The sequence below is a fragment of the Mytilus galloprovincialis genome, chromosome 12 (assembly GCF_965363235.1).
Source record: "Mytilus galloprovincialis chromosome 12, xbMytGall1.hap1.1, whole genome shotgun sequence".
Taxonomy (NCBI): Eukaryota; Metazoa; Mollusca; class Bivalvia; order Mytilida; family Mytilidae; genus Mytilus; species Mytilus galloprovincialis.
In genome coordinates, this window is record NC_134849.1 from 11,300,988 (window position 1) to 11,373,076 (window position 72,089).

General features: G+C 32.4%; 2 long non-coding RNA genes across 2 annotated transcripts; one reads left to right on the forward strand and one right to left on the reverse strand.

Annotated features, from left to right (window-relative positions):
* Positions 1-25,546: 25,546 nt before the first annotated feature.
* Positions 25,547-41,882, forward strand: LOC143053828 (uncharacterized). The gene is made up of 5 exons (XR_012971467.1): positions 25,547-25,589; positions 27,128-27,296; positions 36,991-37,174; positions 39,825-40,061; positions 41,235-41,882. It is a non-coding gene; the product is annotated as an uncharacterized LOC143053828 (long non-coding RNA).
* A 10,510-nt stretch (positions 41,883-52,392) lies between these two features.
* LOC143054471 (uncharacterized) lies at positions 52,393-55,779 on the reverse strand. The gene is made up of 3 exons (XR_012971692.1): positions 55,371-55,779; positions 54,024-54,090; positions 52,393-53,602 (listed from the first exon to the last, which is right to left on the reverse strand). It is a non-coding gene; the product is annotated as an uncharacterized LOC143054471 (long non-coding RNA).
* Positions 55,780-72,089: the final 16,310 nt, after the last annotated feature.

Sequence of the window (72,089 nt, forward strand, 5' to 3'; positions counted from 1 at the left end):
ATTTTTGCTTATTCAGTAATGCATTTTTTGGGTGGTCAATGTTTTTTTTTGGTTTTGGTCAATCTGTATCATAATTCAGGATAATCTGTCTTATGCAGTATTAAGTATGATGACAGTTTATAATTTTATTTGATATGCATGGCATAAAAAAACTTTGTTTATAACAAAATACAACAGTAACAGATCATAACAGTTCACAAAGTAGAATAATTTGAATAATATTGAGCCCTCCATTTAGATTTAAACAGGGTCTGTGGTTATTGCATTGTGCAAGCTGATTTAAATCATCAGGAAATAGAGCAGTCGATTACACTGAAGAGATCAATTTTATTATTAGGTTGACTATGATTATCGTTGTCAGTATGCCTATTACCAATTTTCAATGTTGAGACTACAAAATCTCTGATAGATTTGAACTATATTTACAATGGTGGTCTTTCCAGGTATTAACGATAACAGATTGGAAGTAGATTTTTTATATATATTAGTTTTTGTATAAAAATACAAAAGATTATCCTCTCAAGATCATCGTTGTGGTATGAATTCTGAATGAAATCCATGTAGCTAATTTGCATTTACACTCTTATTCCGTGATATTATTTATATTATAGGCATATTCTAATTTGATAATGGTATATAAAACCTGATACTTTCATTCATATTATGCTTCATATCTCGTGTAAATATACTATATATGTTGCTTTAAAAGTTTGGTCTTCTGACAAGTTCATAAATTCTAACGAAAAATATATGTTTCGTATATTTGTATAGACCAATAGAATTATTATATACTACATATATTTATACCAGCAATACGCTTCAGTTGAAGTCAAAGGCATACCATTTAATTTTAAACATTGGTTTGGGTTGGATTTACAAGAACTATATCTTGTATACATGCAGCTGTTAAATAAATTGGGTATATAAACCAGTAAACGTAATACCCAATAAAATTCCAAACTTGGTGATTTTTGTCGAGAAAGCTCGATATAGGGACAGTGATCCGGCGGCGGCGTTAGCTAACTTAAAAGTAATAGGATAACTATATTTGGTATGTGCGTACCTTGCAAGGTCCTCATGGCCGTCAGACAGTTTTCACTTGACCTCGACCTCATATCATGGATCAGTGAACAAGGTTAAGTTATGGTGGTCAAGTCCATATCTCGGATACTATAAGCAATAGGTCTTGTATATTCGGTGTATGGAAGGACTATAATGTGTACATGTTTTTGAGTTTTGGTCTTTTTATCTAATACTACATGTATATGCAATAGGTCAACTATATTTGGTATATGGAAATATTTTATGATCTATATGTCAATCGCGCAGGTTTTATGTGACCTTGACCTCATTTTCACGATTCATTTCTAAGTGTTAAGTTTTTGTGTTTTGGTCTGTTTTCCTTAAACTATAAGCAATAGGTCGACTATATTTGTTGTATGGAAGAATTGTTAGGTGTACATGCCTGCCTAGTGTTGGTTCATCTGACCTTGACCTCATTTTCATGATTCATTGGCCAATGTTAAGTTTTCTTGGTTAATGTTAAGTTTATGTGACAGTTATATAAAGCTTTATATTTAGGGCTATCAACATATCAATGATTAGTAAAGAAGGCGAGACATTTCAGCGTGTGCACTCTTCTTAAAAAGTATTGAAGGTTCCTAGACGGGCCCATCTTTATTTCGCAATTACAGATTTAAGAGATAAAGTCAAATATAAAAAAGAAGATGTGGTATGATTGCCAATGAGACAACTATCCACAAAAGACCAAAATGACACAAACATTAACAACTATAGGTCACCGTACGGCCTTCAACAATGAGCAAAGCCCATACCGCATAGTCAGCTATAAAAGCCCCGATAAGAATGTAAAACAATTCAAACGAGAAAACTAACGGCCTTATTTGTGCAAAAAAATGAAACTTCTAAAAGATGTTTTCAAATTTTTAATATGCAAGCATAACCAAGCATTTGTGCCTGTCATTATATAGAAAAGGTATTCTTAACTTTAAAAATGACCTTTTATTTAGTTTATAACCGTAATTAAATAAAAGAAAATGTCCCATATTGTCAATAAATCACCAAAACCTCACGTTGATAAAAAATTACCCTTTTTTTTTTTAAGGAATGCACATTTTTGTTTGGCAAGTGTTCTATGAAAACTTTTCTTGTATTAAATTTAAATTATTGAGTCCTTTATAAAAAGTGATCTTTAGAACATAGTGAAGAGGAATCATTTTAACTTCATTTCATGGTACTTTTGTTGTCTCGGTTAATAATATTTTTCGTGGTGAACCCTGGAGTTTTTATACGGGACGGATTATGGTATACTATTGTTCGTCCGTCGTCAGCATGTCGGATAATAACCCGAAAAAGCTGTAACCACAAGTAATGGGGTTTTATTAAACAAACTAGAATCTCTAAATATCCTGTGCCGCTCACCTTAGTCTATGTGCTGCAGTGCAAATAAAACAAAGTACACTCTTTAACATTAAAGAAAAAAATAAAATTCATTACAAAAGTCTCTGTTTCGGTGATGGTGAAGTGTTTGTGGATCTTACTTTACATATTACATTCTTGCTGTTTAAAGTTATTTCTATCTATAATGAACTTGGTCAAGTAGTTTCAGAATAGATGATTCTTGTAAAATTTAATGGAAGACGACAAAGGACGCCAAGTGATAAAAGTCTACTTGACCCTTTTGGTCCAGGTGAACTAAAAAGGGGTGATTTTAAAATATTTTTTAAAGTGCTTTAAGGAGTTTTCATAAAACTACGGTGACTGGTTTATATAGATTAAGGTAACCTTCCTTTAGTTTTTCATGCATTTTTTTATATGACATTGAGAAATTATTTATAGATTTCATAACGAGTGATAATGGATATCGCTTGTAATCAACTCGAGTTATTTAATTTCAATATAATAATAAACAAGCCTTCGCCGAGTTGTTATTACTCATTGAATTAAATGACGAGTTAGAGTTGATATCAAGTGATATCCAATTCTCACAAGTTGTTAAACCTAAATGTCTAAGGGTCAACACTCTCATATTTGAAAACTCGACGGACGTATCATGCGTCCATGGCGCAGCTTTTTTTTTTTTTTTTTTTTTTATTAAAAACGGTGTGAGAAACCTACTGAACAGCAGAGAAGATTTCGAAATTCTATGTAATAAAAGATATTCTACTAAAAGAGGTATGTCCCCATGGCCAGCCCTCACAAAAAGTAATATTGATGAAAAAAAATTAAACCTACACACACACACACACTTAATCCGACCAGTTTGGTTTCATTTGACAAAGAAATTTGAAGTAAATTTATGTATAGTTAACAATGACATGAAAAGTTCATCATCATAAACACTGTACTACGTCTCATTAGATTGAAGTTCAATTATAATTGAAATAAATGAAATTGAAGATATCGGAAGTAAACATAATGTGGGAGGACAATTGCTTTAGAATATTTAGCAACTTAAAAAAAATGCAAATGCAAAGTAATATGCATGAACTGCAAACATGTAAATATAAAAAATATTACGTTTCTTGTGTCACCTTGGGCGAGAGTACCAGAATAGGATTCAGATATACAATTTTAACAAATATTTAATTTCAATTGTTCGTTCGTTTATTTTATCCATCTAATTGTAATAATATTAATTTGTAAAACTAAAAGATAAAGATTGTGATAAATGTTTGTTTAAATTTAACCCAGATGATCCAATAACATGTAAGATCAGCTCGTACTGGACCATACGCGTACGGTCCGACCGTACGTGTATGGTCGGACCGTACGACTATACGTATACGGTCGGGACTGTAAGAGTACGGTCCAAATACTCATATAGTCTGGAACATATACAAATGAACGATATCGGTTTATAAAGTGTAATTGTTAGAACACAATTATCAAACTTGTGAATGCATTGGTTTCGGGTCTTAAATAGTACACAATTTGAACCCTTTTTTAATGTTTTTTTCGTAAATACACAGACACATAAAATTTGAAGCTATAGGAAATTTGGTGACATCCCAGAAGTCCGACAACCATAATTCCGACAGCCCATTTCTCATAAAGCCCACTCATGATTCCGACAGCCCATTATCCGGACAGCTCATTATTCCGACAATGAATCTGTCTTAAGTGAACGGGGTAAATTTTCTCTAAAAAGATCCAACTCGGTTCCCTATAATATTTGTGGTTGTCCGTCTTCATTTCCAGTATTCTTCTCAAGCGGTATATTAGTCTCAGTATATTTGAGTTGATACACATACTTATTGCAACTGCTCAGTCCTTACCCTCGTCACTCTTTCGTTTCACGGGACTTCGTATTTTATTCCTTTTTTAATTTGGGCGTTTACGTGTCAGGGGTGAATCAAACCATTCACATGTCCCCATTCAAATGCATTGATTGGCCAAAACAAGGGGAATCCAATACCCCCGGCTGGATCCGCCACTGCATGTCAACTGTCATTCTGTGCTGTTCTAGTTCTAGTTCGCTGTTGTTTTTTTGTGTCTTGAACTATCGCTATAGATCTTCAGTTTCCCCCTTTGGCATATCAGGGGAGTGATGTTTCACTACTTTGAACTACATAAATAAATATATCAGAGTTGGATAACACAACCCGCCCTCTTCGGTTGCAACATTTTCTACCACTTGTATCTATCATATGAGTTTTATTAAAATGAATTCGCGGAATTAGCGAATAAAGTAGCGTCAGTCAAAATGAAAAGACGAAAGTACAAAACAAGGTCCTAAAAATAAGATGAGTAATAGGACGAACTATGTTTGGGAATTTGGATCCACGAAATACGGAGACAGAACACACCTATTCCAATAAAGATCGATCAGACATAGTCTGAGATATGACACTCAATATGTTTGTACTGGTTTTATATCCTGAGCTCATTTCAAAATTTAGAATGACATGCCTATTTTATATTAGTTGGGGGAGAGGTGGGACTGATGAATTACAACAAAACTATTGACGAAAAACAAATATGACAGACAACCACTAAACTACCATGCATGCAGTTACACTGACTTGGATCATCGGGGGGGGGGGGGGGGGAAGGGGGTGGGGGTGGGGGGTAAAAATTAGTTGAAATGGGTTGAACTCATCAGATCGATGAACACTGACAACTTTATTTATCATTTAAAGATTGCTTCAAGAATATTTAGATATCATTGAATCTAAGAAAGGCATTTCATACGTATTCAAGAATCAGTGCTCACCCATTAGATTAGGAATTGAAAATGACAGTTATTAAAAAAAAATTGTATTGCAAGATCTCAGCGCTACTGTGTATATTGTACAGCTGATATATATATATATTTTTAAAATTTATCCATAAAAAGCAAATTCCCCATTTCCATTCTCAATTTTATGAAAATACATTTGCGATTCATCATATCTCTTTTGGCATACTAGTAAGAATAACAAAGCATATAAAGCCTTGAAATCTTGTTTTAAGAGTTAACTAGACTTTATGAAACAATGAAATAACCAAAACGAGTGATTATCATTGCACCATCTTTTGATATTATATTGTTTTTCTAGAAGCATAAATCAAAGGTTACTGAAATCTTTTTCATAATTTTTTCAATATTTAATTTCTGTGCATATATTTATTTGTATTTTTAAGATATCTATTTTTCCCATTAAATACCAATTTAATTCATATCCCCATTTCTACAAATACTTTCAACATATAAATGATCCCTTCATGGATAAAGTAGTCTAAATTTCCCGCGTTTTTTAAACCTTTTATTCAGATGAGTTATTTCCCTTGGCTAATAGAACAATCAAAATTAATAAAAGGACCGGGTTTTTAAATAGTTTACCATCATAATAATTTAGGATAAATTACTAGCAAGTGCTTAATAAATCTGTATCATTTTTTCGACGGTTTTTTTAATTAATAAGAATACCTCATTTGCATATATTCAGTGCGATCCTCATTCTACTAGGACTTCCGTGCATGGAGTTACAGAAAATCTGGAGTCCTGTCTGGACGACAAAATAAGCTGTAAATGAATAATTAGTGACCTGCAAAGAAGTTTAAAAGGTAAATTGAAGTAAAAATATGTTTTGCAATTGACGGATAGCGTTTATTCCGACCCAAAACGTCCGTTTTAAAAAAAGTAGGAAAATGCGTTGCATTCCTGTCGCTTCTCTCTTCGAGAGAAGCTCTACTGTGATAGTCGACTTTGGTATATTTTTACCCCCTTATTGATAGGATTTTAAACTCCTGTGAGGATGCTTATAAACAAAATAATTTGTTATATGTTCCAAGAATTTGTATAGTATATATTAAAAGAATGGGGATACCTTTTTTTACATGGAGAGAAGCTCTACTGTGATAGTCGACTTTGGTATATTTTTACCCCCTTATTGATAGGATTTCAAACTCCTGTGGCATCCTTTACAATAGTCCAAATAATTATGACGTCTTGAACATGTTGAAAGGCTATTATATTTTTTTTCTTTGACGCCTTCTAAAATGCTAGAATTGTGAAGATTTCAGTAATTTAGCATGACTTAATGGTGCTAGTATCCGATATATGTGCATTCTATTGTCAAAAAACAGCCCATATTTATGTAGCAGAAGCATTCTACTGTCCAATAAATAACTAAAAATTTACATTTTAATAATTTTGTAAAACTGCTATATTTTGGGGCCAAAAAGGGGTCTTACTGGACCTACTCCTTTACATTTATTAACAAAGTATAGTACAGATAAAATTCTTTTCTGTATACTTACTGTTTTTATTCACATGTCCTTAAATGTAAAAGTTATGTGCAATTCAAATTGCTCACACATTTTCTTGACATTTATTAGTTTGAGGAAAAGTTTCATGCACAGTCAAAAAGGGAGATAACTCATGTTTGGAAGTAAAACATATATATTATTACCCTTTTTTGTTCTTTGCAATTATGGGAAGTAAAGAATCTATTTATAAGTTGGAGTCACCTTCAACATTTTTTAAAAGTATAAAAGTAAAGAAGACATAAGATGTGTAAAAGTAATTAAATTTACTAATTAATAATTATAGTAATATTACTAGTAAATCAATTAGTCCATCAATATAATATATGCATCTAAAACTCAAATAAGAGATACACATGTATACAAAATTCCAATTTAATGACTCTTAACTAGAGATAAAATAGAAAATGATAGAAAATATAATTCAAAACCAACATGTTTTTGTAGTTGCATCTAACCCATTATCAAGGGAGGTAATTCATGCTTAGAAAGGATGAATATTAATCATTTACATTGATTCTATGTCCCACTTTTATGTACTTCTTGAGACACAAAGAATAACAGATTTGAAATGATTCAATTTTGCAAAAAGAAAATTGGAATGAATAATAGTATGTGTAAAATTCAGGTGAATTTGTTTCTCATATTGCAAAAATGTAACTCAATAAATTTAAATTTGTCTTATTAACTCATGGTTTAATTCAGATAAAATGAAAAATAACTTTCACAGGGGTTTTGATTCATGTTTATTTTATGTGAAATTGTTCACGTAAATTTAACGTGAAATTTTTCACGTGAATATAACCTGAAATCACTTCACGTGAAATTAACGTGACAATTTAACGTGAATTTCACATGAAATCACTTCACGTGAAATTAACGTGAAATTCATATAAAATTCACGTGAAATCCACTTGAAATTCATATGAAATTCACGTGAAAGTAACGTGAAATGAGATTCACGTGAAATTCACTAGAGCAAAATTTGGCTGTGTACACCGGCTTATTTTTTGTCGTTTTGGCTTGTATCATTTTTTCCCTCCAGTTTATATGATCCGTTCATCCATTTTTGACTAAAAAATTCAAAAGTTCTAAATTGAGGTAAATAACATGATCTTTCAAATACCGTTTCGATCCCTAACATCACTAAAGAGACATTTATTGTCGAAATCCGAATCTGGTGAACAAATTTTTGCACCTCATGTTTGTAGTATAATATCTTTGTCGCAAGTTTATTGTTTTCTGTTTAGTATTAAATTAGTATTAAGATCACTTTGTTACATCTTGTGATCAATTTATTTGGCAATCGCCAATGTCAGTCAGCAGCCTTTAATTTTTAAGAACATCAGTTGTTCGTCCTGTTGCCTTGGAACATGCAACTATGTACGAGTGGGGTGATTTAGAACGTCGATTAGTATTCTATCTGTAGGTCGTCCAAATAATTATAGCAAGGCTATTTTAATTTTCAAGAACAAATGTGCACAGACATGACAGACGCACATGTTCACCTTAAAATCTTGGATCCATGATTATTCGATAGACATGCTTTATTATATTGTTCATTTCTACTCGGCGATAGTAATTTCCAGCTCAGCTTATTTGTACATGTGGTCTAACATCTGTAGTTTCCTGTGTGTAAACTATAGGTTGCCGGCATGCCGGTCCCTCAGGCAGGTTCATTCGCTGACAGGAAATTAAATCGTGTACGGTGAAGAATTGTTTTCCGTTTATATAGAAACTTGACAGATTTAATAAATTATTTTTTATATCATCGGACATGTCCCTCATGGAGAGTACTTCACATTAAAACTGTGTCATTATACTGTACATTTGTGGTAATTTAGTCATATTCTCTAAATTTGCATCAGGTACACCGACGGTACATTTTCTATTCCTGGCGCAGAATTTATCAAAACTGTTTCGAATATAAACTTTCTTGAATGAATTCATTAGTATCTTCTGCAATAATACTTAAACTATATTTTTAAACGAGTCTGGTATGTAAAACCAGTTATGAATGAAACTGAATAGAAAATTTAAAAAGTAAAGATGCCTAAAGAAAAGTCAAACGCATATGTAAAAAATGAACGGACAATTTAATGCTATGGCAATAACGATCAATAAACGGAAAACGACAAGAGACAAACAACAATCTCAAAATAAATAAATAAAAAACCAAAACAAGTCAACAACCGCACAATAGATGAAAATAGTATAAATTATGGGCTATTTCACAACTATATCAAATCTTCGGAGTCAGGTGAGACGTGATTTTTCTTAACCCTGATTTGCTACCGTGACGCTATAATATTTGAGTTAAACATTTACCGACTGTAACAATCTATGAAATATTTGTTTTAAACATTTAACGACTGTAGCAACCTGTTAAAATTTGAAATAAACAATTTATGACTGTTACAAACTTAAAAAAGTTGTAACACACATTTTACAACTGTCCCAACTCTAAAAACGTTGTAACAAACATTTTTTGACTGCATCAACGTCTGCAAAGTTGAAACAAACAAATTTCAACTGTCCCAACTATTAAAAGGTTGGGACAAACATTATACACTGCCATAACTTTTGGAAAGACTGTAATAAATAATATAAGACTGTGGCAACGCTGTAAACCACTGCAACTGCCCTTAAATTACTCCAGATAACCCATAAAAGTGTTGGGACAGACATTAATTAACTGTATCAGTTACTTTAACAGTCATATTCAGTATTCCACAGACTAAGACAGTCGCATAACTGGTATGGTCAGTTGTTTTTTCGTTTAGTAGTGTAGGGAGGTGTTAAAATATAGCATGATATAATTAACGCAGATATTCAATCCTTTCCTGCTTTCTTAGAGGGTTAAATTTATTTCAACAGTAAATTTTTGAATTTGTTTGCTAAATTTCGCCATATTCTGGGTTGATGGATCAAAGTCATATATTCAATCAAAACGTAAATCCGCTGTCAAGATAGTTATCTTTTGTGATTTTTTATTCCAGATCAATTATAATTAAACAAAGTAATTTTCAGGGAAGGCTAACAATATCTGATATTTGGACATGTTCGGATTATAAAGGCATACACATGGTAATGCTACACGGCATTTGCAGAGAAAATAGTATTGGATGAGAATATTCATGCATTAATATTAGTGTTGTCAAATCGTACACTTTTGCCTAACCGGTTACTCAGACAATCGTTTGACCGATTAACCGGTTAACCGATTGTTTAAGTTGGTGTCCGAAAGCCTTATCAATAATACCCTACACATATTTACAAGATGTGGTATGAGTGTCAATTTGACAACCTTTCATCCAAGTTATAAATTTACGCTCTTAGAATTGAAGTTTTTCCTTTGCCACTATAAGGCTTGTCTGTGAGGATTCCTGGCGAAGTTTGACTTTTAATAATCAAATACACCGTATCAACTATAGCGTTTGTACCAACTTCAGATTGAAAAAATAAAAAAAAACGTCTTGATCTCGTATAATTAAATATGTCTGAAACCGATTATTCTTTCCTTTTCTCTCGTTGTTTCCGAAAAATAATGTGGAGTGTTTCAATTTGAAATGATAAATCATAAAAACGAAGATGTGGTATGATTGCCAATGAGACAATTCTCAACAAGAGACCAAATGATACATAGATTAGCGAATATAGGTCACCGTACGACCTGTTTCTTTACTTTTTTTGTTTGTTTCTTTAAGCATGTTACTCGTACTATCACGTATAAATTGAGTACATTCTCATTGGTTTGCATTTCACAATTTTTGAGTTATCATTTCATTTAAAGTAAGACTAAGCCTTGCACGACGGAGGTTCCACATTTACATGTAGGTTTTCACAATATAAGATCAAATCCGAAATAATGAAGTAAATTGTAAAATTTAATCGCATTACTGATTTGAATTTACTGTTAAAAAAACATGTATACTAATTATTTTTCTTTAAGATACTGCTGCGAGCTTAGAGACAATTTCTAATTAATTTTATGTTTTTAGGATTAACAATAGCAATCAATATACTGGACATTGATATGTCAAATTAATTACCAAGATAACAATTTTTAAATAAAACATAATTATTAATGATTTCAATACAAATTTATATCAAATCTATCAAAATTGAAAAAAAGTCCGGTTAACCGGTTAGCGTTTTTGGTATTCGGTTTTCGGTCGTTCGACCGGTTAACCGTTGGCAACACTAATTAATATCTATTAAATGACTACTTAATCGGATAAACAACCTTAGAATTGACTTTTTTTCGAGAATAAAAGTTCCTTTTTATTGATTCCCAGAAAATAGTAGTTGACCATTTAGGGTCAATTTTGGTTTTCACTATTTGCATGTGTTTATCATGTTTATTCATAACTTGAGCTTAAAAAAAAAGATATTCCAGTTCATCACGATGGATGGCTCGGTGTAAATTTTTCTCAAACACATTGAGCGATATAATGCATCTAGAAGAAAGAAAATCAAAATTCTTCAAAAAATTACTCTGCGCACAAGGGTTAATAACTCCAACCATTTATTCGTTTGTGATTATCAATGTCCAACTCGGAGAATAAATTTTTGATACAGTTTTAAATTGGTTTGAAATGTTCGTTGCAGATAAATCTTTACATGCTTATAATTTCTTTTAAGATTACTTTTTGGTCCTGTGTTTTCAGGGAATTTATTAAAAATACAGAATTTCAGTTAAATTATAAACAAGGCTTGAGCGTGTTGATATAATGATGAAACACATATTTCCGTTTTACATGTAATGAAGAAAATAATAGCACAGTACAAAGTTTAAGTTTTAAAAGTTTCAATTTGTATTTCAGTTCTCTTTCATTTCCCCATGAAACAATGTTTCCGCTTCTCTGACAAATAGCTCTTTTCCCATAAATTTAGTCATAGTAAGGGAATATGATCATATAATTTATAATATTTATCTTTCTGAGCAGTACGTTTAGACAATGCCTTGCTGCACCAAAAGGCCTCAGTTCAATTAGAAACACAGGAAGAGAAAATATGTTGTGAAAACGAGAGGACAATAAATGTACTGACGTACTGTTAACTCGGAAGATCTCAAATATCCTGGTTGATTTCTTGGTTTGAGCTTGTTACTCTTCAATAACAAATGTTATAATCTGACTGCATTAGTATTTTAAGCAGAGGACGGGTAATTTCAAGTAGCTTTGTATGGCTAGTGAGATCATAAAAAAAATCCTTGAATAAAACATAAACATTTGTTTGTAGTTGCCATAAATGCAATATTGTTCTTAATTGATAGAATGTCGGATTAGAATGAAATGCAAAATTCCTTGACACCAAGAATTGATAAATAACTGTTGTTTAAACTCATTCACTATTCAAAGAACCTCAGCATAAATAAACCGGTGCTTAGAATCAAGTCGTGTATATATTAAAATTGAAGAAAATTCATTCCAAATAGACCAAACCGCACAATCAGAAGAAAATTTTAATCCGTTCTTTTATTTTAATTGTTCACTTTATATACGTATACAGCCAGTATACACAAAAATAGAGGTTTACATGCGATACATAAAATTAAGAATAGAAATTGGGAATGTGTCAAAAATACAACAACCCGACCAAAGATCAAACAACACCTAAAGGCCACCAGTTGGTCTTCAATGCAGCGAGAAACTCCCGCACCCTGAAGTGTGCTTCAGCTTGCCCTTTATCAAAAAATATATACTAGTTCAGTGATAATGGAAGTCATACTAACCTCCCGCAGAACTTTATCAAACCAAGTTTACACAAGTTTCTATAGACTGATATTCACATGAATTGCAACATTATTTCAGAGGAAAATAATAACATCCAATAGGAAAATTAAGTTTTTCTTTTCATGTTCTACTATAAACATTGAAAGGTTTAATTTCTCTGTGTTTCAAAAATGTTTTAACATTAGATTGACCACTGTCCTTTGTCCCCTAACTTTGTTTTTATTTCTATCTTTCACATTCGGTCAAGTTTTTTAGGTTTAGGAAATAACATGTATAAATGCTTATTTGTAGTTGTTGAAGTCTTAGTGTTAACAAAATTAGCATGTTTCAATATGCTATTAACATTGGAAATGGACCGTAAAAAATACATGATGATATCTAATATATGGGCACAAAGTCAACAATACTAGTAGTTCAATATCGAACACGTATGCAGTTTCAATTATAAAGATAAAACAAGTAATAGTTTTTATAAAAAGCTGTTCGTCTCATAGCTGTTTAACTGAAACATGCTATTTCTTTGTAATTTATGTAAACTAGCCGTAGTGAATTACAGAAATTACAAAAGGCTCAGTCATTTATTTTATATCTATTATATATTTACTTTTATTTATTTGTTGTTTTTTGTTTTTTTTTTTTTTTTTGTGTTGTTTTTTTTTTTTTGGGGGGGGGGGGTATTTAAACCGAAATGAACAAGTACTGTCTTTATATCGATAATGTTGTTTTTTTCAAACAGATATCGAAGTTGTTCATTTATTTTATCAGTCGTTATTTACTTGCTTAATTGTGAAAAGTACGTCCGTTTGAACTTGATTGGGTTTTTTTTCTTTATTATAGACATCGACTAGTGTAGAGAGACTACTTTTTGGTCCTGTGTTTTCAGGGAATTTATTAAAAATACAGAATTTCAATCAAATTATAAACAAGGCTTGAGCGTGTTGATATAATGATGAATGACCTATTTCCGTTTTACATGTAATGAAGGAAATAATAACACAGTACAAACTTTAAGTTTTAAAAGTTTCAATTTGTATTTCAGTTCTCTTTCATTTCCCTAAGATACAATGTTTCCGCTTCTCTGACAAATAGCTCTTTTCTCATAAATTGATGTAAATCAAATAATTGATCAATAAAATTAAATATAGCAGGATTTCACATGGTTTAAACTTTTTTCTTGAACTGTAAGCTTTTTAAGTTCGAGTTACGCCTTACCCAATAGGAGAGACTGAATAACAAATAATTCATTCTTTTCCTGTATATATAAATCGATTTAAAATATTTCGAGTATATACTAATAAGTTAGAATTAATTGTCTTTGTAAATTATTTTTCATAAAAGTTGAATAAAATCTAGTCATAGTAAGGGAATATGATCATATAATTTATAATATTTATCTTTCTGAGTAGTACGTTTTGACAATGCCTTGCTGCCCCAAAAGGCCTCAGTTCAATTAGAAACACAGGAAGAGAAAATATGTTGTGAAAACGAGACGACAATAAATGTACTGACGTACTGTTAACTCGGAAGATCTCAAATATCCTGGTTGATTTCTTGGTTTGAGCTTGTTACTCTTCAATAACAAATGTTATAATCTGACTGCATTAGTATTTTAAGCAGAGGACGGGTAATTTCAAGTAGCTTTGTATGGCTAGTGAGATCATAAAAAAATCCTTGAATAAAACATAAACATTTGTTTGTAGTTGCCATAAATGCAATATTGTTCTTAATTGATAGAATGTCGGATTAGAATGAAATTCAAAATTCCTTGACACCAAGAATTGATACATAACTGTTGTTTAAACTCATTCTCTATTCAAAGAACCTCAGCATAAATAAACCGGTGCTTAGAATCAAGTCGTGTATATATTAAAATTGAAGAAAATTCATTCCAAATAGACCAAACCTCACAATCAGAAGAAAATTTTAATCCGTTCTTTTATTTTAATTGTTCACTTTATATACGTATACAGCCAGTATACACAAAAATAGAGGTTTACATGCGATACATAAAATTAAGAATAGAAATTGGGAATGTGTCAAAAATACAACAACCCGACCAAAGATCAAACAACACCTAAAGGCCACCAGTTGGTCTTCAATGCAGCGAGAAACTCCCGCACCCTGAAGCGTGCTTCAGCTTGCCCTTTATCAAAAAATATATACTAGTTCAGTGATAATGGAAGTCATACTAACCTCCCGCAGAACTTTATCAAACCAAGTTTACACAAGTTTCTATAGACTGATATTCACATGAATTGCAACATTATTTCAGAGGAAAATAATAACATCCAATAGGAAAATTAAGTTTTTTTTTTCATATTCTACTATAAACATTGAAAGGTTTAATTTCTCTGTGTTTCAAAAATGTTTTAACATTAGATTGACCACTGTCCTTTGTCCCCTAACTTTGTTTTTATTTCTATCTTTCACATTCGGTCAAGTTTTTTAGGTTTAGGAAATAACATGTATAAATGCTTATTTGTAGTTGTTGAAGTCTTAGTGTTAACAAAATTAGCATGTTTCAATATGCTATTAACATTGGAAATGGACCGTAAAAAATACATGATGAGATCTAATATATGGGCACAAAGTCAACAATACTAGTAGTTCAATATCGAACACGTATGCAGTTTCAATTATAAAGATAAAACAAGTAATAGTTTTTATAAAAAGCTGTTCGTCTCATAGCTGTTTAACTGAAACATGCTATTTCTTTGTAATTTATGTAAACTAGCCGTAGTGAATTACAGAAATTACAAAAGGCTCAGTCATTTATTTTATATCTATTATATATTTACTTTTATTTATTTGTTGTTTTTTGTTTTTGTTTTTTTTTGTGTTGTTTTTTTTTTTTGGGGGGGGGGGGAGGGGGGGTATTTAAACCGAAATGAACAAGTACTGTCTTTATATCGATAATGTTGTTTTTTTTTCAAACAGATATCGAAGTTGTTCATTTATTTTATCAGTCGTTGTTTACTTGCTTAATTGTGAAAAGTACGTCCGTTTGAACTTGATTGGGTTTTTTTTCTTTATTATAGACATCGACTAGTGTAGAGAGACTACTTTTTGGTCCTGTGTTTTCAGGGAATTTATTAAAAATACAGAATTTCAATCAAATTATAAACAAGGCTTGAGCGTGTTGATATAATGATGAATGACCTATTTCCGTTTTACATGTAATGAAGGAAATAATAACACAGTACAAACTTTAAGTTTTAAAAGTTTCAATTTGTATTTCAGTTCTCTTTCATTTCCCTAAGATACAATGTTTCCGCTTCTCTGACAAATAGCTCTTTTCTCATAAATTGATGTAAATCAAATAATTGATCAATAAAATTAAATATAGCAGGATTTCACATGGTTTAAACTTTTTTCTTGAACTGTAAGCTTTTCAAGTTCGATTTACGCCTTACCCAATAGGAGAGACTTAATAACAAATAATTCATTCTTTTCCTGTATGTATAAATCGATGTAAAATATTTCGAGTATATACTAATAACTTCAAGTTAGAATTAATTGTCTTTGTAAATTATTTTTCATAAAAGTTGAATAAAATCTAGTCATAGTAAGGGAATATGATCATATAATTTATAATATTTATCTTTCTGAGTAGTACGTTTTGACAATGCCTTGCTGCCCCAAAAGGCCTCAGTTCAATTAGAAACACAGGAAGAGAAAATATGTTGTGAAAACGAGACGACAATAAATGTACTGACGTACTGTTAACTCGGAAGATCTCAAATATCCTGGTTGATTTCTTGGTTTGAGCTTGTTACTCTTCAATAACAAATGTTATAATCTGACTGCATTAGTATTTTAAGCAGAGGACGGGTAATTTCAAGTAGCTTTGTATGGCTAGTGAGATCATAAAAAAATCCTTGAATAAAACATAAACATTTGTTTGTAGTTGCCATAAATGCAATATTGTTCTTAATTGATAGAATGTCGGATTAGAATGAAATTCAAAATTCCTTGACACCAAGAATTGATACATAACTGTTGTTTAAACTCATTCTCTATTCAAAGAACCTCAGCATAAATAAACCGGTGCTTAGAATCAAGTCGTGTATATATTAAAATTGAAGAAAATTCATTCCAAATAGACCAAACCTCACAATCAGAAGAAAATTTTAATCCGTTCTTTTATTTTAATTGTTCACTTTATATACGTATACAGCCAGTATACACAAAAATAGAGGTTTACATGCGATACATAAAATTAAGAATAGAAATTGGGAATGTGTCAAAAATACAACAACCCGACCAAAGATCAAACAACACCTAAAGGCCACCAGTTGGTCTTCAATGCAGCGAGAAACTCCCGCACCCTGAAGCGTGCTTCAGCTTGCCCTTTATCAAAAAATATATACTAGTTCAGTGATAATGGAAGTCATACTAACCTCCCGCAGAACTTTATCAAACCAAGTTTACACAAGTTTCTATAGACTGATATTCACATGAATTGCAACATTATTTCAGAGGAAAATAATAACATCCAATAGGAAAATTAGGTTTTTTTTTTTCATGTTCTACTATAAACATTGAAAGGTTTAATTTCTCTGTGTTTCAAAAATGTTTTAACATTAGATTGACCACTTTCCTTTGTCCCCTAACTTTGTTTTTATTTCTATCTTTCACATTCGGTCAAGTTTTTTAGGTTTAGGAAATAACATGTATAAATGCTTATTTGTAGTTGTTGAAGTCTTAGTGTTAACAAAATTAGCATGTTTCAATATGCTATTAACATTGGAAATGGACCGTAAAAAATACATGATGAGATCTAATATATGGGCACAAAGTCAACAATACTAGTAGTTCAATATCGAACACGTATGCAGTTTCAATTATAAAGATAAAACAAGTAATAGTTTTTATAAAAAGCTGTTCGTCTCATAGCTGTTTAACTGAAACATGCTATTTCTTTGTAATTTATGTAAACTAGCCGTAGTGAATTACAGAAATTACAAAAGGCTCAGTCATTTATTTTATATCTATTATATATTTACTTTTATTTATTTGTTGTTTTTTGTTTTTGTTTTTTTTTTTGTGTTGTTTTTTTTTTTTTTTTGGGGGGGGGGGGGGGGTATTTAAACCGAAATGAACAAGTACTGTCTTTATATCGATAATGTTGTTTTTTTTCAAACAGATATCGAAGTTGTTCATTTATTTTATCAGTCGTTGTTTACTTGCTTTGTTGTGAAAAGTACGTCCGTTTCAACTTTATTGTTTTTTTTCTTCATGATAGACATCGACTAGTGTAGAGAGTGAAACGTAGTACAACTTATCAGAAAAGAACACAATATATATATATTTCCAACGATATTTACAACATTTCATAAATAATCTGAACAATGTAAAGCTTCACATATATGTATGGTTGTTTTGTTGCTGATGAAGATCTTATCCATTCTGCGTAGTTAAACTGCAGCACTGAATGACCTATGCCCCTTTTGCTATATTTTGATAATAATTATCCTTACAATTTAAAAGTTTGTTTCAGACTATTTGGTTTTATTGGACTTCTTGATTATTTTTTTCAGGGTAATTTGTTATATAAAATATATTGTAAGCTTAAAATTCAAAATATATAGTAGTTAGCCACCATGTTTTTTCAAATCAATATAGACTTCGTTGGTTAGAAAGAAGGTGTTGAGTTCTGCAAAGCTATTTCATATTCATTATGAAGCCATCTCATAAGAGAATCAACAAATTAAGTTGCTTTAGATAGTCATCCAAACTACGGTTGTATTATGTATATAACAATCCTTTATTTGTTCTTATAATAGTGCAAGTATAAATATAGATTTTAGCATGCAATTAGATTTATTTGGGAATATCTTAATTAAAGCTTCCTAGTTCAAGCCAAATTACAGTGATGTTATTTTGGTTGAAAATTGAAATTCAAAACATGATCACAATTTAAATTAAATAATGAATAACGGTTGAACATGTTTTTGTATTCATGAAATATATATATTTCCATTGTAATGATGTAAAAGAATAACACAGGAAATTGTAAAATATTTCAGTCGATCAAAGCTTCCAGTCATCCTTTTATTGTGATTTAGTTTTACAAAAAAAAAATACTATAATTTTTATTTCATTTATTTAATCATATCACAGTAAGGAAAAATTATCATATTATCAATTATATTTACCTCACTGAGTAGTACATTTGAAAAACGCCTTACTGCCCTAAAAGGCACCAGTTCGATTAGTAATGAACACAGGAAGAGGAAATACACTGTATGTTATGAAAACGAGACAACAATAAATGTACTGACGTACTGTTCACTCGGAAGATCTCAAAAATTCTGATTGATTTCCTTGTATGCGCTTGCAGCTCTGCAAGCGCTACGGATTTTTACGTACCTGTCTATGTATATTAAGGAGAGGAGACTTCAATATATATACTCCGTTGATAACACTTTTAATTTTGGTAATTTAAAGAAATGGTGAGAACGTAAACATTTGTTTTAAGTTGCTGGAAATGCATTTTTTTTGTTAATTGATAGAATGTCAGATTGAAATTAAATCAAAACTCATTAATGCTACAAAGAATTGATACATAACGGTCGTGTATACTCATTCGTATTATCTATTTAATGAGACGATTTAGAGATTAACAATTGATATAGACGTTGAAACTAAATGTTTGCATCCAATTCTAGACTCGGGACGATATATTTGAGCTTGAGATTTTGTAAAAACGCTTGTCATTTTTTAAGACTGACAATTTTTGCAAGATTCATCGAATATAACATACCAATTCTGCATGGACGCAACGTTGGTGTGAATTTATCATCCAACACTGCTGAATGAACGGCTCATTTGGGAAATATTTTTACTGTCGGTCAGTTCGACAATATATTTATACCCTACATAATAATATTTTAACAGATGACTTTTTTGTAAACTCTGATTTTTCGACGTATAGCATTTTAAAACTAACAACGGCTGCCAGATGATTTACCAGGCTCACATAAACCTTTAGTGTTTGTTGAAAAAATGAGAGATGGCGGTTTACCTTTCGCCCATTGAATAAACAGGGTACATTGGCTAAAGATATACAAGTTGAGATCTCAAAATGTGTTTTACTCCGCCGCAATTTTTTAGAAGTAATAAGCCTCTGGCCTTTGCTAGTCTTGCATGTTTTTAATTTTATTTCATTTATATGTTTTGGAGTTTAGTACGACGTTCATTTTCACTGAACTAGTGCATATTTGTATTTCGGGGTCAGCTGAAGCATACTACCGGATGCGGGATTTTCTCGATGCGTAAAATAAATCTTTGTTGGCGGTAGGCTGTTATCCGCTCTTTGGTTTCAGTTGTTGTCTTTTTGACAGATTTTCCATTTTCGTTCTGAATTTTATCCTATAAACCGTTTTGTTTTTTGAGTGAGTACTGTATGACTGTCTTTTAGCTTTGTTGTAAAGTGATTAAACAGGCTGACATGAACCTTTCTGTTTCTTGATATAATGATTGGCGAACTACTTTGTCGACAGTGACTACACAGTTTGACATTCACCCTTTTAATTTAGATAAGCAGAAATAGCGGACTACTTTATCGCCAAGTGACTACATAGTCTGACATGATCCCTTTGGAATGGCAGACTTCTTGTCGCAAATTGACTACACATTCTGACATGAATCGTTCTGTTTTGGTGTGTTAATAATGAAAGGCGTTCTCTTGTGGCAAAATGAAGAAACAGGCTCATATAAACCTTTATGTTTGTTGAGTTAATGAGAAATGGTGGACTACTTGTCACCATGTTATTATATAGGATCATATGAACCATTCAATTTCTGTGTGTTGCGTGAATGAGTGAGTGATTGCGACCCACTTGTCGTTAATTTATAAAAGATAGTCATATTAACCTTTCTACTTCTTGAATGAATAAGGGATGACATAATGGACTACTTTTCGCCAAAGACTCTAACATGAACATTTATGTGTGTTTTGTTAATGGAGTTGCTGGATTTATTTACTATTCCGTTAAAATTATACAAAAAAAAAACGAGTCCAATACCCCAAACGTGTCTAAATGTAGCCAACATGTCTCCTTCTCAAAATCCTAGTTACCCTTTCGGCAGAAAAACCAGCCGTGCATAACCCTCATGAATCAGCGATTAGATAGACCGGAGTATATACAACATAATGTACTTTCTAAACGAGGACTTAAACAACGAAACTAGTTAATTGCAATTTTAATGTATGCTCTAAAACATGACATATTTGCAACTGAACATTAAGCAATCAACAACCAATAATTAAACTTTGGAAAAGACTTAAAATATTCTCCTAGCAAAATGATTAGTTTTTCGATGACGGTAACCATGTAAAAGCAAAAGTTATATTAATACTTATGTGCTCATTGATATCGACAGAACACTTTCGTACTATTAGGGTACTTCTTTAGTGTAAAGTACCTCCATGTTCAATTTAAATCATATTGATTAACAAATCTATAAATTCGATGCAAGTTGAAATAATTTTATTGTGTCCTTCTTTTTCTTATTTGGTAAGATTTGAAAGCAGAAGTCACTGTGATATGTCTTTTTCTATTTGGATTACTACACATCTTCTCAGATACCCATGGACAGTTGCTTAATTTTTTTTATAATCCAACCGAAATCTGACGCCTTCAATCGTGTCCCATATTAATGATCATTGAATAGTCAAAAACGTCATTGACGTCAAGTGCTGAGGACATAATATGGCTACAAGTTTTGAGACGTTCTGTCGTGGTAAAGTGGGCACGATTAGGCGAATAACAATTATTATTGGACACAGTTTGGGCGAAAAAGATATATTTGGGAGTGTTACAAAGAACTGTTTTAAGTCGATGTGCCGTCGTATTTATAAACTAAAATGAATTTAGATTTTTATGACAAATTCTACGATGCCTTGAATACTGACTAAAATTACTTTATTATATCTGATAGAGCTTATGTCAAATACCAGGGGCGGATGTAGGCGGGGGCGTGGCGATTTGCAAAGCATGGGTTGTCTTTAACTTTTTTGAGTATCAGAAGAGACCATTCCATCTTTTTTAACATTAAAAGTATATAAAACGGTCAGATTAACAGAATCAACGTGATTACTGACCATGCGGTTTATTTTATGTACTTCAGTAAGAGTTATCCTTCGTTCCATATATATATATATATATATATATATATATATATATATATATATATATATATATATATATATATATATATATATATATATATATATATATATATATATATATATATATATATATATATATATATATATATATATACAATGTAGGCAACTGACTCTCCTCATAAAAAAATAAAGATTCATTTGTATCTGTATTTTTATCTGTACTTTATTTTTCATTTACATGTTGTACTGTTAAATCAATCATCCTTAATCAGAACGATAGTTGTATGTGTGAGTGTATGCGAGTGGGAGAGAAAGGCTTTTTATTTTTACTTTATGTCATGCTTGTTATGAGCCCTATGATTAGGAAATAAAATATATTTATCTTTATCTTATACTTCAAAGGAAGGTGTCAAACGCGGAGCTGCGTTTGAACATGTTGAAGAAAAATAAAATAGGTTTTTAGCAGTTAAATTTAGTACAAACAATTGTTATATTACATTGTATTTCCGGTTTTTATAATCAATTTCTTTGATAATCGAAGTTCCAAAACATCCTTAACCCTTACTCACTTTCACAATTCATCATGGCACGGCCAAGAAAACAGTTCAGGTGAGATTCTTTCTTAATGTCCTTAATGAAAGATAGAAATACTGTTTCAAGCGAAAGGTTAGTTTATTATTTATAACTCTGTGTCTTTATACATTTCTTACTTGTAACCTGCAAATTTTGCTGAATTATGTACCGTATTACATGCATGGGATTTGTGGCGAACACAGTATATATAAAGTCTTGCACTACCTCCGAAAATCAGATAAAAGTGAAAACAGATATATACAATGAAAGGAAAATTAAAAATCACATAGAAAGTAGACATTTTCGTTTGCAAAATCTAATACAATTATTGGTCAGGTGAGCTGTTGTGATCTGTCTCGTCTCACTTTGCTTCCGTAGGTTTCACATTATTGAAACCATGTACAATTGGCTTAGACACATTGACGATCTGGAATCGAGGGTTATTCATTTTTGTGATGTTTCTGTATTTCTTTTTGTCACAACTACCAGCACCATGTCTTTCAAGGATTGATTGACATATTTATTACCTGATATTGCTATATAGAAGGTTGGTTTGCATAGGAACACAGAATCAAAATAAAATGTTCGCATGATATTCAGTTTCTGTTTTTTGAGCTGCAGCTTTATAACTGTAGCTTTATAAACTCATATAATATATGCAATATGAATCTCTTAGTTAGGAGCTTGTTGTAGATTTTTCTAATTTGTAGGAGACCTTTCCATCATAACTCGAAGGTTCTTCGCAGAACAGGAACATATTGTTTCACCTCTGTCCGTCCATCCGGCAGTCACTATATATATATATAATTGTCAGGGTGGATTTAGGCGGTTTCTGCTTGAAACTTGAATTTCTCGTTAATTTAACCTCACAATAGTTCGAAATGCCTACATTGCACCACTTTAGAAGAATATTTCAATAATTAACTTAAAAAAATATATAAAACTTTGCGCCCCCCCCTAATCTGAAATCCTGGATCCGCCCCTGAATACATAGAGAAGGATACCATCAAAATACTGGATTTTTTAATCGATAAGAAATATGTTGAGCTTTGTTAATTGAAAGTGTACAGACAGTCGATTTTCTATTGGGTACTATTTAATTGTGCACATCACTGTCCAACCTGGTTTAGTTTTTGTTGCTTTTTTAAGCAAAATTTATTCCCTTCTTAAAGACAAATTACAAATCTTATATTCAATTTTACATTCTAGAATAATGATGTCCTGTCGCTCCATATATCCAATTTCAGCAAATGCGTAAATCTCGTATATATCCAAGTGAAATTTATAAACAGAATACTAACTAAACTAACTAAACTAAATCGTTGCTTTATATTGTGATATCTACTATAATACTGACACAGATGGACGACTAAACTCCTGATGATAAGTAATGCGTTTTGAAGGAGTAAAATAGTAAAGAAACTTTATAGACTAATTGGATTTGTTTAGTCATTATGTTTAAGGGAAACAACTAATGGTAAGTCAATAGTAGTGTGTATGAAATTTCTTCAGTGCCCGTCAATTCCTTCAATCCTCGTCTATAGGTTTCTAATTGATAGTTGTCTTATTAGCAGTCATTCAACATTTCATTAAACGTATATACTAAATGGAAATTATGTTTGAAATGACTTGACTATAAAATATGGTATTCAAATTGACATAACGACTATAGCATATCTACTGAAGCGTATTGGGGTTATCTTTTTCTATTAATATTCCTTTGCCTTTGAAATCTACAAAAGTTGATTAGCATACGTTAAATAATAGAGACAGCTTTCTGATTTGTTTTTTAAATGTATTCAAAATACTCAGCATTTATTGTTAGGTGAATTTGCTGTTTGTTTATTACTTTGTATGCGTTCTAGGGGTTGATCGTCATGAACATGCATGAAATATTTGCAACTGGACGTTAATCGAACATGTATTTTAATCAACCGTTTACAGGTTTAATTAAGATAGCCAGAAATAGACTTCTGTTTTGTCATTATGTTCTTTGAAAACAAAATGTCGATTTTGTTTTAAAGATCTTATGAATAATATATCGACTAGCTTTATAACACATTGCAAGTATAAATATAAATCACCATTCAGTGGAAATATACGGTAGCGTATTAGCGCCACACATTTTTATATACTCTGAGAATTAAAAGAACCTGATCGCTTGCATCAAAAATAAAGAAAAAAGTTCCTTTACTAATAATTCATTTTAAAGCAGAAAGATCATTTTGTCTATTTGACTTAAAAGTTTCACAATTGTATGACATTATTTTTGCACTTTCAATTTAAATATGCCATATCTATTTTCTTGTTAAATTATTTACTTTTCTGATGCACACATCATTCTTAATTTGTGTATAAATTGCACTTCAAATATTCTCTTATTCCTAATATGCATTTTTATTATAATGATTTGGCCATGTATCTATAATGGTTCTTTTCTTGTCTAAATTACAATAGAAATGAATTACAGCCGGACATACATACAAAAAGTTAATGAATAATTGAAATCAATTTCGCAAAGGTTTGCGTAATAACGAAATGGTTTGCGCTATTTCGCGAAGGTTTAGGTTATACAGAGGTTTGCGTTATTTCGCCTAGGTTTGCGTCATTTCACAAAGGTTTGCGTTATAGCGCAAAGATAGCTAGATTTTTTTTTAAATGTGTGGCGCTTATACACTTTCGTAGAAATAGCCAGAAATAGATAAAAACGGGCCAAAAGAATAGAAATTGATGAATAATGGGTGCTCAAATATATAGAAAAGAGAATATTATAGGTCACCATAAATAAAAAAAGAAATGAAAAATAGTTAGAGAATTAAAAAAAAATGGAGAACCCCCATCCGGACTCTCATTTTGTATTGGATAAAGAAATTTATAGAGTCGAAACTTCAAGATGATTTCTTATTGGTAAAAACAAATAGAAAAAAATTGATTAAGAAAGTCATTTTTCTTGTTTTCAGGTCACAGAAATGCATGCGACTTCAGTTTTTACGATTTTGGACAAATATGTTTTATGTTAATGAGATCTATATTGTCTATAGCAGAACTGAAAATAGTTTTTGATGTCTAAGACTCCAGAATTATTGGGTCAAATTTGATTCATTTCAATCACATTTTAAAAAGACATTTTTGGAAGACATTTTCGCGCCAAAGAAATTAGTACGTTTGTTTTGTGATTTAAAAGTTCTCATCATTTATTGCCTTACTGTGCTTTTTAATTCATAAAAGTGAAAAATATAATCCTGTATTGATAAACTAATATTAATATCGCCTTAAACTGACTGGACATTTAAATGTATTACACGTGTATGTTTATTTGTGTATTACACTCAAATGACCTATAACCTAGAGTGACCAACGGTCAGATAACGGTAAGACATGTAAAAATGGTTCTACTTTTTCTGTTGTTAATCATCACTTACTGTCGGACTTATTTTACTGTACACAAATATTAAGGTTATTATAACCAGTTGATTTAAGGGGGTAAACACATCAACACGCTCGCCTGGAAATGTCGCCTTGTTATGCGTCCTACGAAAAGGGGGAGGCGATCACTAGCGTGTGTACATTTATTCAGTTATCATGGTTATTTTCTCCTTCGCTATGCTAATAAGAACATAAAGATTGTCTTAATAATTAATTCGCAAATAAAACAAAAACCGTTGTGGAATGAGAAACTTCACTGGTCAGTTTAATAATAAATTATGACAGTTATGTAAATCATGATCTCCAACATTTGTCCAAAGCTCTGAATAGATTGTAGGAAATCTACACATACAAACATGTCCAATCAGAAATAGAGATGATTTTAATAAATAACATATGTACATGTATAGCATGAATGCAAATATTTACATGCCACATTAAGATATGCATTTATTGACGGATGAGCCGTTAGCCTGAAGCTTGGTTCCGTTAATTTTAATTTCCTGGGTCATATTATATGATCATGGCAGTTTTAATTATTAGTTAATTTATTGAATGACATTTGGAAGATTCGGCTATCAGCCAAATTTATAGACGATATCTTTAATATATTCATACAATAACAAGAAAATGTGGTATGATCTTTAGGTATATTATCCTATCTGATCACATGAATATGCATGAAATATATGCCACCTAAATTGACGTTAAGCATTCAATCTAACATCATCAATTAGTTTGGTATATGTAAATTGTATAATTTTGAAACCAATGTACATGTATATCATAAATCAAAGTACTTATGCAGATTATCAAATAACTTGTTCCTATATTTCTTTGTATAACTGATATATTGAAACTACATTGTATCTAATAAGAATTAAGCCTCTGATATAATAAGGGTTAATGGATTCATATAATTTTTCGTACATAAATGACAGTGCATCATAATTAAGCCTCTAAAGGCTGGTTGGTAAAATATACATGTGAATTGACTGCTCAAAATTGTTATATATTGTATTTCATGTACATTGTATATGTACCAAGTTGTACTTTAAAATAAAAATATCTATAACAAATATTTATTATACTTAATATTTAATAATCAAAGTGAACATGCATGACATAATGTTGAGTCCGGCAAGTCAGACTCTTTTTATTCACGTGACCTACAACACACTGTCTCTATCCGCTCGCTGTCTCCAGCATAAAAGCAATGGTAGGATTGAAATAAAATATCGCACATGCTCTATAGTGCGATATTTATACAAGCTAGAGCGATTTTTGTTTATATACCACGAGATATTAAAATGTTCAACCTTCAAAAAAGAAAGGTTTTCCACATTTTTGGATGAGAGCGTTTTCGGTGGGGACAAATCCAGAAAGGGCGTCGGACGCACCTTATTTATAAATTATACAGTTAAAGGTTCGCATTTTATTGTTATTTGATAGTTAAAAGAATATCATTTTGTATTTTTTAAAGAAATAGAAACAAGAGTAATTCAATATTAGCAGGGGTTGACCCAGTGTCCGAAGAAAACAGAGTTGATTTTGTTCTGAATGGTGAAAATATTGGCGAGCCTAACGAGGCAACTGTTTTTGCGGAAGAAGATTTTTAAATCTACTAACATCAAATACTGCCAGCTGGTCAGGTAAAAATATAAGTACGATAAGTGAGAAATATGAGAAAATCGTTCTTCTATATGTATTATGGAAATTGTAGAGGGCGCCCTTATATTTGTTTCATGAACAAATAATTGGTATCATCCATATCAATATGCAATTATTCTATTTCAAAATTCATTATTAACTGATACACGGTAGGTAAAGTGTCCGGCTAGGATCATGTTTTTTCGAGTGATTTGATCGGACTTTTTCGAGTGTGTCCACTTTTTTTCGAGTGAATATGATTAAAAATGTAAATAAACAGACTACTTTTCTAACAAGACGTAATATAGAAACTTGAGCTTGATATACAAGGTTATACATGGTTTATGTTATCATTTAAAAAAAGATATTATCATTCTGACTCGTTTCAAAAGTTGAATTTACCTTTACAACGCTTTTATTTCAAAATACCCAAATAAAGCCATTTTCATACACTTACCAATGCAAATGTTGACGGAAATGCAAACATGGAATCTATATATCCTTATATATACAAACACTTTACAAAAACTATTGTTGTTGCATTGAAAACGACATTTTTAGACGAAATTCATATTTTCATGTCCCGGCTTTTTCAAGAGAAGTCCGGGCTTTTTGGAGTGTGTCCTTTTTGTATCGAGTGATTATAAATATTTCTTATAGCTACAAATGTTATGTTTTGGTGTATTTATTTTTGAAATCTTTAAAATAAAGCTTCAAATTAAGTACTCACATGGTCATACAGCAATATAAACACCATGAGAACTTTCTTTGAGGTATATGGGGTGTATTAATTATAATCCATAGATTTTTTGATAATTTGCCAAAATGTAGTTTATATCATGTTTTTTTTAAGTAATAAAAAGAATGGGTCACGGGGCTTATTTTCACACTTCACGGTGTTCAAAATTGACAGATTTTGTATAGATTATGCATGGAATACCATATCTTCTGCAATAATGCATTAACTACACCATATAATTTTGAGATAACATATGAAAAGATAGCTTTAATAGCAGGCTTTAAGGTAAGAAAAAGAAAAATTGGGTCACCAGACCCGTTTTCTTGCTATATTAATAAATAGGATAATGCCTTAACATATTCTTTTAAGCACTCTATCTGAACTATCTACCCTTGCATTTAAGCTGTCTCCCCTTATGTGGCATTGTTTGAAAAAAATTAATCAAACAAAAGTTTTCTGTTTTTTTTGTAAAATACAACCATAAATATGATAAAACATCATTTTTATACGACCGCAAAAATTGAAAATTTGTTGGTTGTATATTGGTATCACGTTGGCGTCGTCGTCGTCGTCGTCTGTCGTTGTCGTCCGTCCTCGTCGTCCGTCGTCGTCGTCATCGTTATCGTCCGAAGACATTTGGTTTTCGCACTATAACTTTAGTATAAGTAAATAGAAAATCTATGAAATTTGAACACAAGGTTTATGACCACAAAAGGAAGGTTTGGATTGATTTTGGGAGTTGAGGTCCCAACAATTTAGGAATTAGGGACCAAAAGGGGGCCCAAATAAGCATTTTTCTTGGTTTTCGCACCAGAACTTTAGTATAAGTAAATATAAATCTATGAAATTTAAACACAAGGTTTATGACCACAAAAGGAAGGTTGTGATTGATTTTGGGAGTTTGTGTCCCCACAGTTTAGGCATAAGGGGCCCAAAGTGTCCAAAATTAAACTTTGTTTGATTTCATCAAAAATTGAATAATTGGGGTTCTTTGATAAGCAGAATTTACAGTGCATGTAGATTCTTAATTTTTGGTCCCGTTTTCAAATTGATCTACATTAAGGTCCAAAGGGTCCAAAATTAAACTAAGTTTGATTTTAACAAAAAAAATGAATCCTTGGGGTTCTTTGATATGCTCAATCTAAACATGTACCTATATTTTTGATTATTGGCCAAGTTTTCAAGTTGGTTCAAATCGGGGTCCAAAATTAAACTAAGTTTGATTTCAACAAAAATTGAATTCTTGGGATTCTTTGATATGCTGAATCTAAACATGTAGTACTACTTAGATCTTTTATTATGGGCCCAGTTTTCAAGTTGGTCCAAATTGTGGTCCAAAATTAAACTTTGTTTGATATCAACAAGAATTGAATCCTTGGGGTTCTTTGATATGCTGAATCTGAACATGTACTTAGATGTTTTATTATGAGCCCAGTTTTCAAGTTGGTCCAAATCGTGGTCCAAAATTAAACTAAGTTTGATATCAACAAAAATATGGAAAATATGGCCTTATGTCGTTCGAAGCGCTGGACAATCAAGCATATAATATACGTATTTTATACTTTTCTATCATTTCTAAACAATAGTTAGGCTAATCATGAACTTTTCCTTTCATTGTTGATTACATATGAAATTTGATTCAAATTTTGTTTTCAATGGCAATAAAAATGTGTGTTTTTTTATATCTATTAATAATGATTTTTTTTATGGGAAGACGGCAGGCCTCTTCTACTCAGTTCTAGTAGATACACTCATCATAGATACCAGCATTGAATTTTCGTATATACGCCAAACACGCGTTTCGTCTACAAAGACTCGAATAAAAAAAGAATATCTTTTATTACATATCATTTTTCTGATTCTTCACTCCTTTTACAATCTCCGGGGTTCACCACAATAAATATTATTAACTGTATAATCAAAAGTAGCATGAAAGGAAGTCATAGTAAAATGAATATGAGTTCCCTGCACTATGTTCTTAAAGATCTAGTAATTTCTAAATGAGCACTGGAAAGAAACTTTGCGTTAAATTGAAAATAGCTTCATTTAATAAACGTAGTAATATGTTTTTGATGATTTTTTCGGAATATATGACATTGTGTGGCACCGTTAAAGTCCACAATTCCTCTAAAGTCCACAACACCGCTAAAGTCCACAACAATTTTCCGCTAAAGTCCACAACGCCGCTAAAGTCCACAAACTTTCCGCTAAAGTCCAAAAAATGACCTCCGCTAAAGTCCACAAGAAAACGCCGTTAAAGTCCACAATAGCAAGTTCCGCTAAAGTCCACAAAAAAGCACCGTTAAAGTCCACATCATTTTTTATTGTTAAAAACATATCATTTGTTATTTTTATCCCGTTAGTACAATACAAAGCATCAGTTTGATACATGAAAGAAGTACAGTATCTGTATATGATTTTGTTCCATTAATTTTGATCTTTGTATTATGATGATGATGGCCAATTTGGACATCATTTTTAAAAAGTTTGTAAATTCGTTAGTTATATTAGTTGCATTCTACAAGTACTTTTTTTCTTATCCTTAACATTTAATAACTTTTTGACATAATTAATGTACAAACCTCGTAATCTATAACATTTACACGGCATTCATTCAGGCAACAATCTAAAATTATACCATTAAACAAAAAAACTAGTAAGTTTATGAATTCCCAAAGTTCTCCTGTCGCAAAACTTTTAACCAAATATATCTAACGTTATAAATATATATCTGTGTTCGCTATAGAAAACAACAAAAAATAATGTGTTGTGATTTTCAGAACGGAAAAATGAAGCCGGTATGAAAAATTCTAAACTAGATGTGTCAAAGCAACACGAATGGCCCCGTCCCAAAAAGTTGAAAAATCTGCAATTTCAATATAAACACATGTGGACTCAAACATGATGGTAGCCTCACATATCAAAAATCAGCTCAAAATCTGGAGGGGAATAGAGAAAAAATCCGTATAACTGTGATTTTCAATAATTTATCAAAGTCCAAAGCCCGTAATTTCAGCGAAAATTTGTGGAGCTTGACCTATAACTCATCATGGAGCAGAACGAAACTTAAACTTGATCTGTAACTTATCATAGTTAACTGACATACCAAAAATCAGCCCCATATCTGAAGGCGTTTAGAAAAAAAGTCCGTATTAATAACTGTGATTTTCAACAATTTCTCAAAGTCCAAAGCTCGTAACTTCGGCAAAAATTAGTGGAGCGGAACGAAATTTAAACTTGATCTGTAACTCATCATGGTTAACTTACATACCAAAAATCAGCCTAATATCTGAAGTCGTTTAGAAAAAAACTCCGTATAATGGTTTGTTGCGGAATGACGGAATGACGGAATTACGGAAAGACGGTATTACGGAATGACGGAAAGACGGAATTACGGAAAGACGGACAAGGGTAAAACTATATGGCACCGGCAACTTCGTTGCGAGGCCATAATAAAAAAAAAGATCTATTATGCTTTAAATAACATTTTTATCGATTAGTATCGGAAATGGATGCGTTGAATGGGTTTCTATAAATATGTCACAATAAAACCTGATTTGATCGATATAGGAAGATATGGTATGAGTGCCAATGAGACAACTCTCCATCCAAGTTAAAATTTATAAAAGTAAACCATTATAGGTCAAGGAACGGGCTTCGACACGGAACCTTGGCTCACACCGAACAGCAAGCTATAAAGGTCCCCAAAAGTTACAATTATAAAACCATTCAAACGGGAAAACCAATGCCAATAAATGGGGCTTAAAAAATGTATACATACACTAGTTGTTTATCTTGGTAAAGTGTTTTAATCACATGTAAAATTACTCACAAGATTAGTATGTATAAAATCACAAAACGCTAAATATGTTCTACAGTAACCAATAAAATTGTATTGAAATGAACAGGAACATTCTGCTTAAAACTTCATACTTGTCTTCCATTTAGCTTTTTCGAAATACTAAAAAAGTATCTTCAAAAGAGAATAATGCAAAAAACAAAACAAAATACATTTGACGGCATTTACAGTTGGATTTTCACAAACCATTTGAATTGTCTGAATATATATTTGTTTATTTGGTCATACATTTCTTCGGTAAGTTTTGTTTTTTTCCTGGTGCAAATCAAATTTTTGTATAAAATATAAACTTTTTGTTATGTCATCAGAAATTGATAATTAACGCTTCAAAATAGATATATTACCAAATAAAGTTATGAGAGTTCTGCTTCTATTGGTACTAATTTTTATTAAAATCTTACATGAAATAGTCCCTAAATATTTGTTATGAAAAAAAACGTAGATTTTCATGATATATATAACAACAAATCGTAGGTGACAAATACTTCTGACCATCATATCAGTCATCTGATTAAGATGAAGAATTGCCAATGAAATTAAATATGCATAGAGGGTCGATGTCTTCTGTGTCTATTTCTACGGAGGCTACTTTCCCCGCGTAATAAGTTCAAATAACAATTAAATGTGCATGCGTTTTTGACAGTTCAAACAGGGTAAGCAAACTCTGATTAAACGATGCATTAAACGGCACACAACGTTTACCAAACTGTGGTTAGAAAGAAATGCACTCTTGATCTCTTGATAGATATATGTAAAGTGGTAAACAGTTTCAGAAAAGGTATCACTCCAGGGGATTGAAATTCTGTTTTTGATAAAATTTTGGAGAAATATGTGACATCTTTGCCCTCTTTTGCAATATTGTTTAGAAAATACATGCAGGTTGTTGCCATACAGCAAAAAGAAAAAGAAATATCTAGCTTTAACCCGTTAACTACTGGATATCAAATCTATGAAAAATACTGATTACATACGTATGCACAATATGTGACACAAACGGTAAGCTTTATATGTAAGATAGCAAGGACAAGGGGGTGGTAAAGTTTATGTATATTGCTGTCTATCATAAGTGCTAATCCATAGACAAATCTCTTTTTGTGGTGTCATTTCTAAAAAAAGAGCAATGAAACTACCATTACATATCAGTGTCAACTATATAAGAAAGTTTTTATAAGCATCGGATTCCTCTTTGTTGAGTGAGTGCAAGTCTCGCATACTGCCCACACATAGTGGTTATCGTGTCAGCCACTGCTTCACCTAGATTTCTCGGCGCCCGTTTTTGTCTACACCTTCTTCTATACACTCTTCCAATCTCCGTTATTACTATTTACCTGTCTCTCTGAGCTCTTACCACCTTGCCCACATATCCAACTGCCTTATTTCTATGTAGATGTTTTATAAATGTATGATTTTACTCGGATTTTCTATTAAATATAACCAAATAAACGGAGAATGTGTCCAGCTAGTATATATAACATTATAAAGTATTATTACAGAATTAGTACCCAAATTTGTATTTGATCCGTGTTTTATGGTAATAAGCATTGTGTATACGGCGTTTCATAAAATTTGGTTGAGGCAAAATAAAATTAGAGATCGGAAACTACTATTGTTGGGACATACGTACGGACAAGGGTTACACTTAATGCCCACCCCGAAGCGGAGGGGGATAAAAATTTCGGACGTTTTTATACTAAAATTATGCATACCCGGCCAAATCCCGTTTATCCCTACGACCCATATACGATCTGGTCGATTTGGTCTGGTCGGGATCAGGCTGAAATCGTGAATAGTTGATTTGGTCTTGATAGTCGATTAAAGATCGTGTAAAGATCGTGAATTGATCGGAATTATCGAATAGTATTAATTTTTTGTCGAGATGAAGTCGTGATGGAGTCATTAAGGAGTCGTGAATGGTCGAGTTAAAGTCGTGTAAAGTCGGATGGCGGTCAGGTAGAAGTCGTAAACAGGCCCGATCAAGAATTTGGTTGAGTTTGGTGGTGGAAATTTGGACAATCGGGATCATCGAGTTGATCTGAGCGGCAGTGTGAACCTAGCTTTATAGATATTTGCAAAGGAAATTTAAATGTCAAATATAGGCTCCTAATTATGTCTCCAGCATATACATAAAGGAAACGCTATGTTGGAGTTTCTTGTGGATGAACAAATGTTTACTAAAGAATAAAAAGAGTGTAACAGCTACATAACTTTTCAGAAATGTTGTCTGTTTGATTGATAGAAAATCGCAACACAAAGATCACATTTATGGTGATAAAGCAAATACTATTATCTTTTCATTTACCAAAAATATAATTTATGCTGACAAGATATACTTTCTAAGAAAAAAAGTCCATGTAAAAAACAGAAATTGATCTTTTGAAAATAATAAAAAAAAGTTTGGACTTTAACGGTGCTTTTTTGTGGACTATAGCGGAACTTCTTGTTGTGGACTTTAACGGTGTTTTCTTGTGGACTTTAGCGGAGGTCATTTTGTGGACTTTAGCGGAAAGTTTGTGGACTTTAACGGCGTTGTGGACTTTAACGGAAAATTGTTGTGGACTTTAGCGGTGTTGTGGACTTTAGAGGAATTGTGGACTTTAACGGTGCCACACATTGCTCTTCACTCAATTACATGTATAAACTAGGAAATGTCAGTTTTTAAAGTCTAGAATATCTTTTTTTTCCTATTCAAATTTTCCGTAAAAAAAACAACGGACCATTTGTTTGAAAACCCGGACAATTTCACAGTTGCTCTCGAAAAATCCCGGATAATAACAAACACTGAAATCTTTGGTTAAATACAAGCAAGTTGTTCTTCTTTGTTGAGCAAAACATGTATAGTATTCAATATAAGATGGGTAGAAATGTTAAAACTATTATAATTACGAAATAGCGGGTAATTGAATAGTCCGAGATTACTCTAGACAATAGAACCAGACATAGCAATCCACACTCATTTAGGCAAATACAAACATCCAAAGACAGTTGTAAATATTCATTTTATCCACGAACTGTTATAAATTGGAATCATCTGCCACAACAAATAGTATCATGCAGTACATTCGCCGGGCGTCTACTATAAAATTTATAATTTACACTTTAGCAACAAAAATCAAAAATCAAAAATAACAAAATCCAAAATCCAAAAATCAACATAACGTATTTACATTTGAAAAAAAATGAATTATATATAGTTTTATCACAATTCATTTTTTTTCAAATGTAAATACGTTATGTTGATTTTTTGATTTTGTTATTTTTGATTTTTGTTGCTAAAGTGTAAATTATAAATTTTATAGTAGACGCCCGGCGAATAATCTTCAATAATTGAAGGATCGCTAGAAACCTTAAGAAGAAGAAGGAGATTGATGCCCGATCATATAATTCCAAGGCCGTCAGTCGGCACCAGAAGCGACGAAGCAGCGCATCTATTTTGGTTGGGCAAATATCCACTTTTTGATATGGGACGAGCTCTGACGTCCCACGGCCCCAGCTTGTCTGGCAAAACAGCCGTTGGACGTCAGAGTAATCTCGGACTAGTAATTGAACTTATCGCATGTTTTATCACTCGAAGAAGCCCGAACTACACTAAAAAACAAATGGACAGAATCACTCGAAAAACCACGATCCTAGCCGGACACTATACCTACCGTGTGATAAATGATATCAAAATTGCATTACAAATTTTACGCAACCTCTCTACCTGAAATCTTTGCTATATATATACCATTATAATCTCAAAGTTAGAATTCACAGTTGCTCTCGAAAAATCCCGGATAATAACAAACACTGAAATCTTTGGTTAAATACAAGCAAGTTGTTCTTCTTTGTTGAGCAAAACATGTATAATATTCAATATAAGATGGGTAGAAATGTTAAAACTATTATAATTACGAAATAGCGGGTAATTGAATAGTCCGAGATTACTCTAGACAATAGAACCAGACATAGCAATCCACACTCATTTAGGCAAATACAAACATCCAAAGACAGTTGTAAATATTCATTTTATCCACGAACTGTTATAAATTGGAATCATCTGCCACAACAAATAGTATCATGCAGTACAGTACAGGGATTCAAGAGTATGATCTCAGAACCTGCTCTCATCCCCATATTCTATCCCTAACTATTCTGTTATCAAATGTGTATAGTTTTATCACAATTCATTTTTTTTCAAATGTAAATACGTTATGTTGATTTTTGGATTTTGTTATTTTTGATTTTTGTTGCTAAAGTGTAAATTATAAATTTTATAGTAGACGCCCGGCGAATAATCTTCAATAATTGAAGGATCGCTAGAAACCTAAAGAAGAAGAAGGAGATTGATGCCCGATCATATAATTCCAAGGCCGTCAGTCGGCACCAGAAGCGACGAAGCAGCGCATCTATTTTGGTTGGGCAAATATCCACTTTTTGATATGGGACGAGCTCTGACGTCCCACGGCCCCAGCTTGTCTGGCAAAACAGCCGTTGGACGTCAGAGTAATCTCGGACTAGTAATTGAACTTATCGCATGTTTTATCACTTGAAGAAGCCCGAACTACACTAAAAAACAAATGGATAGAATCACTCGAAAAACCACGATCCTAGCCGGACACTATACCTACCGTGTGATAAATGATATCAAAATTGCATTACAAATTTTACGCAACCTCTCTACCTGAAATCTTTGCTATATATATATGGGTTCGAATCCCGGCGAGGGAAGAACCAAAAATTTGCGAAAGCAAATTTACAGATCTAACATTGTTGGGTTGATGTTTAGACGAGTTGTATATATATATATATATACCATTATAATCTCAAAGTTAGAATTCCAATAAAAACATATAACCGTAGTTTAATTTTTTAATTAGCCAAAAAATAGACCATCAAGATATAGGAATCAAGAGGGTAACAACAGATGATTATGAACGAGTAATGGCGATATTACCCCCCCCCCCCCCACCCCCCTTTTGCGGAGATATATCATGGAGGTAATACCAAACAATTGTTCTATATATTTTTTTTGTTCAAATAGAAAAGGTATCGAAGGCACGCCACGCTACGTTAAATAATTCCGTTACATAAATATACTTGTATTTTACATTTTAAATAGCCAGAAAATGGACCGCCAAGAATATGGAATCAAGAGGGTAACAACAGAAGATTATGACCGAGTAATGGCGATATTACCCCCCGCGGAGATATATCATGGAGGTGATTACTTGCCCGATTATTTCCATATGTTGCTTGAAATGCCAAACACAGAGATGTATGCTGCTGTCGACGGAGATAAATTTGTAAGATTTCCCTTCGAAAGTATAAAGTATTTTTTTTCTAAATATTTAGGAAAGACATATAGTACGTTAAAATAGAAACAATTAGGGGGAAAATACCCGCAAAACACCGATGCATCTCTGTCAAACGACCACCATTACGTTGTTTTCCGATTTACCGATCCTTTTACTTTTGGAACAAACAAAGCATAAAATTGAGAATGGAAATAGGAAATATGTCAAAGAGACAAGATGTTATGTACTAGTTCAATGATACTGGACGTCATACTAAACTCTGAAACATATAAAAGAAACTAGAATTAAAAATCATACAAGACTAACAAAGGTCAGAGGCATCTGACTTGGGATAGGCGCAAAATGCGGAGGGGTTAGTGTATGTGAAGTTAGCAGCCGGTTCGTTATTCGATATTCAATATTCAAAACCGGCTGCTAGCAGTCGGTTGGATATTCAAAATTTAGTTGAAAATCATAAAAAAAAAGAAATACTTAATAACATTAAAGCATGATTTTTTTTTATACTTAAGAGGACTGATAAGATACATAGGAAATCTGTTTATGACCTCTTCTAACTGCCGTCAATAGGCATATTTGTCTTTATGTAATATAGATTTTTGTCAATAAAAATATGTCAAAGAGACAACAACTAATTTAAAAGATGTACTTTTATATATGATATTTCTTAAAACAAAAAGTAAAACCGATCGCGCTAGAAACATTTTGGAATATGAAAAGAAATATTTATGGAAAGCCCAAAAAAGAAATATATAGTGAAAATCTACCTGAGACCGCTTAAATGAGGGTGAGACCCTCCTGGTCTTTCAATGTCCATAAAACTCTACTAAATCATAGACTCTGTAATATATAAAAGTTGTATCAAAAGTATTTCCCAGAATAATGTCATCTTCGATATCTACGGAGGGTTTTGATTGTCACTTTTTAGCTAAAAATTGTCAAAATTTTAGGACAAAGAGCACAGGACAATAGTGAAAGCCCCTTGATATCTCAATCTGCCTAATATTAAGCAGACAGTTAGTTGATAGGTAGATACAGACAAGACTAAAAGGAATTTGGGTACACTCCCTGTCTTCTATGTTTACGGAGGGCCCAAAGTGCCAGTTTGATATTCAAAATATATAGCGAAAACCTACCCGAGACCGCTTAATTGACGCTAAGACCCCTGTTCTTTCAATGTACATAAATCTGGGCGAATTCATAGACTCTGTACAAATAAAGGTTGTATCAAAAGGATTTCCGAGAATAATGTCATCTTCGATATCTACGGAGGGCTTAGATTGTCACTTTTCAGCTAAAAATTGTCAAAATGTTCAATATCGATTAACGAATAACGAACCGGCTGCTAACTTCACATCCATCGGGGTTAGATATGTTTTTGGAGATCTCAATCCCCCCTATGCCTCTAGCCAAAGTATAATCAATAGTGATTATACAAAATATTTAGGAAAGAAATATTATATTTTAAGATAGGAACGATCAGGTTATAACCCAACATGTATGTCTTATTGTTCCAGCAAACATTTTGAACCCCGCACATTCTGTACGTCCCAAGTCAGGAGTTTGTATTTCATTTTGGTTGTTCTTTGCTGCTGTATATCATTTGTCGTTCATTGTTTTGTACATACATCAAGCCAATACTTTTCTCGTTCGAATTGCAACACTGAGGCTGTATGATCAGATCCCACAAGAGGCAGGTGTACTCGACTATCTTAATTGAGAAGAATGGTCTGTGCAAGGTTCTTTCCGGCACTCCGGCTTCATAAAAAACTGACTACCACGAACTAGCACAATAGTGTTGTAAATGGCTTTTCAAATTATCAATTAATGTTTTACATTTGTCATTTCGTGGCCATTTAAAGCTCAATATATTGTTTTTCTCATTGGTGAAAGTCTTTATTAATTTCTACGTCAGCTGGACTGTAGTTGAGCGTTGTCTCATAGGCGTCGTACATGTACCCCATCTTCCATTAATTCAATTAATAATAAATTACTGAGAAAAAATAATGTGCCTTCTAAAACTGTTTAACTGAACTTTGTTAACATTTTAAATAATATTCACACGAAAACTCTCATGACACTTGAAAAAAAAACTTGTCCAATCCAAAACAAATACGTATAAAACTGGCCAACGTGCTTACAGTTAACCGTCAAAGTAAGTATAATTATTCTATAAAACGAAATAAATAAATCATTCAGAAGATGATGTTGAGAAAGAAAACCTGCGTGATAAAATATATATCCATAGACGCTGCTTGGTACATGTAGCTCAAGAGCCGTTTGTAAGGTTTTCTAAATTCAATACTATCATGGACATGAGATGTACTGTGATTTAAGGAGCCAAGCTACTTTTAAAATGATAAAACAAATTATGACATGCAAGATCAATATTATAGGAACAATTATTTAGTACATAAAGTACAACAAAGCTTGATTAACGTGTTTCACTGAGGTCAGTTTGAAGCCATATCATAGATGTTTCTATATTAGTATTATTTTACTAGGTGTATCTGTATGAATTTGATTTTGAATAAAACATAATTTTCAATAGGATTAAGGTGATATTCACCATGCGTCGTAACGAGCAAAATATTAATGATAATAATATCATAAGATTGATCTGATTAATTTGATTTCCCAGGTTGGATTCAGTTTTATGAGCATAGTCGATGATGGTAAGACTATAGTAGCAAGAGGCGGGAGAATTTCAAAAGAATATTCTGGGAAAGGACTTGTTGGGACAATGTCAAAATGGTTGGACGAAGGAGGTCCACTTTACAGGGAGGGATTATTGAACAGAGCTGCTATAGGAAATAAAGAAAATACTCCATTACTTGAACACGCTCGAAAAGGACTATGCAAAGAAATTCTTCAACAGGTTTATTTAACAACTTTTTATTTGAAATATAAAAAACGCCTTTTCCATAAATATAAAAAAAAGAAGATGTGGTATGATTGCCAATGAGACAACTCTCCACAAGAGACCAGAATAACACAGAAATTAACAACAGAAGTCCACCGGTAATGAGCTTTTTTGTTCTGGTTCCAATTTTGTCATGCATCAGACCGCTTGTCACGTGACATAAGTCAGATGATCTTAAAAGTTCAATAATCAAAGTTAAGCATGTAAATATGTCACGATTAGATAATGATCCCTCCACTGTATATTGGTGTTTATAAATCTTAAACACAATTCTAAACGCATCTTTTTTTTTTATTTTTACACATTTTGATCTAAACAAGTCTCAGTTGTTTAGAACTGTCTAGTTTGACAATGTGTTTAAGATTGTGTTTAGGATCGTGTTCAGCTTAAAAATTAGTGTATTATTTCTAAACACTTTAATTCAAAAACACATTCTAAAGGTTTGAAATCAAGAATATTGTACTTTTAATGTGCTACTTGAAAAAGATGTTTATCTATTAGATACAATCCTGAACAAGTTTAGAACTAAACAGTCAGGAAACTGATATTCAATAGTTGTCGTTTGCTGGTGTGGTTCATAGGTGTTTCTCGTTTTTTATATAGATTAGACCGTTGGTTTTCACGTTTCAATGGTTTCACACTAGTATTTGGTTTTAGGCCCTTTATAGCTTGCTGTTCAGTGTGAGCCATTTGTAGGCTCCGTGTGGATAATGGTTTATCTTTATAAAACGTGACTTGGATGGAGAGTTGTCTCATTGGCACTGAAACCACATCTGCATTTATCCATGTAATACATTTTGTTTATGTAATGTATATAAAAGAACAGTCGTGTTCGATCCATTTGTTTTGAGGGGTAATATACTTTGAAATGTCACATTTTGATACAAGTAGTTTGGACACAAAAAATGCTGCATGTTTTATATAAATAAGTCCATGCCTTTTCTATGGGATATTAATCATTAACCTAAAACTATCAGAACAGCATATTGCACGATATTAACAAAGCACATAATCACGGGAATGTCCTTTTTTTTTTTTATATCAGGTTAACAAAAGCAAACAAAAACCTTAAAATACAAATATTTTTACATTTCATATTTTATTTATTAATCAATTTCTATTTTGCAGGACTTTCGTTATTATGACATTCGGAAATTAAATCTGGAAGATGAATTTAAGAAGCAAAGGAAATCAAACCAGGTTGTAAATCATGCACGATTTATCGAAAAAGATGAATTTGGTCAAATACTAGAATCACGTGACCTTAGCCGATATTTCTTCCCGGAAGGCCGTGCTGTTGTTGACGATGTACCATACAAAATTATGCGATCAAATGCTCCACTGATGTTTACAGAACGAACAAAAGTGGTAGTAACTCATGCTAACAATCCAAAAGAAGCCATTTTAACTATTAGTAATTTTTTCAAGGCTCCTGTTGGAATGATTGTAAATATGAATATATATGGCTGTTTGTCCGAAAATATCAAACCTCATTTAATCTTACATGTCGAAAAACTGCTCCCCTTTTTAAGAAGTGATTACATACTTTTCCGCTGTATATCAAAACCAGATACAAATTGGCAAAATTTGGACAATGTTATGACTGAATTGGGTTTTGGAACAACACAATTTTATGGAACAGGTTTAGTTTGTGTGGAGTGGATTTTAAATTCAAGCAAATTGTAATTATTGACAATAGGATTTCATAACACATAAGGAGGCTCGCGGGTACAAATTTCAGCGAAAAATTAATAAATTAAAGATTCGTTTTTTTCACTACAGATTTTATTTATTACACTTTTAGTTATTACTTTATGATATTGTACAAAAAACAACTAAACAAATCGATTCGGTTTGGCCTATTTTTAAAATGTTTGTATCATTGAAAAAGCTTCAAATTATCTCCCTTTGGTGTAAAATGCCATTTGTATGCCCACCTACTAGTGGAGCGGCGGAGAGGACAATTTTAGAAATTTAAATTACCTAAATACCTCATGGGATTTTAATAGCTCATTGGAAAGCTGAAATCCTGTACTTTTTGAAAATATGTGTCGTCAATATCAAATCTGGTACAATAATATCGAAAATCAAGGTCAAAGGTCATCACTTAAAAAAATCCTACTTTCATCTAGAGAAACAATACCATTGATATTTTTCAAAATTAATAATCTATTCAATAAATTATAAGAGTAGTATTATGTAGAAAAACGTTAGTTCATACAAAATCTTTTTCATATTTACACATGACGTCAGAACAACGTTTTATTTAACTTTTTTAAAGGTAGTCCATGGTACATACAAATTTTAATGCCTAATGGAAAACAGGAACATATTAACATTGATAATTGACATCTACAAATAGCATTTCTTGAATACTTTAATAGTTGAAAAGTTTTCAAAGAGTATCTGAAATGCATAGCTAATAAATCAAACCAAATATGCAGCCATGAAAAAATTCGTTTCAGTTTTCAAGGATTCGACGTGTCACTGAGTTTTCTTAAAATGAATTCAAACTATCTCAATACAAGATACCTTTTTATTTTTATAGTTAATGGAGTTTTATATATTACTCGATTAGTGCAAGCGTGTTGTAGAACAAATTCTTAAAATTGAGACATGACCGTAATGGTATCTATGATGAGTTTATTTTCATACCAAATGAAACGTCGAAAACATTATAGCAAATTAAAATAAAGTTACCAAATATTACAAGAACTGTTTCCATGGTATTTCATTACAACTACCTACATTTTGACAAAAACATAAATCAGTGCAAGTAAGACCCTGCTCCTTGCAAACACGTGCTGCCTAGCATGTTTTCCCCCTTACATGAACTAATTAGATCTTGTAGAAAGTCCGATGCCATTTGTCCCTCAAAGAAAACTGGCTCTAACGTGTCATGTTGCGCAGTTTTCCAACAAAGGCACATGGGGAGCCATTACTTCGGTTGGCTAGATTTGCCGACAACCAAACTTTGCTTTGCCACATTGTACGTAGTATGTGATGCTTAAATACAAATTCACATGCCGAAAGCTTTTCGGTTGAATTGTTTTACACTGTCTTATCGGGGCCTTTTATAGCTGACTGCGGTATGGCCATTTGGGCTTTGCTCATTGTTGAAGGCCGTAAGGTGACCTAAGGCTACATGATTACCGAAACGGCTTGTTTTTGTCCTAAAGAGGTTGAATACCGACTTTTAACCGATTCCAAAAAAAAACTTGAAGTGAAGTCACACCAACCCAGAGCATGAACGACCGGCATAATAAGACTTTAAATGGAGTAAGTATGTTATTACAATTTGACACCAGGCACTCTGCGAGAGTAGCACATTTTCTCCGAATGTCATGCGAAATATTCATTGATACTGAAGAAAATGTTTCAAAAGACTTTGTCAAGAGACAAGTAACAAAATTTATCAAATAGGTTAACAACATTGATTCTGACATTTCCAACAATATACATTTGTACTTGGTTATTTGCACGATAATAATCCCTAGATACATAAATATTTTCCATTTTTTGTCATAAAATTGAGGCTGCTTCATAAAGTACATACATACCGATTTGTCGTTGGTTTTGGTGGAGCTACATGTACTTAAGTTGGCTTTTACCCAACCATTTTTATGCCTCACCTACGATAGTAGAGGGGCATTATGTTTTCTTGTCTGTGGCTCCGTTCGTTCGTCCGTCCGTCCGTCCGTTCGTTCGTCCGCAGGTTAAAGTTTTTGGTCAAGGTAGTTTTTGATGAAGATGAAGTCCAATCAACTTGAAACTTAGTACACTTGTTGCTTATGATATGATCTTTCTAATTTTAAAGCCAAATTAGACTTTTGACCCCAATTTCACGGTCAACTGAACATATAAAATGAAAGTGGGATTTTCAGGTTAAAGTTTTTGGTCAAGGAAGTTTTTGATGAAGCTTAAGTCCAATCAACTTGAAACTTAGTACAGTTGATGCTTATGATATGATATTTCTAATTCTAAAGTCAAATTAGATTTTTGACCCCAATTTCACGGTCCATGGAACATCGAAAATGATAGTGCCAGTGGGGCATCCGTGTACTTTGGACACATTCTTGTTAATTATGCTTTGATGTTATTCGCTGTCTTAACAGCGTCTCCAATGAAAATATCGCTAGCAAATACAATGCTAGATTTATATTGTCCTTGTTGAGCAAAAAAGGCAATGGCATCCCTGTAGTACCTCTCAAGTTTAGCCTTATGTTTAGAGGAATTACAGTATGTCTTACTTATTTTATCAGGTAAAAAAGACGGATACCTTGATGATTAAACAAGAGACTTTTTGTCAAGAATAAGGTCTTTTTTTGGCGTCTAGCGGGACCCGTTTTAACGAGATTGTTAAATTGTCCATGTGATTGAATAAAAAAAACAAATCAAACACACCTGAAAACCAAACGAACCCGAAAATGAAATTCACTTTCCCAGTTCAATTCAACAAAAAACGAGTATACAACATAAATTAATCACAAGGCTTTGGAAATTATAAAATGAACAAGAAATATGCTTAAAAATGACTACAAATGACCTTCGCTAAATCGCTGAATGTGTGACTATAACTAGAAACCACAACAATGTCGGTAAATCTGTGACAAATATTCGGACTTGAAATCTGGATAAAAAGCAGATATTTAGTCAAATATTTATATTTTTATGCCCCACCTACGATAGTAGAGGGGCATTATGTTTTCTGGTCTGTGCGTCCGTTCGTTCGTTCGTTCGTTCGTCTGTTCGTTCGTCCGTCTGTCCCGCTTCAGGTTAAAGTTTTTGGTCAAGGTAGTTTTTGATGAAGTTGAAGTCCAATCAACTTGAAACTTAGTACACATGTTCCTTATGATATGATCTTTCTAATTTTCAAGCCAAATTAAACTTTTGACCCCAATTTCACGGTCCACTGAACATAGAAAATGAAAGTGCATGTTTCAGGTTAAAGTTTTTGGTCAAGGTAGTTTTTGATGAAGTTGAAGTCCAATCAACTTGAAACTTAGTACACATGTTCCTTATGATATGATCTTTCTAATTTTAAAGCCAAATTAAACTTTTGACCCCAATTTCACGGTCCACTGAACATAGAAAATGAAAGTGCATGTTTCAGGTTAAAGTTTTTGGTCAAGGTAGTTTTTGATGAAGTTGAAGTCCAATCAACTTGAAACTTAGTACAAATGTTCCCTTTGATATTATCTTTCTAATTTAAAGCCTAATTATATTTTTTATCCAATTTCACGGTCCATTGAACATGGAAAATGATAGTGGGAGTGGGGCATCCGTGTACTTTGGACACATTCTTGTTAGGAATTAACTTCAAAAAGTAAATCGGGTCGATTGAAGTATTATACGGCGGCTTCATTGTTGTGCCTTTAAAATTAGTCTCGATAACCCAGACGCGTATTTAAATATAGCGTCTGGGGTGATTAACCGGACTGGTCAGATATTTATAGGGGGCGTAACAAATAATTAAATATAGAACATATCTATAAATAGCACTTCCGTTATCCCCATTATATTTAAGAAATAATTCATGGGGGCTTGAATATATCGTGATTTTACCACGGGTTGGCCCTTTATGACAAATATTTTACCCCTGAGCGATAGCGAGGGGTAAAATATCGGCATAAAGGGACAACCCGTGGTAAAATCTAGATATATTCAAGCCCCCATGAATTATTTCGATTCTGATAGGACACATACGGCAATTCTTTTGGATCGAAGCGCTCTAGGTGTAGGCAAATATTTGCCGTTCCCATAAATAAACGCACTAATAAACTAGCGTAAAAGAACGGAGCAAACTGCATTAGTGACATGCTTAAACTATTTAAAATAATGTATTTAGACAGTTTTGGATGAATTTGAATGATAATTTATTTATATGTCTTATATGATGTACAATAAAGGGCTTTTGCCACATTTTAGCATCATTTGCGTATGTTTCCTTGTGATGATTTTCGGATTCACAAGCGTGTATTTTCCCGTAAAATGCTTACATTCTAACGTCATTGTTCTATGACGTCGGGTATCTCATTCATAAAAAAGCATATGACGTGGGAGTACAATCGGAACAGCACTGGCAATATATTCATATTTTACCACGGGTGTGTACTCAAAGCGTTTGAAGGACGTCATGTTAGAATTAAAAACAATTAATCCAAACGGTAAACAGTGTAACGTTACATCAAGGAATTGTATATTTAAATATACAATTCCTTGGTTACATGTATAAAAATTATGTGATTATTAAAACTGACATTTTGTAGTTGACCCTATTTTGCCCAACTTGTAGATGTGCAATTTTAAAAGAACGATCAAAAACTGAATTTTGTGACACATGTTAAAAAAAACAATTTAAGAATTAAGACGGGATTTATTTTCGTGGGGAAAATTTGGTTGATTATATAGAGAAACAATGTAGTATGACTGTAGATTGTCCTCCTTAATATAACAAGGTCTGGATAAGCCACTGTTTGTGTATGGGGGATATCACGCTCCGCTGTGCGCCAAGAGAGCCTAGGGATCCGTATAGGTGGACCGTTGTACATAAAGCCAAACAATATACCCTAATTTTCTGGTGAGTTATAGTTTCTCCGACAGGTATCCCGAACGGCCTATAATCTAGGACCTCATCTTTATATTTGTTGTTTTTTCAGTCCTGAACATATAATACTATTAGTTATCTTGGTGTAATCAGGGGTGTACAGAATTTTACACCGTTGTTGAAAATTCATACACCCTGAGGCGCAGCCGAATGGGTGTATGAATTTTCAACAACGGTGTAAAATTCCGTACACCCCTGATTACACCAAGATAACGAATTTATTTCTTATGAACAATTCCTTTACTCATTTTGAAACCAGGATGTAAAATTGTAAAAATGGTAATGGAAAATTTCCAGCGTAATATTTTTTCAATGTCCATGTTGCTGCACATTGTCAAATACTTTTTTACTTTATTTTTGGAAAAATTCAGAAAATTGTTGTGTTCTTTTGAGTTTTCAAAAAAAAAAAATTTAAAGTTTTTTTTTTTTTTTAAATTTGGGCAAAATTTCATATTTTTTTTAAATTTTGGCAAAATTTTATTTATCCCCGGGTGAACAAGGGTGGGGTGTTATTTACACCGGGGTAGTCAACCAATCAGATTGCAGTATTTTTGCTGCATAAGAAATAACATTATTTACCACAAGACGATAACCAAGCAACCCAAAATCAATCTATTTGTATATTATAACACACCACGTTTAATATTCTCTTATCTTCATACTATACAATGCCATTTTTCTATATTTTTGTATTATAGCATACACTCTCTATTCTATGAAATATTTGCCACTTGACGTTATAAGCAACCAACAATCGGTATATTGATCTATATTGTATCCACATTAGTCTGTATTCTTTATTTTTTCCCTTTTTTCTTAGTTTTGTCTCGTTATTCTTATTTCTGTAAATCCTTGTTATAATTTATGCTTTCCTTTTTATAACATCTTTTAGATATCTGACACACTTACCTTACTCGAAAAGCACACATCAAGTTACGTTTATGGAAAGAAAAAACAACTCGTACAAATACTAAGATTTCAATGTAGAAAAAACTCCATAACAACTTATTACTGGCAGATCAGTGAAATCATACAATGAGCCAACTCAATTTGTATTTACAAAATTAACTGATCTTAAAATTGCAAACGACAGAATAGTCTGAATGATTCAAAATAATCTATATCGCCTAATCCTTTTGGGAAGAAAACATTTATGGGCCAATCTTCACACAATACCACTTTGCCAGTCTCCGTGTCCATGAAGAAATACAAAAGTTAACCAGTCATTCATGAAACCCAATTCAATACTCTTTGTATACATGTTTGAATCAATCACATGGAAAAGATGGAATGGGATTTAATCCATACTGCATGATAACTTGTAAAATAACTGAAAAGTGTATTCTCCTACTACAAACTATTATACTGAGTTCACACGTAATACGAATTTGATTCCAATATCAATCATGTATTAAAGGGCAGCTTCACAAAAATTCTCCTGTACATGTGAACCTTTATGTAAAATAAGGAGATCGGTATGATTGCTGATGAGGCAACAACCTAGCAGAGTTCAAATGACATGGATGTTCGCAAATATAATCACTGCTCGGCCTTTAATATTAAGAAAACTCCATACCATATAAATAACTGAGAAGGGCCAGACATGTAAATGAGATACAATTCAAACGTGAAAACTGTTAAATTTCTTATTTGATTTTTATTTTGTTTAATTCTCCGACATATCTGACAACAATGTGATTCTTGATTTTTGTTTTATTTACTTAATGAATGTCTGTGTACCTTTTTTGGCTTTATGGTTGCTGTCAGAATAATGTTTATACTATGATTATAATGATTGCTGGCAGCTTCAGTAATTAAAAACAAATCTTTGAATCTTTTTTTTTTTATAAAATTGGAGCTGTTTATGATACAATGAAAATGTAAGTATTATAGATTTTTTTTTTAATTCTTCACATTTTACACATAATATCTGTGTCCAGAAATCTTCATTGGTTTGTCTACAAAAGAAAGTAAATAATAAAATCATATTAATTTTTGGTCACCAGCATAGCATATTTGAAAAACAAAATGTTTGGAAAAAACATTATATATAAATATACATTTTAAAATGTCTTGGTGCAAGCTGAATCCTGCTACGACATGCGAGATTATCCTGCTGTGTTAATGACACAACCCATTGGTGGCATTGGGTTGTTTCCTGTTCTTTTGTCGGGTTGATGTCTCTTTGACACATTCCCTGTTTGTATTTTCTATCAAAATAATGTATGAATTTTTATCATTATTGAAGGCCAGACAGTTGCCTTTACGTGCTCACATCCATCTCATTTGAACTTGGGTTGGATAACTCTCTCATTGGTATTCATACCGCATCTTCTTATTTGTATAATGTTGACCTTTTGGTACTTTTAATCTCAATTTTTGTTTAAGTCAACAGTATGTCCTCTTAATCATGTTGATGTCTACTTTTGGTAATGTATATCACTGTGATCACCGGTTGTTGCCTCATTGACACCTCCTTTCATTGATGCTGGATCTATTGTTTTGCATAAAATCGAATTTTCAGTGTTTTCCTCATGCCATGGTTTTATTTCAATGTTTAGAAAGCCAATTGGTATATATTCACCGACAACATTGCATGTATTCTTTTATGATTTTTTTTTAGTGTGGACAAAATGCCTTTTAAAAGTGCAAAAAAGGTATTGTCCAGTTGACCAGTCCAGACTTTGTTTACTAACAGTGTATTTAAATTAGTTTTTATAACAACGTGTCCGACTTCTTAGATGTTTGTATAAGCTAAATGCATTTGTTTAAAAAACAAATCGAGCACAAATCATTTTCACCGTTTGGTGTATGTTCAAATTGGCATCTTCTAGATATACCTTGTTTGGTTTTCTTGTGCTAATGGTTTTGGATTGCGTTCCCTCCTTTAAATGTGTACAACATTGCGCATCATTCCTCCCCCCTTTTTTTTTTACATGTATCAAAATGCGAACTCCATCAGTGGCGGATCCAGAGGGGGGGTTCCGGGGGTCCGCACCCCCCCCTTTATTTTGGCCGATCAATGCATTTGAATCGGGACATATGTTTGCACCCCCCCCCCCTTTGCCCTGGGCTAGCACCCCCCTTTCGAAAATTCCTGCATCCGCCACTGTCCATTATACACTGCAGACAGATACAACAAACTTTATATCCTGGATGAAGTTCATATTTCATAGCACTTTTCAATAAAGTATTTGTAAAGTTAAAGATACTACAAATCAATCGCGTACTACTGTTCGAGTGTTCCCAGTCAATACAAAAATTGCAATGTATTGAATATGATTATTTACTTGCTTGCGTAGCACGCACATGCACGAAAGAATATAACTACTCGATGTTTCAGGTTGTTTTAAAATTTATGTAACAGTTTGTGTTGTTATATCATGATATCTTACCAAAGTTTGATGTGCTGTTATTTTCCTTTGCGTGATGGAAGCCATGCTGTCTGGTGTTTTCCACGACTTGTATGTCGTCACAAAAAAATATAAATAGCTTTAAACAACAATCGGTACACTCGGGCTTTTCAATAGTATTATCGTAATAGAATTTCTTCCGAAGTCAATAACCAACTTCTTGGTTATTCGTCTTGGACATTATCTTTCAATACAAGCTAAAAAATCCGATACTATTCCGAATGTCATAAATTACCATTTTTATATCACTTGTCATCCAGACGCTCTACTTTGAAAAATAAAGCGGCTGGATGATCGAGACTACTTTAAAATATACGCGGGTATGTTAATGCTGTATTTTCGAAAAAATGAAAAAATGATACTTAAATTTCGACTTTTAATAAAAAGACTTTTTGACTCATTTATAGTGTATTTTGTTATATTTTTTAGTTTTGCTAGTAGGTTGACAATATAAATTTTCGTTTTCAAAAATAACATTCTCACGTGACACTCAAAATCTATTTATAAACGTGAAAACAGTAAACTCAAAAGTGCTAGCGTGTAGACAGTCTTGTTTTTCTAAATATTGTTATCTGTGGATAGCTTATAAACCAAAGTACTAGAAAAGTGCTACTCGCCTCCTTTGAATAAAAAGATTAAATACATAAACGGAGATTTTCGACTGAATTGTGCCAAAAATACTTTGACCTTCAGATATTACAAGTCTAACGTTTAAACGGTATTAACAACATGAACCGAGTAGCAGTTTTCGAAAAATATTAATATTCAGCTTTCTGTACGTTAACTTGACCCAAAAATTCATCATTTCTACACGCTAGCACTTTTGAGTCAAAGTTAATGTGTTTCACAATTTTTTGTGTCCGACATTGTTTACAAACGCACAAGTGACTTTCAAAGGGAAATTATTGCTGATCTTTATTTAAATGTACTTTTTGTTGCATCTTCTCCATAACCAAATATTTAATAAAGGAAACAAACTATTTAAATATATATATTTTACTCGGAGAATAGATCAGAATCACATCGGCTTGGGGTATGAAGCCCCTTTTCTTTCTGTTTGGTATTTTTTGGCAAAAAAATTATGTATTGAATTTTTCTACGGACACTGTAGCTTTATCTACCAATAAAACATGACCTCCGTGTATTCGCACAACAGTGTGTGAAGTGTCGTTAAACACCATTCAATCAATCAGATAGCTCTTTGCATTCTATTTTGTCAGGTGAGGTGCCTCTCATGTTTGGGTTTTGCCACTTGTAACAGTGTAAACTTTTAGAGTGTACAATAAAATCATGAATCTTGCTCATTCTTCATAAATCATACAGACCCATACACTGTACATTATTCAGTCTTTGGTCACAGTGGCAATCACACCATATATAAATGACAGCTTGAAATATATATATTCAATGTCCTGCTTTTTCTCTCTCTCAATAAATTTAATTACCACATGCTGATAGAAAACATACTTTAAGAAAAATAGATGATGATTTCATAACAAAAAAACTTATGGTGCCATGGTCAGTAAGTATGGGACTATTAAATCAATTTATACCAAATATGATAGTGCAAGAGCTAATGGAAATTTAATTATATTTTAAATCCTGCAACATTTTTTTCACACATACCCTTTATACACCATGTACACATTCAATGAATATTCTGTGTCTCATTCAAGCATACTTAAAACTCCAAAATATGTATTTATTCTATGTATGTATATATGTACCATTATCTCTGTAACTTATAAATTTGCAGAATATTTTCTTTTACAGCTAATTTCCTAAAGCTTGTAGAGTAAAACTTTGGTTGACTTGCTTGTCTTGTTTGTATAAATATTTACCCAGGCTTAAAGCTTAAAGCACTTAAGATTGTTATCTTCAAACAATAAATATAGGCAAACTTAAACCTGTAAATATTATAGTGAAATTCAATTGGATGTTATCTAAATTATTATTGTACAATATACAAACAAAGCAAGCAAGGTAACCTAAGTCTTGCTCTACATGCTTTAGGAAATTAGCTGTAATCTCTTTTTAAGGTACAGGAAACAGAAATATAGGTATATATAGGGTGTAAAGTTTATTTAAAGAATATATAATAATAATTTTGCAGGGTAAAGAAAAGATGCTATTTGAATAAAAATAATAGAGAAAAATTCTCATAGCAACTAATTGACAACCCCCTCACCCCCCAGTTCAGATCCCAATTAATGAATCTGTGGCCTAAATCTGTATAAATTAGAAAAATCATGAACTTGGACAACTGTTTTGATTATCTATATTTTATTAATATCAATATAATATATTATCTTTTATAATTGCAATGCTAACCATCAATGAGGTGTTTATTTTTAAGGATAAAACAGCATAAAACTAGCAGACATCAGTTTAAATCATGTTGAACTGAATAAGAAAAGTTATTATAATATTTATCATCAGTTAAAGCTTCATGTAATTAGATAATTGAATTAATATTGATAATTGCTCCTCAATAAGCATTATTTGGTACTTTCTGAAAAGGGGGTGTGAATGTTTTTGTAAGGGAATATATGATCAGTGTCTGAAAACCTTAAAGTTTTTCATTTAACCCAAGTAATTTAAAATATACATTCACTGATTGATTGATTTGAAATTGTGTATTAAATGCAGCTAACATGACTTATTTTACTTCATGTGGTATGTTTTTCAATGTGTCACAACTTACCATCATAACCAAATAACATAGATTTTTTTTGTTTTTGTTATAAAACATGTTTCACAATCATTGAAATTAGGGAATGAGTGTTCCTATTGATGAATCTATATGCTAATTTGTATGTGAAAACATTTCATCATTCCTAACACTTTTGCTTTTGTTTCACATTATTATTAATAAACACTATTAATGATTTTGATTTTAATATTCCATGGAGCACAGCTAAATATAATTTATCCACTGAATGAAATCACAATTTGTACACAGTGACACATTTATGAAGTAAAAGTTCTGTGAAACATCCTCTCCTCAGTGATCATAATTAGGACACAATATCACATATGTATTCCACTTTCTTATAAATTTTTCCTTTGTTTGATCATGAACTAACACATGTTCCAGAATCATTGCAGTTAGTTATTCATTCATTTCAACATATTTCCTTTTGCTGAACCTGCTTTTTCATACAGTAAATTTTTTCTCACTTTTTTTTAATACAGTCAATTAACTTCTAATTTGTATTCCTTTTAGCACAGTTAAAACAGTCTTGATTCCATTAATTTTGTCACATATATGTATAAGTAAAGAGTTGTCTTTTCAGGAAAATGAATTTTCTCTTTATATCTCATGTACAGAAATCTGATATGAAAATAATATCCTTGTTTGGGTATCATTTGTTGATCTTCCTTAGAATGAAAAGTGCAGTCCTTGTGTCTTATTCATTTTATCAATTGTGCTATTGTATTGGAAGTAGCCATTGTTTCTCATTCATCTTAAAATCCTGCAAAAAAAATGATATTATTATACACAATATAATTAATTTATAAGCCCCATTGCTATATATATGCATAATATCTATTACTTCAATCATTGAACTTGATTTATATAATAATATGCTCTTAATGTGCCCTGTTATTAATATTTTGAACATAACAATTATCTTATTTATATTCTTATTCTGATACAAAAAGAGAACTTCAATATAATCAAATTTTAGTAAGCTTAATAGCTATAGCCCTTAGTATCTGACAGCAGTGGTTTAATTGCCATGCTTGTTTACTTTCTTAACACATAAATATAATAGACAGAGTAATCTAAACTCATAAGCTAAGCAATTAATCTTAAAATAGCTTTCATATCACTTCATGTGACTAAAAAATATTAAAGTGTCAGTAACAATAATATAATATTTGAATGCTTACATCAAAATGCAGACTTCCTACATGTCAACTCACTTGGAAGCAGTAAAAAAACCAGTGAATACAAATTCTGCAAAAGACAAATATAAAATTGCATAGTCAAAACTTTAAAGCAATAAACACACCAAAAGTTTTTTGTTAAACATGTAGGAAATAGGCAATAAAGGAGATACTTAAAAAAAACTGTTAGGTATTTAATCTGTATGATATTGAAATATTTACATCAATGTAGATTGACACCTTTTAAAGTCACTTATTTGGATTAGCAAATCCTACAAGTAATCAATAGTCTTTATGTCAATTGAATGAAAGTGGTGATCAATTTAAAATGTTCATGTCTATTACTAAAAATTAAATTGGATAATATATTAACTGAGATGAGCAAATTCTCTCATTTTGTAAAATCTCAGTAGCCTGATAACTGAAATATAACTTTAATAATAGTAAATTTTATTTGTTTGAACATGCATTTATGAGGGGGAGGACAGGGGTAAGGGAGACAGGGAGAAAGGGGGTAGGAGAAAGGAGAAATTGGGTGGGAGAAAGGAGAAAAAGTTGGAGAAAGGAGAAAAAATAAAATATCTCTCCTTTTAAAAATTTTTCTAATATTTCAAGAAAAAATATCTCAAAAGGAGATGTTTTATTCTAATGGGAGAAAGGAGAACGGGGGTAGGACAAGGAGAAAAGGGGTGGGAGAAAGGAGAAGGGTACCCCCTGTCCTGCCCCTCATTTATAAATTCTGGTATTTTTTGTAAACTTAGAAATGACAATGGATATATAAATACTATTTGTGAAACAAATCCATGTTTTATTTTAATAAAATTTATGCTTAAATCACAATGAAAAAAAATAATTCTGAATTGAAACAATGTCATTCTCTGTTTAAAATGTAAAAACACCAACACTGTTCATTTGCGTAGGTGGTGTATAAAAGTATAAATAAAAATGACTAAGCTTAAGGATAGGTAGACTGGGTATGATAATATAGGGGGTGCACCCCTTAATTTACTACCAAAGTAAAAATGAATAGTTTTAATTTATTGCATACACTAAACCAAGGGGGAATTAAGGGGGGGGGGGGGGGGTGGGGGGGGGTGGTTGTAATTATTATGTAACAGTTAGCTTGGGAAAAATCAAGTCTAATAAAACTAATATTAAAACAATCTTTCTCCGAGCATTGTTTCCATTTAGCTAACTTTATTGATTCGTTGATTGATTCATAGGTCAACGGTTTTCGTCGTCGGTTATCCAAATAAATGACGAATTATAAATGTTTTGATTCACTTCAACAAATTCAATAAGAAGAAATGGGTACCGGTGATAAAGAGTTACAATTTACAACGTATTTACCTCAAAATGTATGCTAAATCCACCTTTCCATTGTGATTTCCATGTGCCGACTTCTGTGACAAGGTGCTCAACAGCTGATAATAATGACTGTGACGTGACAAGCTAAACATTGACGTTGATGAATCTTAGTTTTTGGCGATTTTCTTACTTAAAACTGTAAGTGTTCAAGGGAACAATGATCATGTATGAAGATATTGTTAATGTCGCAATGCCGTTGTCGAAAAACAACAAGTTGATAAATCTTTGACCTCGGTGAAGCCAAAAAATCACCACTCTATAGCAAATTCTCCCAACGTCCGATTTAGCCAATCAAAATTCGTATAGTTTCGAAAATGACGTAATAGATGAGATTTCGATGCAATCACCAAAAATTGTAAAAAATTATTTGAAACCGCATTAACCTACCCGCGTACCTATACTGCACGTGCAAATAATGCTAGATGAAAAACGATGATTTTTTACAGTGTTATTTTCAACCATTTTCAGATGCATTAAGCATTAAATTTAGGACTAGTTGGAAATGCCCTTACATTGTATGAAGTTCACGAATAACTTTATTTACCTATTTCATTCAAAAATTATATTTCTTTTCGTTTTGAGATTTCGTCCTATTTCTGTCGCGGAATACTGAGTAATTCGGTTTTCGGACCTTATATACTGTTTTACGCGCCCTTTTCATTTCATCGAGATTTCACACACCAAACTTGTTCGACAACTTTAGTTCAACATGAGTGACGAGGAAGACCCACGCGAAGTTACCAACCGAGATAGTGAACCGCCAAATCAAACAGACCCAGGTAATCATGTAGGATTTTCTCCTGAAGACGCCCTTTCTTTGTTTTCCCGTCAATTAGATACCGCTTTAGTTAGACACAAGAAAGAACTTTTCGCACAAATTGACTTAAAGATTGGCAATAGTCCCCTGGAAAAGAGTTCTCGTTTACCGTCAATCGCTCCAAAGTTTAAATTCGAGGGCAATGGAAGGCAGCACGAGTTCAATACTGCTCGTATAAATGAACTTAGCAGAGCGACAGATTTTCTAGAGCGTGGTTCTGTAGGTGCAGCAGTTAAAGCCTTGGAGCAAGCAGAAGCAGCTTTAAAAGAAAGGAACAAGCTACTCCGTATTGCCGACAAATATGGTTGGGACGTAGTTGAAGAGTTCATGGACGACCCGTTAACCGAAAGTACAGAAGAGGCAACTAGGCTAAAGCAGGCAGAATACAGAGCGAAAATGAAGAGGAGGGACAAGTACACAAAAGCCGACCGACCCAACCCTTATTACAAGAACCCAGTCGACGAAAAGGCTACGTCTGATCTTTTTCGTCGCCCTAGCTCAACATATTCAGAAGACTCATCTAGGAGCAGGAGTACGGCTGGTGGAAAAGGCATCTACACATCCAACGAGTACTTTGGTGGAAAGAAAGGAGCAACCCGCTGTTTCTACTGCAACGAGGAAGGTCATTGGGCCTATCAATGTCCCATGAAAGCAGGCAGATACCCCCCAGAGAAGCAGCAGCAGTGAAACAGTTAAGTACCAGTTTTACAATTTACATGAGCAAGATTATGAGTATGAAAATTCACTTAAAGAAAAAACCTCATTTTATGTAGGTAGTTTTAACGAAAACTTTTCATTTTGGAAAGATATCTTAAAAGCAAACAATTTTGTTCTCAACGTAATTTCTAGCGGTTATTTAATACCTTTCTATGAAAATCCTTCGTCAGTTATATTGAGCAATAATACTTCTGCTTTTAAACATTCAGTATTCGTGGAGCGTGCTATTGGTAAGCTTTTAGAAACGGGGGCAGCTATCGAATGCAAAGATCACATTCCTTTTGTTATCTATCCACTAACCGTATCAGTTAACGCCTCAGGTAAAGAAAGGTTGATCCTAGATTTAAGGCACGTCAATCAATTTATAGAAAAAAGGAAATTTAAGTTCGAGGGTGTAGCGGAGGCTTTACAATACACAATTAAAGACGGATACATGATTAAATTTGATTTAACTAGCGGGTATCATCACGTGAGCGTTCATAAAGACCATCAGACATATTTAGGATTTTCCTGGAAATTTCAGAACACAACTAAATACTTTAAATTTTCAGCTCTCCCATTTGGGTTATCTACAGCAGCACATGTGTTTTCAAAAGTTTTACGTCCTGTCGTCAAGCATTGGCGTTCGCAGGGTCTTAGAGTTATTTTATACCTTGATGATGGTTGGGGAGTAGAGTCTAATGCACAATCTTGTAAAGTTTTATCTAATATCTTGCAGTTAGATCTTAAATCCGCAGGTTTTTTCGTTAACCAAGAAAAAAGCGTTTGGAAGCCTACTCAAAAATTAACTTGGCTGGGTTTCGAATGGGATTTGCATAATTCAACTTTGGATCTTCCTATAGATAAAATTTTTCGTTTTAAAAAAGACCTAGAAAAACTTTCCTGTAATTCGCTGTCAGCAAGACAGTTAGCCAGAATTACAGGGAAAATTATTTCTTTCATGCCTAGTTTAGGTAATATTTGTAGGATCATGAGTAGAAATATGATGATGTTGGTTGCTACTTCTCGTTTTTGGGAAGAAAGAATAATTTTAACATTAAAAGCACAGCAGGAAATTAATTTTTGGTTGAATAATTGTCATACTTTACCTAGAAAAAATCTATTCCAACAAACCTATCTACCCGACAGAATACTGTATACAGACGCTAGCAGTTATGCATGTGCTGGTTTTATAGTAGAGACAGTTCATCAAGTAGTCCATAAGATGTGGTCTAACATAGAAGCAGCTAAAAGTTCGACTTATAGAGAATTAAAGGCCGTCTTTATTACTTTATCTTCTTTGGTTCAACGTTTCAGCAATCGTTTAGTTAAAGTTTACACTGATAATCAGAACGTAGTAAGAATTATAAAGGCAGGCAGCATGAACTCTGAATTACAAGATATTGCAATTGACATTTTTAATTTTTGTTTAAAATTCAGCATTTCCCTAGAAGTAGAATGGATACCTAGAAATCAAAATCAAATTGCTGATATTTACAGTAAAATTTTTTACTTTGATGATTGGTTTGTATCCGATTTATATTTTAATTATTTTAATAAAGCATGGGGCCCATACACGTGCGACCTATTTGCAGACAGCAATAACCGAAAGTTGGCAAATTTTTATTCTCCTTATTGGTGCCCCGGGACCAGTGGAGTAGACGCTTTCGCACAAAATTGGTCAGAATTTAACTGTTGGATTGTACCACCTGTAAAATTAATTAGTAGATCAATTTCACACCTGTTTACCTGTAAAGGTCAAGGCACTTTAGTCATACCGAAATGGACATCTTCACCTTTTTGGCCTTTATTGTGGTCATTTAATGATCAAAGATTTAAATACTTCGTGAAAGATGTAATCGAGTACGCAAAACCCAAGAAGTTTTTTCAAAAAGGTTCCGATATTAACAGTATTTTCGTCGCTGAGAAATTATCATTTAACATTCTCGTCTTGAGGTTAGATTTCAGGAGCTGACGGCAATTATATACTAGTATTAATTTTCACGTGATGGGAGTTTATTTCAGTCATTGTAATAACCCGTGATGGGTATTGATATTCTTAACCTGTTATGGGTGTTTATAGCTGAATATATTATTCCTGTGATGGGATTTTGTTTACGTTCCCGTGATTGGATTTCGTTTATTTTCCCGTGATGGGACTATATCTACTGTGACGAGATTTGACAACTCCGTGACGGAGACCCTTACAAGATACGATAATTGTCGCAATACAATAGGTATTTTTTTTTTTTTAATTGCTTTCTTTTCCTTTCAGGTTCGGTTTAATTTTTCTCACTGGAAGGATCTGAATTCTTTTGAAAATCCCTGTTTACGCAACCTCGCTGATAAACTACCCCGTATTGTTATGTCCAGCAAAAGTAAAAACACTATAAAAGTTTATGATTACGCTTTTAAAAAATTAACATTTGGTGTACAAACTATGACTTATGTGCGTTACCATCGTCAGTTGCTAACATTGCACTTTATTTATCATATTTAATTCAGCTGGAAGTATCTTCTTCAGTTTTACAAAATGCTTATTACGCAATTAAATGGGAACACGAGCTTAACTTGTACAATTCAGTGTTTTCTGAAACATTTTTGCAGTTGATTTTAGAAGGAGGAACCAGAATTTTATCAAAGCCCGTTAATAAAAAAGAACCAATTACAGCTGAAATTTTACAAAAAGTTTTCAATAATTATGAAGATTTGAATAACATTAAGAATTTAAGAATATGTTGTTTGATGCTGTTGGGATACGCCGGTTTTATGCGTTTCAGTGAGCTTGCAAATATTAAAGCATCAAATTTAACTTTTCAGAAATCTCATCTAGAAATTATTATAGAAAGTAGTAAAACCGATGTGTATAGACAGGGTAACACTATTTGTATCGCTAGAACCAACACGGACTTGTGTCCAGTGACAACGTTAGAGAGATATTTAAAATTAACAAATATTTCTGTGATTTCCAGCGAATATGTATTTAGAGCAATTACTTTCTTAAAAAGTAAAAATAGTTATGCGTTATGCAAAATTAACAAACCTATATCATACACTAGAGCAAGAGAGCTACTTTTAGATGCTTTGTGTCAAGCAGGTTTTGATAAAAGTAAATTTGGCCTTCATAGTTTGAGAAGTGGAGGCGTGACTCAGGCAGCTCATAATAGAATACCAGAAAGATTATTAAAAGCCCACGGTCGATGGAAATCAGATCTTTCAAAAGACGGTTACATAAAAGAAAATTTATATAACAGGTTATCTGTTACCAATAATTTGAATTTGTAAATTGCTATTTTTGTATTTTATTTATACTCATCTACACATATTTCCTTTGTTTTGTCGAACTGTTTGGTGTGTACCTCCTGCCATATTAGTCTTTGTTGTTTCTTTATATAGAATGAGAAATAATTTATGTTCGGACGAGCATAGCGAGGTAGAACATAACTATTTTTTAGAACGGGTTTGCTTTGAAATTTGACTACCGAATCGGCAGTGGGGTATGCGATGCAAGTTGGGTAACGTCAGTAAAGGCTATTTTAAACGTCATTTGTACCGCATTTGATATTGACGACAAATATTTTTCTAAAGCTGAATAATCGATAAACATTTTAGGACCTTAAAATTCCATGAGGTATTTAGGTAATTTAAAATCGTTAACTAAGCGACTTTTTCAACATTCGCCGCTCCACTATACATGAACGATAGTAGAGGGGCATTACGTTTTCTGGTCTGTGCGTCCGTTCGTCTGTCCGTCCGTCCGTCTGTTCGTTCGCCTGTTCGTTCGTCCGTCTGTCCCGCTTCAGGATAAAGTTTTTGGTCGAGTTATTTTTTGATGAAGTTTAAGTCCAATCAACTTGGAACTTAGTACACCTTTGCCTTTTGATATGATCTTTCTAATTTTAATGCCAAATTAGAGTTTTGACCCCAATTTCACGGTTCACTAAACATAGAAAATAATAGTGCAAATTTCAGGTTAAAGTTTTGGTCAAGGTAGTTTTTGATGAAGTTGAAGTCCAATCAACTTTAAACTTAATACACATGTGCCCTATGGTATTATAAATAACATAAAAACAGTGCATTTTGACATATAAAACAACCTGTAATACAAAGTTGAAATCTCGCATACAAAGCATGCAATAAAAATAAGCAACACATTTTCGAATGATGTAAAAACATGCTAGACCAGAGCAACAAAAAGCAGCATAAATAATAAACAGCTCAAGAATTATCTGCAAGTAGAACATCGACATTCCAAACCGTTCAAGAACTGAACAAGACTTTTAAAATGTGAAATACTGTTTTCAGTCCTGAAATGGTTTGGAAGGCTGTTCCATAAAGTAGCAGCAGCAAATTTGAACGATTTTTTACCGTACCGGGTTGACTTTACCTGTGGAATTTCAAGAATATTTACATACCTGAAAGAACATTTAGTTTTTTTGTAATTTACCAAATTTTGTAAGCACGCAGGAGCTATGTTGTTTATAATTTAAAAAGTTTCTAGAGCCATTGTTCCTATCCGTCTGATCTGCAAGGAGGGCACCCTAGCTTTAAGTAAGAGGTCCTCGTAGGAGCTTGTAAAATCCTCATACACAAAACGGAGTGCTCTTTTCTGCACCTTTTCTAATTTTTTGGAATTTTTCTCAGTGCAAAAATGCCATGCCAAATTACTAAGAATAAAAGTATGAAATATAATAAGTTTACTAAATCTATCCAAAAATTGAGCTTAAACGTTTTAAAACATTTAATTGCTGTGATGCCTTCCTACAGATTGAGCTGATATGGACATAAAAATTTAGCTGGTAGTCTATTTCAATGCCTAATAATTTTACTGTTTTTTTTCACATGTAAGGTTCGAATTTTGAATATGTATAGATGGGTTCTTTTCAAAGGTCTTTTTGCCAACAGCCAACTTGAAATTTGTCGGGATTTGCTTGAATTTTATTCACCCTGAACCACTCAATAAGTATTTTTGAATCAGATTCCAAAGTTGAAATTAATAAATCGAAATCTGGAGTACAAAAAGACAAAGTATTATCATCTGCATAGTTATATAAAGTACCATTTTTAACAAAAAGAAAAATATCATTTATAAATATGTTAAACAACAATGGCCCTAGTATCGAACCCTGCGGTACGCCTTTATGGATGTCAGCCCAACCACTCAGAACATTGTTGACTTTAATTTGCTGTTTTCGATTTGATAAATAGGACTTTAAAAGAGCAACTGCATTGGGGGTTAAACCATATGCTGATAATTTATCTAGCATAATATTGTGAGGCAGGCAGTCAAAAGCCTTAGAAAGATCCCTTAATACTGCTGTAATGTACTGGTTTTTATCAAGAGCTTCACGCCAGACTTCTAACACTCTGAGAGTGTGGTCTGACATCCATGTCTACGTTTAAATGCACACAAAAATGGATTAAATATTTTATCTAAATAATCAGGTGCGATTTAAAAGAAAAACCTGTTTTTAAGGATAAAAGAAATCTCAAAAAGCGATTTCTCCTCCGCTAAGTTAACTATTACGGATGGCACATCTTTATTTGTGATATTTCTGGTACCTTTTGTAAGATACATTGTATTATTATTTGTCTTTTGCATCACAGCGATTTCATCAGGGACGGATCTAGTGTTCGCGGAAAATATGGAATGAAATGTCCAAAATAGTAAAAAAAGAAAATTTGTAGATTTTCTATTTTTTGCCCCAATATATTCCATGAATTTTGTAGGAAGGTATGATATTTAATTGATACAATGTTTATCATAATAAAAGAAATAAAAAGGGATAACACGATTATATACCTTATACCTTATACAGCCTTAGGCCGTTAGTTTTCTCGTTTGAATTGTTTTACATTGTCATTTCGGGGCCTTTTATAGCTGACTATGCGGTATGGGCTTTGCTTATTGTTGAAGACCGTACGGTGACCTATAGTTGTTAATATCTGTGTCAATTATGGTCTCTTGTGGAGAGTTGTCTCATTGTCAACCATACCACATCTTCTTTTTGTATATTTATCGTATTTGTAGTAGTCTTCTGACTTTTGAAGAAGAAAAAATGTTACTTCTGAGTAAAGTAAACCAAAGAACATTTAAATTGTTTTTACATTCTGAGTTTTCTTTCACGCATTGTGAAAAGGTCTTCAATATAAAAAAGTAGCCCCCCCCCCTAAAAAAAGAAGAGAAGAAAACAGAAAATTTTGTTTAGAACATACAACGATACAGAATAAGCCAGATCAATATTTAGTAATATTCACGAATCATTGCAACCATGACCTAATTTTGAAGTTGAATAATTCAGTTTGTTAATAGTGATGCGAAATTGCTACGTATATATGTAAATGTTTTCGGTGTCGCTGCGGGAAGTTTGTTGTTGTTGTAAAAGTGAGTCCCATTACAATCCACATTAACAAAACATATGAATTACTTACAACTTACAACTCCCATTAGCGCCATGTGTCGCATAGGGCGCGAATGGAAGACATATGAATACAAATTTAAAATGTTAGCTATATTTGGGGTTTTTTTTAAGGAATTTTGGGTTCCCAAAGCTCTTCTACTTCGTACTTTCTTTTGTCCTTTTTAACATTTTGATTCGAGTGTCACTGATGAGTCTTTTGTAGACGAATCGCGCTTTTGACGCAAATAATTTAAATCCTGGTATCTTCGATGAGTTTATTTACATCATTTTGTTAATCAATTTTGCAATTGTGGGTTGATTAATTCCTAAAATTTAAAAAAAGTGTTTGTATGACAATTGTCGCAATTCGGACCAAAACGACTTAGGAGATCCATGTACTTCAAAAACAGGTACCCAACACGATTTGCTTTCTCGTTACTATTAAAAGGAAAAGATGAGATCTACATAATTATCAGAGTTATAACCTGAATGCCAGACGTATTAATTCTAGTTGTTCGACATAATTTACACGTCTATCAACAAATTGAATACAAGATGCCGAAAAATTGCGATATATTTGAAGACAACATATAATTAGTTTGTTTTGTCGCCGTTCAATAATCTGACTACTATGGTTTAAGCAGGTGTTTCGTGAGATATTCAAGATAGAAATAAAGTGAAAAGTTATATCATTTCGTAATAAAAACAAAATAATTGTGTACCATTTGGTTGCTTGATAAATTATTGATGATTACTTATAAGAATAATAGCACGATTGTATCCCTGAGTTATAAAGGTAATAGCAAGTTCGTTGTTCCTGAGTGATGGTGGTAATAACAAGTTTAATGTCCCTGACTTATAAGGGTAATAACAATTTAGTTGTCCCTCAAATAACATTTTTTTCCCTGAATTATGAGGGTTAAATCAAGTATGTTGTCCATGCGTTATGAGGGTTTTAGCAAGTCAGTTGTCCCTTAGTTATGAGGGTTATAATAGCAAGTTTGTTGTTCCTGAGTTATGAGGATACTAGTTAATATAAAAAAGAAGATGTGGTATGATTGCCAATGAGAAAACTCTCCACAAGAGACCAAAATGACACAGACATTAACAACTATAGGTCACCGTACGGCCTTCAACAATGAGCAAAGCCCATTCCGCATAGTCAGCTATAAAAGGCCCCAATATGACATTGTAAAACAATTCAAACGAGAAAACTAACGGCCTTGTTCATATAAAAAAAAATGAACGAAAAACAATTATGTAACACAAACAAACGACAACCACTGAATTACAGGTTCCTCACTTGGCACAGGCACATACATAAATAATATGGGGTAGTTAGATTGTTTTCTAGAAGTTATGAAGGTAATAGCAAGTTTGTTGTCCCGGAATTATTAGGTTATAACTTCTGAACCTGCTTAAAATTATATGATTTTTTGATACTATTCTCCTTTTGAGAAAATGCTTCATCAGTAGTTTCTGCTTTGAATATATAATGAATAATACAATATGCAATGCAAAGTGGACACGACACGTATCATACCATGCACCGGAGATCAACTCCGTTTTTGAGTTTTGTTTTAGTTTTCTAGCTTGGTTTTTCGTTGTCTGTTGCTTATGTTTCGGTCGTTTGTCATTTTTTACCATGTCGTTGTCAGTTTGTTTTTCTTCTTCTAATACGTTTGAATACTATCATCTCTTTTGACCTGAGGGAATTCTTTCAAATTCCCTTTTAATGCTAAACTGAGATTCTTACGTATTTCAGATACTTTTGCATTCTTGACACTCAATTTTCAGAGAATGATTTGATTTGAGCTTTTTTCTGATTATGGTCAATTATTCTATGATCGTTCTAATTTTAATGCCAAATTAGAGTTTTGACCCCAATTTCACGGTTCACTGAACATAGAAAATGATAGTGCAAATTTCAGGTTAAAGTTTTTGGTCAAGGTAGTTTTTGATGAAGTTGAAGTCCAATCAACTGGAAACTTAGTATACATGTTCCCTATGATATGATCTTTCTAATTTAAATGCCAAAGTAGAGTTTTTACCCCAATTTCACGGTCCATTAAACATAAAAATGATAGTGCGAGTGGGGCACCCGTGTACTATGGACACATTCTTGTTTGGCATTGAAAATTAAATATCTTTTTTTAACTCATCGGTGACCTATATTTTTTATTATTGTTTTTAAATAAGCTGTACATAAACTAAATGATTGTAAAATTTTAGAGATTTCTGTTATTTAGTTCTTTTTTAGCTCACCTGGCCCGAAGGGCCAAGTGAGCTTTTCTCATCACTTGGCGTCCGTCGTCCGTCGTCCGTCGTTAACTTTTACAAAAATCTTCTCCTCTGAAACTACTGGGCCAAATTTTACCAAACTTGGCCACAATCATCATTGGAGTATCTAGTTTAAAAATGTGTCCGGTGACTCGGCCAACCAACCAAGATAGAATAGAACATAGGGGTTAAATGCAGTTTTTGGCTTATATCTTTGAAATCAAAGCATTTAGAGCAAATCTGACATGGGGTAATTTGTTCATCAGGTCAACATCTATCTGCCCATAAATTTTCAGATGAATCGGACAACCCGCTGTTGGGTTGCTGCCCAGAATTGGTAATTTTAAGGAAATTTTGCCGTTTTTGGTTATTATCTTGAATATTATTATAGATAGAGGTAAACTGTAAACAGCAATAATGTTCATCAAAGTAAGATCTACAAATAAGTCAACTTGACCAAAATGGTCAGTTGACCCCTTAAAGAGTTATTGCCCTTTGTAGTCAATTTTTGTTATCTTGTACACAAATCTTCTCCTCTAAAATTACTGAGACAAATTTAACCAAACTGGTCCACAATCATCATTAGATGTGTCCGATGACCCTGCCTGCGAACCAAGATGGCCGACAAGGCTGAAAATAGTACATAGGGTAAAATGCAGTTGTTGGCTAAAATCTCAGAAACCAAAGCATTTAAAGCAAATCTGACGAATACTAATTTGTGCGTTAGGTCAAAGTCTATCTGCCCTGAAAATTTTAGACCAATCAGGCATCCCGTTGTTTGGTTGCTGCCCCAGAATTGGTAATTTTCAGAATATTTTGCAGCTTTTGGTTATTATTTTGAATATTATTATAGATACAGATAAACTGTAAACAGCAATAATGTACAGCAAAGTAAGACCTACAAATAAGTCAACATGATCAAAATTTAAGGAGTTATTGCCCTTTATGGTCAATTTTAAACAACTTTCATAAATTTTGTAAATTTTGTAAATTTTTATTCGTTTACGATATGCCCATAGACCAAGGTGAGCGACACAGGCTCTTTAGAGCCTCTAGTTTATTTGGATATTACATCTATTTCTCTTATTAGTTCAACAGAAAAAAAAAGGCCCTTAACAAAAATGTATGCTTCTTTCGGAGGCAGATTGTGAGCTTAAATGAACGGTGATCCCATATTTTTATTTTATTTTTCTATTAGGTATAGGATAAAGTTTATTTATAGAAAAAAAATAGCGAAATCTTATATTAGAAAAAAAAAGATTTATACCCGCGTGCCCCCTTAACTATATAATATATCAATGATATTTTCTAAAATATTCGATTACTATCAGTACATATCAGTCTGACAAATACTTCTTTAAGCTCTTTCCCGTAGGTCATGGTCCAGTGATTTTGTTGTAAATTTTCTGCTTATATACATTTGGTAGGAACTAATTATGATAGACAAAGATATTTTCTTTGGAGTAGTATTACTTAATGTATCTGTATATCTAAATGGGTCGGTCATTTTGTCGCGCAGCCCTCTATGTCATTGTTCAGCGATATTGAATTAATTTTATGGTTTGGACTTTGCTCATTGTTGAAGGTCGTACAGTGACCTATAGTTGTTAATTTCTGTGTTATGTTGGTCTCTTATGGAGAGTTGTCTCATTGGCAATCATACCACATCTTCTTTTTTTATAGCAATGTTGCTGTCCATCAGATTGTCTTTTCTGTTCTTATACTCCAGGCTATAAACATATCTGTGTTAAGGTGGCTCACCCCAATAAGGACCCCCGGTAGAATTTTTTTATTTTCACATATTTTGTAGATCTTTTTATGCTGAATCCAAAAATGCAAAGAAAAAAGGGGGTCACCAGGCTCGTTTTCCCCTAAAATTGAAGGGAAATGTGCGATTTTGACCCTATTTCCAAACATGCCCACCGTTTCAACAATAACGGTTACATCAAATTCAAAGACTTTTAAAACCTAGTCAGTATGATTTTTATGTGAAAAAACATTAGAATTTGAAATGTAAACCTTTGCCTTGGTTGTTTTTGACTTAAAAATCCTTTTATTTTCAGATTAATGTCTAAATTTTGCATTTTCTAATTTCAGTTTAAGGCAAAAAAATATTGGTTTAATCGATTTTTCGTAAAATTTCCCCGGTAGATTTTTTTTTTAAACAGATATGTCAAAGCTATGAACTTTTCGAACATTTTAAGGTAAAATAAAATGGGGGTCACCAGGCTTTTAAAAAAGTTACGAGCTTTTGTTTAACCCCTCTACCCCATAAGGTCTGATTTCAATGGACTCCATTAATTACTTAATTGTGAAATCTTTATTGATGGCTTTAATAAAATAATGTTTGTAATTATATCAATGAACGATCACTGAATATAAATGTGGTTATCGTATTACTGTTTGTTATCAAAAAGCGAAATTTTGATTATTTTGGTGAAATACGGTAATTTTGTCTGGCGCGAGTTGCTTCCCTCTAATTTGGCGCCATTATCGGGGTTACACTAAAGACCTGAAAGTGGACCTGAAAATACCTGAAAAGACCTGAAAAGACCTGAAAATATACGATTAAAATTATTCAAATTGCAATAACCTTTTTATTATTGGATAGAATTTCTTCAAGTTGAAATTTTATTAATTGTTAATATCCATATTTCATTAAAATTTAAATATTTTAAATCAAAAACATTTTTTTGATGCTAAAAGTTGGACCTGAACGGAGAAATGAAAAGACCTGAAGGGACCTGAAAATCTATGGTCGGACTAATGTTAACTTCAATAACTTTTTTAAGGCTCAATGTTTATCTTTCAACTTTGGATTTTATGAAACAAAAAATTCAGTATAATGATAATATTAAAACAAAATATTGAAATAATATCGTCGAGGTGTCAAAACTCGGACCTGAACGGAAAATTAAATAACATAAATTTGCTTGAAAAGCCTGTGGTCAGATTTATTCAAGTTTTTTAACTGTTTTCAATCAATCTCCTTGAAATATGAACTTTGTTATAGGAAAGGTGTAATATATCATTGAAATGATAAAGAATTTTATCGAAATTAAAAAAATATAATGGTTGAGTTACAAAATTCGGACCTTGTCGGGGAAGTAAAAGACATGAATAGATCATAGGGGTAGATGTATTTAAATTCGTACAACATTGTTTTTTTCTATTTGTTTTCATTTTAGACAAAAGTCTATTGAAGAGAACGAATGACTTTATATTTATACAGAAACATATTTGAATACAAAATACCTTTTTGTTGATGAAAAAAAGAAGATTGCCCGTTGAAATTATTCAAACCAGAGACATATAATAAATAGGATTATATATATGTCTCTGTTCAAACTAATTCAACTTGCTTAAACTGCATTAATATATATTAAAGCAGATCTTAAACATAAAAATGAAAATAATAGTATTGCTTCCCCAGTAAACTATATGTTATTTAGAGACGCGTGTTCGTCGATTGGAATGTTTTAATTACGTGCAGGCCAGAAAAAGTCTCTATCCCATTATGACAGAGATGAAAGCTGAAGGACATCGTGTGAGACTTGTTAGGGACATCCTATATGTAGACGGGGTAATATACAACAATCAGACTCTAAATTCTCCATCGCCTAAAAATCGGAGAGAAGTATTAAATACGCCTGAAGACTACCAGTCGCGTAAGAGACGACGAAGGGAATCGCGAAACTCAACAGACCACCCATAGGGAACCCCAGAAAAGAACAAGTGTAATGGTATGACAAACTTACCTGACAGTGAACAATATTTAACTAGAACGAGTAACTGTTTAATTAATATGTTAACTCTAAATTGTTGTGGTGTAATTAAACGTATGCATTATCCAGAAGTTATAGATATGGTTCAGGAATTTGATTTTATTTCTCTTGTTGAGACTAAAACAGATGATCTAGATAAGATAAATATTCCAGGATTTACTTTTCATCTAAAAAATAGAAAAAATATAGCAAGAGTTAAATCGGGGGGCATAGCTTTCGGCTACAAGTCACACTTGGAAAATTTTGTAAAACCAGTTGAAAATTTCAGTAGTTTAGTATATTGGTGGAAAATTTCTTCCGATTTACTTAAAACTGACCAAGATGTCATGATAGGAAATATTTATATCCCTCCAGAAAATTCAGTATATAAGGTGCCTGATGCTTTTAATGAATTAGAACAAGAATTTTTGAAATTTTCTGTAGAGTACAAGTATATTCTTTTAAATGGTGATTTTAATAGTAGAACTAGTCGAGATGTAGAATATATTGAAACTGTTCATAGTCAGCATGATATTGTTGATACTGATAATGTAGATATTTTAAACAATCTAGAATTATATGATATGTCTAAAGTTAGATGTAGTATGGATACAAGTAAAAACTCTTATGGTAATATGTTGTTAGAAATGTGTAAAAACAATAATATAATTATCCTAAATGGTAGAGTAAATGGTGACAAAGAAGGCAAATTTACTTGCCGTCAGGCCAGTGTTGTTGATTATTTTATTTGTACTTATGATTTTCTATGTTTCGTTGTAAATATGTATGTTCAAGACTTTTCCAAGCTGTTCTCAGATGTCCACTCTCCGTTAATATTATCTTTAAATTTTAAAGATGGTATTGAGGAAGATGTGCATATTGCTGAGAACAGCGTGGAAAATGCAAGAGAAGTAAAACGGGTACAAAAATGGGATGTTGAGAAAAAAAATGAATTCGTAGAATTTATTGATAAGAACAAAATTTCTGATTTGGTTGCCGAATTAGAATCAGTTGACAGTAACCTTTTATCTCAAGGCAAAATAAACGAAGTAGTTGAAAACATTAACAGCATATTTTTGGATGCTGCAGAAAATGTTCTATGTACATATAATGCTAGCCAAGGGAGTCGTACAGGACAAAAAATGGGCAAAAAGGGGAACAAACCATGGTTTGATAAGCAATGTTGGAATAAGAGAAAGATTTACAGGGGAGCAAAGAGAAATTATAGCAGTAATAGATCAGAAGCTAAAAGGGAAGAAATGAAAAAGAAAGAACGGGAATATAAACGCCAGATGGATAAATCGATGAGGGAATATAGAAAAAAATTTCAAAAACATATGAAAAACCTGAGGACAAAAAATCCGAAGGAATATTGGAAAATTTTAAATAGGGGAGGGAAAAGAACTAAACCTAACATAGCATTAGATGTACTGTTTGATTTTTTCAAAAATTTAAACAACGCCGAGAATACAAATGACGTCACAAATGAGCCGAATGACATTCAAGGTGTAAATGAAGTTTTAAATTCAGAAATTACCACAGAAGAAATTAGCAAGTGTATACGAGACTTGAAAAACGGAAAGGCCAGTGGCGATGATTTGATAATCAATGAATTTATGAAAAGCACATCACACATTTTTATACCCGTTTATGTGAAACTTTTTAATATGATTTTTGATTCTGGTATTTTGCCTGACATATGGCTTATGGGAAATATTATACCTTTTTATAAAAACAAGGGTGACCAATCTGATCCCCAGAATTATAGACCAATTACTATACTCAGCTGCCTGGGAAAACTTTTCACATCTGTTTTAAATCTTAGATTGAGTTCTTTTTTAGAGGATTATTTATTATTAAATGAAAACCAGGCTGGCTTTAGAAAAGGTTATTCCACAGTAGACAATATATTTGTTATTCACATATTATTTGAGTTGCTAAAGAGAAAAAAGAAGAAACTATATTGTGCATTCGTGGACTTTGCGAAAGCTTTTGATACTGTTTGGCGGTCTGGTCTCTGGTCAAAACTTATTAAACACTCGATTAACGGAAAGATGTATAACGTTATTGTCAACATGTACAATAATATCAAATCACGAATTCACTTTGGATCAGATTTTTCTGAATTTTTCCCTTGTTCTATTGGTGTTAGGCATGGAGAGAATCTCTCTCCTTTGCTTTTTTCTATTTATCTTAACGATCTGGAATTGTTTTTACAGAATAAAAATATAGAAGGTTTGTGCACTATCTCTGATGAGTTAGAAATAGAGTTAAATGTTTATTTAAAATTGTTTGTCATTTTATATGCTGACGATACTGTCTTAATGGCAGAATCTCAGATAGATTTACAAAGACAACTTGACTCCTTATATGAATATTGTGAGTTATGGAAACTTAGAGTAAATGTGCAAAAAAGTAAGATTGTAATTTTTTCACAAGGTAGACTACCGCAGAATATTGTTTTTAAGTATGATAATATAATACTAGACATTGTGAGTGAATTTACTTATCTTGGTGTATTACTGTCTAGGTCAGGAAATTTTTCAAGAGCTAAAAAAAAGCAATGTGAAAAAGCAACACATGCCATGTACGATATTATTCGAAAAGGTAGAGTACATAATCTGTCAATTGAATGCCAACTTGATCTATTTGATAAAATTGTGAAACCAATACTTCTGTATGGGTGCGAAGTTTGGGGTTTTGGAAATAATTCAATAATCGAGAGGGTTCATATTAAATTTTG